At 44.8% G+C, this 72,089-nt stretch overlaps 1 protein-coding gene across 3 annotated transcripts; it reads right to left on the bottom strand.

The window, feature by feature from the left end:
- Window positions 1-28,230: 28,230 nt before the first annotated feature.
- Window positions 28,231-68,371, bottom strand: LOC144785327 (E3 ubiquitin/ISG15 ligase TRIM25-like). Of its 3 annotated transcripts, none has more exons than XM_078664294.1 (2): window positions 62,502-62,605; window positions 28,231-30,223 (listed from the first exon to the last, which is right to left on the bottom strand). In XM_078664294.1, exon 2 carries the CDS (start codon window positions 30,204-30,206, stop codon window positions 28,575-28,577), a length of 1,632 nt encoding a protein of 543 aa, XP_078520420.1. In that variant the 5' UTR covers window positions 30,207-30,223; window positions 62,502-62,605; the 3' UTR covers window positions 28,231-28,574. The 3 variants fall into 3 exon arrangements, 2 of the variants coding, with proteins under 2 accessions (XP_078520420.1, XP_078520419.1); XM_078664293.1 differs by lacking the exon at window positions 62,502-62,605 and adding an exon at window positions 68,248-68,371 and having other exon boundaries at window positions 28,232-30,223; XR_013601828.1 differs by lacking the exons at window positions 28,231-30,223; window positions 62,502-62,605 and adding exons at window positions 52,561-52,796; window positions 68,248-68,338.
- Window positions 68,372-72,089: the final 3,718 nt, after the last annotated feature.

Here is a 72,089-nt window from a genome sequence, read left to right as displayed (position 1 = left end):
GCGGGGGCCGAGAAAAAAGGGGGGTTAATTTCCATAGGGACATTCTGACACGGCTACAGCTAGAACGGCTGACCGGAATTACACCAGATTTGGCAAAATGGTAGGGATTGGTATGCAGTAGGCCTTTTGTATGTTTGGTGTAAATCCCTCCAGTAGTTCTTGAGAAAATTGAATTTGAGCAAATTATACATCTATATGCGCTCAACATTCTATTGGGAATAACTTTGGCGCCGATTGAGGAATCTGCGTGTAATTTTCCAGAATTTTGGCCAGCTCCGCTCCTTCCCTGAAAGTTTCGGGGGGATTCGTCAAGCAGGGGCCGAAAGGGGGGTCCCAAAACGTGTTTTCCCCATGTTAATTTCCATAGGGACCTTTAGACACGGCTACAGCCCGAACGTCTGAATGGAATTACACCAAACTTGGCAAAATGGTAGGGCCTGGTATGCAGATGTGCCTTTGCTATGTTTGGTGACAATCCCTCCAGTAGTTCTTGAGAAAATTGAATTTGAAATTTTTTAAATGGCATTTTCTATGGGACCTTTAGACACGGCTACAGCCCGAACGGCTCAACGGAATTACACCAAACTTGGCAAAATGGTAGGGACAGGTATGCAGTAGTGTCTTTTCTATATTTGGTGAAAACCCCTCCAGTAGTTGTTGAGAAAATTGAATTTGAGCAAATTATATATCTATATGCGCGCACCGTACGTGTAACGCGTACGTGCGCGTACCCTTACGTGCGCGAGCGAGTTTCTGATTGGCTGGCAGTCGACTGTCAACATTCCAAACTTTCCAAACCAGGAAGTGTTGGCCACCATCTTGTTTTTCAGGAGAACTGAGGCACAAGAGAGCCCAAAACAAGAGTGGAAAACACAAAAAGGGGGCAGGGTACAGACTCCCCAACCCTCTAGCCCTTCTCAGGGGGTCCCAGAAGGACCCCCAAGGGCAAACAAAACCCCAAAACATTTCGAAAAAATCACGGCGTATGCGCACCGTACGCGATTTTAAAAAAATGTTTTTGCACTTGGTGGTCCTTCTGGGACCCCCTGAGAAGGGTCAGGGGGTCTCTACCCTGCCCCCTTTTCGCGTTTTCCACTCTTGTTTTGTGCTCTCTTGTGCCTCACTTCTCCTGAGAAACAACATGGCTGCTCAGGTGGTCCCACAAGGATAATAACATATTTAAACGTTATCCGCTAATAGAATTAGCATTTAGAAAACCTTTGAAATGTATTGAAAAAAACTATAGGATTCATGCCTGATATAGTTATGAATTCGCATTTAAAAAACCTTGCAAATTCACTTAAAAAACCATAGGTTTCAGGTCTTATATAGTTAGGAATTAGCATTTAAAAAACCTTGCAAATTCACTTAAAAAAACCATAGGTTTCTGGCCTTATATAGTTAGGAATTAGCATTTTAAAAACCTTGCAAATTCACTTAAAAAACCATAGGTTTCAGGCCTTATATAGTTAGGAATTAGCATTAAAAAAAACCATTGAAATTGCTCCTATATAGTTAGTTGGACTAACTATATTTCGCGCACCCGCAATCCACTGCTGATGATGTCACATATTACATCATTCATGACATGGTCAGTGACATCACTGATGACATCACTGATGACATCTCAAATGACATCACTGATCACATCACTGATGGGGAAACATCCTTTACAACGCAACTTTTACCACGCAGTGCCTTTGCGACGCAACTATTACAAGGCATGTCATTACAACACATAGCGCTGGGGGGAGGATAGGGAATGGATTTAATTTACTATCCAACACCTTCCCTACTATCCACGGGGACTGGAGTTGGAATAGTAAATTAAACTATTCACTATCCAGCACCCCTCAACGCCATGCGTTGTAACAGCATGCGTTGTAAAACCTGCGATGTAAAGGCATGCGTAGTAAAAGCATGCTTTGTAATGTCATACATACCACTGATGATATCATTCATGTTATAATACGATGCACCTCCTCACACTCTATCTATTATAACCTTTGATACACCCAGTGTTAAATACAGACTACCATTCTTGAAACCATTGACACACCAATACCAGTTACTACATACACACTCACTGATTCCTAGGTCTACACACACATCCACTCATAGAATCACTCATACATACAGTCACTCATCAATACAACACTAACGTATGCACTCATACACCTATACAGACACTCCTACACTGCCATTCATCCATGGAGTTACTCACACACCTAGTCAGTCATGCAAAGAATCAATCACACTTCCATTTCCTCAACTATACAGTTATACACACAACACCTTACTTATTCAAACCTATACTAACACATACTTATTCTCTTATACAATCACTGATACAAGTACACAATGATCCATACAGCCACTCGCACAATCACTGGCCCTCATGTATAGTCATTTATATATGCCAACTCTCACATGCACTGTGTTTTACATATGTACTTACTTGGACATGTAAATGTAAATGTAGTTGAGCTTATATAGCGCACAGCTACCCGCAGTGGGTTTCCCGGCGCTTGCTTAAAGAACCCTTCCTGGTATTCCCCTGTGAGATAGCAGGGTATCCACAAGGTGAAAGTCAGGCATCCCGCCGCGAGGGGCCGTTGTGGAGATTAAGCAAGCTATTGCCCAGAGTCGCAGAGTGTGAACCCGTGAGTCGAGGAGGCACCGGGGTGAGAATTATCGAGTCCGTGGAATTTTTAGCCCAAGACCCGCCGAGGTGGGGAATTGAACCCTGGTCCAGGACCGATCTCAGCTTCCGGGTCTGCTGCCTCTAACCCCTGAGCCACACTTCTCCACTCCATGTAGCACTGACCTATCCATTCACTCACCAACACACCCATGCACACAGTCAACCGCCCATACAGCTGTTTCCACATGCACTCTTGAACTCATACACCTAGTGAATCAATTGCTCAGACATCTATGCACAGATTCACACACCTCCCAGCCACCCACACACACACACTCAGTCTCCCATACAAATACTTGGGCAACCAATCAATAACCCATATAGCCACTCATATAGCTACTGATCAACACATGCAGCAGCTTAAACAACAACAGACATACTGATGCACACATTCAGACAGTTTAGTCACTAACCCATGAATTTAGTAAGACACATTTAATCACTCACTCATACAGTCAGTCACGCACCTACTAAATCCTTCATCCAGATACTTATACACCCACTCATTCTTCAATATGTAAAACATATTTAAACTTTACAGAAACACACAGTCACTGGATGATGTCATCAGTGATGTCATCAGTGATGTCATTTGAAATGTCATCAGTGATGTCACTGACCATGTCATGAATGATGTAATATGTGACATCATCAGCAGTGGATTGCGGGTGCGCGAAATATAGTTAGTCCAACTAACTATATAGGAGCAATTTCAATGTTTTTTTAATGCTAATTCCTAACTATATAAGGCCTGAAACCTATGGTTTTTTAAGTGAATATATATATATATATATAAGTTTTCGAATCCCGAACCTCGGTCACAATCGCCAACGTTTTACCAGGTACAGACCACAAATACGCAGGAAATTTGTTTTGAGGTGGTTTATTCCTCTATCGTCTCCAGCATGACGCGTTTCGGCTAAGTCACCGCGGCCTTGTTCACATGACAATTAGAACCAATGGGAGTGCTTAAATACTGTGCATAATCACTTTTGCAGGTTAACGGGCGCATAGACATAGAAGACATATAGTTAGGTGAAGGAACGAACGATGTAACAGCCATGTAACAGTGCAAATAAGCAAAATAAATACATTACTGATAAAATGGAAACAAAAGGTAACAGATAGTCCCCAAAACAAAATTGGATAAAATATAACAGTCATAAATGACAACAATTTTACAGTTCTATCACCCACATATTAAGCGTTTAAACTGATGATCCAAAATTGCTACCCAAAGTCCTCTTATGTTCCTACTGCGCCATATGTGAACTCTGCATAAAAGAATAAAGTGCTAGTGCAAATTTCAATTTATGTGCATTGCAGTGCAAAGTGCAAATTACAGTGAGTCTTGGATAAAAAGATATTAAAATCGACATATCAAATCTCCAAGTTAAAAAATGCATAAACAATAATCGATCTCAAGCATGAACGGATAACATGTTAAAATTCATTGTAGTGATGTTATGTTTATTTATTAATATTTTTTATATATTACTGTAATCTTGCTTTGTGAATAAAGTTTTCTTATTAGGTTCCCTGGCACTGGGATGTTAAGTTAGCCTACTATTCACAACATTAAAGTGCAAGTGCCTGTTTTAAAAGTTACAAAATTACTGGAGTGTTTATTGCTGTATAGCATAAACTCTATCTTAGTGTGGAGGTGTTCGTGACAGCAACTGAGTCTGAAGGGTCAATGGTAAACAAGTTGACTGGTCCACATATAAATGTATTGGCATACCACCACCCACATTGTAAAAATGCTGGTGTAAACGGGGATTAAGCTTGTTAACAATCTTTCAGGTTAACCTATTTAAATTGGTCATTACTAATGTAAATTATTACAGAAAACGGTGTAAATCTTCCCCTGTGTTCATCCCGTTCGAGATCCTAGTGTCCAGTGATAAAATATACTTGCTTTCCAACTGTCTCAGTTGTCTCTCTCTGTTGCCTCCCCTAATGTTCTTGGGTACCACATCAATTATAAAGTATCTCAGATCATTTAGGTTTTTCTTGTGAACCAATTCGAAGTGGCGAGCCACTGGGTAATTCCTATCGGAGTTCACAATTGCCCTCAAGTGCTGGAGGATACGATTAAAAGCTTGTAATTTGGTGCTGCCTATGTATTTGAGCCCACAGGTGCATTGTAATACATAAACCGCAAAATCTGTGTGGCACGTGTATAACCCTTTGATCTGAATCGGGTTAGGGTCAAATGCAGAGTAGTATTCGCTGGTGTTAATACCGAATTTACATGCTCTGCATGATATGCATTTATGGAAACCTGATTTGTTGGACAACCAGTTTTTTGCATTTGTCACCTCAGGGCTAGATTTAACAAGAGTATCCCTCATGGATGGTGCCCTCCTGAAGGTGATAGATGCCTCCTCTGGTAGCAATGGGGCTAGACTAATGTCAGTCTTAAGCAGTGGCCAATGTTTTTTCATGATCCCCCCCTCACTTTTCTTTCCTCAGTGTTGAAGGTAGTGATAAGGCTAATTCTTTCCTCTTCCTTGCTAGGGTCTTGGTTGTTCTGCTGCTGGTTTCTACTGCTGATATCAGCCAGGCATTCTTCTCTACTCAGACTGTTGGCTTTATCTCTAGAGCGTTTCAGTTCCTTCGGGCAGTAGCCGCGGGCAAGAAATCTATTGTAATCCTCACTTTGGCATGCCTCAAGATCTGAGCTACATATCCTCCCCATTCTAAGGAACTCCCCATGGGTATTCTTTTATTTAGGTGGCCTGGGTGTGCAAGATCGTGTTTCCTGCTGTAGATTTCCTGTGCAACCTAGTTTGAATTTTATTATCACTAATGTAGACCTCTACATCAGGGAATTGAATCTGTGTTGTACTTATTTGTGACGTAAATTTCAGATTTATGTCGTTTTCATTTATTGTATTGACAAAATTCATGGCTGACTCTTGGGTCCCTTTCCATACCATACGGATGTCATCAATAAATCGCCAAAAATTGACTATATTGTCAGCAAACAAGGATTTGTGCGTCTCCCTGAGGACATGCTCCTCCCACCACCCAACATGTAAACATGCATAGGTTGGGGAGAAGCATGCCCCCATAGCCACACCTCTTTGCTGCTGGTAAACTTCTCTGTTAAACAAAAAATAATTGTTAATCAGGCATAGTTGTATCATCCTAAGCAGCATGGCGTTGTGCTGTCTATGTACAATACTCTGTTTATCTAAAAAGTATTTGACAGCGTTGTGCCCATCTACATGTTGGATACTAGTGTACAATGTACTGATATCTAGGGCAATAAGTACAAAGCCTGCTTCCCATTCAACATCTTTAAGTTTGGAAAGAAAGTGACCAGTGTCCCTAATGAACGAGGGTAGTTCTTCTACAAAATCATGTAGGAAATGTTCCACATATTTGGAGATTGCTTCCAATAGGCTTCCCTGGGCTGAGATGATCTGTCGTCCAGGTACAGGGATTGTTTGCTTATGAATCTTAGGAATTAGGTAAAAGGTTGGCGTTACCGGATAGTCATTTTTCAGAAAAGAATGTTCTTGTTTACTTAAAAGACCTTCTCTCTTCCTTTGATTGAGTTCTTTATGTACTATGTCTTTTAGACATCTGATGTCATTGAATGTCCCTTTCTTATAACATGTCACATCATTCAAGTGTCGGTTCGCTTCTTCCATATACAGGGTGCGTGGCCAAATAACAGTATTACCTCCCTTGTCAGCTTTATTTATTATAAGGTTAGTCATTCCTGAGTTTTTTCATAAGGTTTGCATACTGTTTTTCCATATATTGCAATCGCTTGGCCTTTCTTGATGTGATGTTTTGTAACCCCTTTAGATCTTCTATTACAAAATCACTAAACGCATCAATTGTGTCTTTAGGCATTAGTGGGCAAAAGGTGGAAGGAGGTTTAAAATGGGTAACACAAGTTTGACTTATATTTATACCAATGGCTTGTAGGTTCTCCTGTGTTGATTTTTCACTGTATTCTTCCTCCAAAGCCAATTCCTGGGCCACCCTTAATGCTCTGATGTCTGATACTTGCAATTTGCTTGTGGGTTGTGACAATTTAGTGATCTTGATGGCTTGGTCTTGGGCATTGGTCAAGTTAAAATGCTTTTTTAACTTTAGTTTCCGAATAAATTTAAAAACGTCAATCCGGGTTTGCACATAGTTAAAGGAGTTATTTGGACAATAGGACAGCCCAAGAGACAGTAGTTGAATTTCTGCCTTAGACAAGGTAACATCGGATAGATTGACCACTGTGTTGTCCTCTAATGCATTGTTACAGAGTTCTATGTTGTTGGAGAATTCCACCCCCAAATCGCTTACCATGGCGATTACGCGAGGTTCACCTACCATTTCTTCCCCCTGCCTCTCTTTGTACAGCCTCTTCCTCCTGTGTTTCCTCCTTGCGTTGCGTCTTTTGTTCTTTCTCCTTCGTTTATTTTCCGCTGTTGCTGGGTCCGCGGTCGCAGTGTCTTGAATCTGTCTTCTATTAGAAAGCCCAGTTCTTCAGGTGGTGAATAGTTTGTTGGAACTCGTGCCAGATTAGATGTTCCTAACATGCCATTGTCTGAATCAACACTACTCGCTGCAGAACTTAATTCTGTTTCTGAAATTTCTGCATCCGGTCTGTCTTTTGATGTTTGTATACTGGTTTTAGGTATCAGAGCTTGTCTTTTCACGGTATCAAATTTGCGCGCAAACGTAAATATTCTGCCTGTTTCATAGTCCTGTTTATCGCGTGCAAATTTGTATTGCTTGTGTGTGCTGATTGTTTCTTGATGTTTCACTAGTCTGGCATCGATGTCACCTCTGTATTTTTTTTAATGAAATCTTTGTTATCATGCTTGTCCAACTCACTATTAAGCTGCTCTATTTCCTTTAGAATCTCATTCCGGTCAATTTCTGCATATTTGATTAATATGCATATCATATTCATGGATGCCTCCAAATTATTTGATGCCCATTCCTTTAGCATGAGGGGGTTGGGGTTCTCAAAAGATGGCGCTATGAGGACCCTCAACCCCCTAGGTACCCGTCCCACTTCTTTATACTTTTCTAGTGAGCGCTTCTCCCACCATTTAGTTGTCTCAGTCCTTAATAATTTCTCTAGTTTTTTCAATTTGCCTTTTAAATCCATGGTAATACTATTGTCATTAACATTGTTCTTGTTATCTTTCAGTGCCGGGAGGTTTACAAACATGGCGTCCGCCAATGCTTCCCGGTTCCTAAGTGTCTCCGCTGGTGTCGACATCGTCTACTGGATAGATAAACCAATCCCTTAACCCAGAACGCTCTCGTAGTGGCGTCTAGATCATCTTTGAGTCAATTTGTGCAATAATCCTTTCACCCGCACAATCGGTTCGCACACGTATGTGTGCTGGCGTGCTCGCACCGGCTTACCCCAAAGACTTCTATGTATATATATATATGAAAAAATAATGTACCTGTTCCGCAAATGAAAGACGGAAACACCAGGTGCGGACCTCCAACCAACCTCGTTACTGCAGCGAGTAAATAGTTAAAAAAAGATATAAATCCTCAAATAGGTAGCAGCAGAGTAAATTTATTCTTTTAGAATAAAGGACAAATGTCCATCCGATATATATATATATATATATATATATATATATATATATATATATATATATATATATATATATATAGTGTTGATGGCATTGCCAACCAGCACCAAAACACAGGGGGTGCTCTTAAAGTGTGCTCATGCCACAGTGCTAAAATCCATTTCTCTCCACCATGGATTCAAAGGGAGCACGGCTCTCCACGACCGCTCACTACACAATTTCATTTATTTTAGCAAAGGTACATGAAAAACTGCACGTCACTGCATTTCAGCAAATGTCACCTTGTTCATATTTACTTTCAATATATACAACAGGTAAACCAAATAGACATCAACAACCAATTAGCGCGGGTTCATACTAATTCAGTGCCATCTTAAAGTGTACAAATTAATTTCAAAACAGACATTGCATGATGATAATGTCTGAAAAAAATACTTGAATCGAGAATATTTCATCACATATTTCATTTTATCACTACTCTTAATTGAATTATACAATTGCGACAAATAACTTTTAATACAAGTCTGTAGTTTGTGTCCAAGAATATAGATCACATTCTGAAACCCTTGGTGGTGAATCTTCTCTCTTATATCAAGGACACAGCAGAAGTTTTAAAAATAATTTTTGATATGAAGTGGGAGGATTATATGCTAATGATAAGCCTTGATGTATCATCATTATACACCAGTTTCACCACAAAATTGGTATGCGGGCAGTCAAACTTTTTCTAGGAGTAAGACGGATTAAGCTTTTTAGTCCCAATGAAATGCTAATGAAAATGATAGATTGGTGTCTCTCAAGAAATATCTTTCTGTTTGATGTTGAATTGTTTCAGCATCAGAGGGGAACAGCGATGTGTACCTGCTTTGCCCCAGTTATGCTAATTTGCATATGAAGCAGGTACTTAATGGAACTGAGTTGGAAGAATGGTCTACTAGCATTCTATTATGGGTTAGGTATATTGATGACCTTTTTACACTACGGAAAGGAGATGAGGTAACAACTGGAGGTTTTGTGGCTAAGATTACTAGCAACAACTTTAATCTGATATTTAGGGACCAAATGAGTCGAACACAGCTAGACTTCCTTGATGTGAGGCTAGTGGTACAAAATTAACGACAACAGTGTATGGAAAACCAACAGCTGAAATTACATGCTAGGAGTTTTCACCCTCCGGCATTAAAAGATAGCATTTCCCTATGGTAAACATGGTGCGAGCCAGAAGAATTTGTATTGCCCAAGAACATTTTGACGGCACCCAGGATGAGATGTTAACCAGATTGAAGGCACAAGGCTTTTCAAATAGCATTTTAATTTCAGCAAAGAATAGAATAGCCAGCTGCGAGAGGGGAGATGTCCTCATTAAGATGCAAACTGAAAAAAGGGTGAAGGACAGGATGTTAGATTTATAACATCTCATCATGATCAACATGACAAACTGAGGAATGCTTTAAATAAGCATTGGCACCTCATCAGGAATGATCCAGTCATAGGCAATGAGGTGAAAGGAGACAACCGATTATATTCAAGAAGGCTCTTATCTATAAGAGAAAAATTAGTCAAGAGTTAAGTAAAGATGAAGAAGGAACAGTGGTTAAAAACGAGCAATGGTTTTAAGATATGTGGAAAGTGCAAGGCCTGTGCAACTGGGAATGACATTAATGAGATTGTGACACCTTTCAAAAGAGTAAGATAAAAGCTGCAGTCAATTGTAAAACAGAATGTGCGGTCTAGGTTTTGTTCTGCCCTTGCCCCTAAGACCTATCTGGGTGGCCCGATATTGCCGGTACATAAGAGTTCTTCAACATCTTAGGGCAAGAAAAAACAGAGATGCTAATTAGTCAGTAGCTTGCCATTTCTAACATTTCCGTGAAGGGCACCACCGTAGTCTCCAATACAGTGTGATTGATAGTATACTAAGGAAAACAAGAAGAGAAGACAGAGAAAAGTAACTTAAAAGGTTGGCGTCCAGATATTTTAGAAATAGACTCCAAGAAGCCCTATGGTTTAAATGTAGATGCAGAAATGCATATCCTCGTTTAAAATTCATTTGACTGAGGTTGTGATGCTTTTGACTGGCAAATACTTTGAAGGGTTTTAAGCTTTGTTTTTTGTTTACATATCTTTTCAGAAATACAACCTGTGAGAAATAAATGAAGAATTTAGGCAGGATGACACATATTGGCTGACTGAAAAATACGTGGATGGCAGAGACCGTGCTAGGATACGTTTGGATTGCACTTTTTAAATACAACATGCCCACTTGGGCCCTACAAAGTGAACGCACAGTTAGTCAGGATTTGGTTGGAAAAAACTTTATCAGTTATTGTGTTGTTTATTGCATCTCTAAAGTGCGATAAAGATTTGTGAAAAATGAATTAAAGGTGGAGAAGGTTTTGATTTATGTATATGGTTTGATATTATTATTAGAAGTTATATCTGCTTTGAAATGTAGTTGTTGCCCACTTGGGCCCTATAGAGCAAACCAGTACCGATATTCATTGGTAAGTTATTACTTGCAACAGAATAATTCAATAGGGTAGTGGTAAAATGAAATATGTGAGGAGATATTCTCGGTCTGAGTATTTGCTCAGACATTATTATCATGCAATGTCTGTTAATTTGTACACATTAAGACGGTGCTGAATTGATACGAACCCGGTCTAGTCCATTGTTGATGTCTATTTGGTCTACCTGTTGTAAAATATATATTCATAGTAAATGTGTCTGTCGTCGTCCTAAACAAGGCAATATTCGCAGAAACACGTTGACGTGCAGTTTCCAATGTACCTCTGTTAAAATAACGAAAATTGCAATGTGAGCTATCGTTGAGTGCTGTGCTCTGTTTGAATCCAAGATGGAGAGAAATGTATATATGTGTTTTTCTGTGTGTGTGTGTGTGTGTGTATGTATATATATATATATATATATATATATAGACGATATTCAGATGTGAAGTTAAGAATAGTACGTTTATAGTTGCCAATGTGCACTTTTCGTCTCGATATTTCAGTGTTCGATATTTTGCTTGTGATATTATGGTGTTATGCTTGCACAACAGTTTTGACATTATATTTTGCCATACAAACATCTCATATCATTTTCGGGCATGCCATCAGTTCCACCCACTCTCCAATTGTGGTCTTCTGGACACGTTTGAATGTGTGGCATGGCTTTTAACACTGACCTCCCCATCATTATTTGTGCTCCTTTCTTTGCTCCCATTTTCATCTAAGTTTGGAGCCCTTAGAATCCTACTAAAGGCTTCTATTAACCATATGATGAATACTGAACTCTAACATGCATGAAATCTTACACTGGTGAGAAAACAGTACTCTGTTGTAGCTTCTATCATCTTACTTTATCCAACTGTTTGACCTTCTCTGTGTTTGAAGAACAATCACTGCTGATTCTTATTTGTAGTGCTGCTTGCACCAAAATCAATAGTGATGGGTGTCTGCATCCTTAGTGGGCACTTCCGAGATTTCTCTGTAAACATATACTACAGTGATTGCCAGAAAATGGACTCTAGCTTCTTGTGAGTTTCTGCATCATGTGTTTGTATGGTCTCAAAACTCTATAATTTACATGTTCCAGATAGGGCAATTCTGGACAAGAGATCTCCAGAAGACTCTTTTAAAACAACAGCAATGGTGTGGTTTTCAGAGCAATAATGTTGATTCATCATGTGGAGCTATTGTACAATGCACCAAAGTAAGAAGAGGAGTAATTAACACTAAACAGAAAAACTTTGATAAATAAAAAATAACCCACAACAACCCTTTGTACAGTGGTGTTCCTTTACCTTAAACACAGCATGTTCTTGATGTTTGACAATCTGTATATGTACCTTACAGTCGGCACTGTATCACATCACCTTAAGCTGCAGCATGGCACCATGAGCTACTATACAAACGCGTTCAAGAAAAACATTCAAATTCAGTATTCCTGCCTCCCAGAACTGATGAAAGAAATACCAACATCTTGCAAAAAAAAATCTCTATCATTGGTCAAGAAGAAGACAGTCATGTTTGTGGTATCCACTATCCAGTTGTGAAAGACTTTCAATGTACTGACTAATGGCCAATAAGGATAGTTTTCACAGGATGGTGTATCGGAAAGGCCATTAGTCAGTCACATACAAGGTGTGCCTCATAATGTCTGACCTGTTACTAATGTATCCCAACCATGACTCCTGGGCTTACAAAAGGCCCCACACTATCACAAGGTGCAACGGAGCATCCCGCAGCAGAGAGCATGGGTATGAGCATTTCTTGGAGCTTTCTTCCCCTCACTGGAGAAACCCCTTCCCTGCAGGCTTCTGAATTCTCTGGCTCTGGGCTGAACCACATGTTTAGACACACTGATTCTCTTCTGCAAACCATGGTAGGTAGATATTAAATTGGTGAGATAAAGAAATACCCATCTTATTGCTGAACTCCCTAAATAATGCGATTCTATCAGTGCTGGAAGGTATGGAGATCCCGGTTCTGGCAGCAATTTCTGTGCTGAATCTTGGATCTGGTCAACATAGGGAAATATGCTGAAATTGTCCAGATTTCGTTTTTCTAACACCTTGACTCATTCAGCAGTTGCCTGCACGTTGTCAGGCGGCGAGGGAGCTTTATGATCTACTGGGCCCAAAATAAAGGCCCGATTTAAAGGGCCATCCACCCTCGTTTTGTTAATTTATCATTCTAGCTTGAAGTCATCTGAAGCCTAACACCTAGACACCACTAAAATAGATGGAAAGAAAGGTGCACAACTTGTTATCACTTCACAAAATACGAGCACCTATTTGAGGAAGGTTTTAACTTTGTTCAACTCCCTATGTAAGAGAAATGCTTGCACTGTAAGAATGCAGGATTTATTGGTCTGTATGGGTAATTTTTCACTATTTATTTAAATGGCACTTACTGGTGTTTAAATGTAATCCTTTTCTGGCGCTACTTTTCACAGTGTTTGAGATCAGAGCGCTTTACATCACATACTGAGGCACAATAGATCATACGAGTGTGTAAACAATTTACAAGAAATGTTACCTAAGAGAATAAGGGTTATGAGGTGGATGAATAACATAGCATCCATACTTGTAAACATTATATAGTTCGAGTAAATGTCTGTGCTAACAAGACTTCTTTAATGCCTAAAGGGACCCTACTTTGCAATCTTAGAATAGCGGATTGTGAAAAAACAATTAGGCTCCAAATCCATGACTTACTGTTTCCATACAGCTCCTTGATGCCGATAAATTGATCACTGTGCTATATCAGAAGGCTTGCAACTTATGAACTGGAAGTAATAATGTGTCAAAAGCAGCAGCCCACTTACCTGTCAAGTTGAAATGCAAAATTGTAATCTGTATGTTAAACGACGTGGAGACACAACGCTCTGTGCTATTTTGAGTGAAATTTGTGACTGGACAAAACACAGTACTCTCCCAGAACTGCTAACAACTAGATATAACTTACCGTTATAGCACTGCCTTCCAAAATGCTGGGGACACAATGATCTCTGCAGCAGATGTCTTAACCCTGTCAGATATTTTAAAATGTAGCCTCTTTGTGACCAGATACCAAAGCTAGAACAGATTTGGATGCTAGAACAGATTTACAGTCATGTGTCCTTGTTACCAATTTCTTTGCAGCAGATTAAAAAACAAATCTATGAGTCGACTTTCAGACTCTGTTCTTCTAGCATTGCCCCTCGTGACTTCACCCCCTTGGCTCTCTGCCACAGTTTGACTCCTAATTTATAGGTTCTTGTAGTGAATTATTTTTACCAATTCTAGCAATTGATTGTATGCAGGAATTTTATTTCACTGAGCCGCCATTTTCTGCATTATCACATATGAAAACACCTTTTGTATGTGCTCTGCACACAATCCACACAATTGTTTTGCAATGTATATATAATAAGGGACTAAGCTACATATTGCATGCACAAGAAAATTGACTTGCCTCTTGATTTGTTGTCAGAGCGAGAGGTCTGAATGTATCTAAGTTCATTTAAAAAACCTATCACTTTTAATAAACATCTCTCAGTGCAGTGAAATAACCTGATGTACTAAGGTAAATTGTTAAAGAAGCACAATTTCTTAAATGTTGAAAAGCATTTATCATATTTCTTCGTGGTGTTTGTTGCATGATTTACATTTACAATGAACATTTTCAAGGCTGGCTCTTACAGTGAAGTGAGACCATAAACGTGTCTTTGTTCTACTTCATAATTTTTTGGCTCATGCACCTCTTATTGTTGGCAGAGACATGTTGTCTCAGAAGGCAGCCCACCCGCCCCCAGCATCTTCGTCACCTCTGGGCTAATGGCACAACTTGCTCCAATTACAGGGCAGGACTTATCAAGCCCCCTTCCCAGCTGATTTCCTTTATTTTCATTGAGGTGCCATCTGACAATTGACTTGATGCCTTTCACTCGCGCGTAATAGTTTCTGGAGCTGCCTGCGTGCGCCATAGAAGACTCAAGGTGCTTGGTCTCCCTGCCAAATTCATATGCAGGTGGACCGTAGTTTGACAATGGCGGAGACTTTTCTGTCCCCACCGCGGCCAAACTTCGCCGACGTAGTAAAGGGCCATCAGAGAATAGGTTATATGTCCACCCACCCAATTTAAATGGGTAAACATCTAGTCGTTTTTTACTGGCCATCACTACCAGGCAAACCCTGGCAGTAAGTGGCAATAAAAAGCAAAAAATGCCCCCGCGCCATAGGAGTATCACCCACGGCGAGGGGTGTTTTGCTTTATTTATTTTCAAAAATGAAAACCCACTTTGGGTTTTGTTTTTGGAAACAAATAAACCTTTGAAACTTTACCTTACATCTCTGTCCTGGTGGATGGAACTCGATGACAAAGTTCCAATACATTCACAAGAACTAGGGGTGGGCATAACTGGCCTAATTCACTCTATCATAATTACTGCAAAATTACTTTTAATTATGAGTCATTGTTTGAGAAGAGAAGTCCAGCATTTAGCAATATTTTCTTAGAACAAAATACACCCTCACATTCAAAATCGGCCAGAAAATGCATTTTGCACTAAGAAAATAACACAAAATGCTACAGAACGTGAATACCAGTAGCCAGCAGATGCTCTCTCTTAGTTTGTTGTTCCTGTGCTCCTGCGGTAGGATTGTTGGCCCAAATTACTCTTAATTACTCGACCTGGCATAATCGCATAATTTTGGTAATTTCACATAACAAGAGTAATGCGTAATTACTGAAATTACTCTGGCATAATATAAATGACACCTAGACCTAACAAGAACCACCTTAAGAGCAGTTCCTGTGAATGGTAAAAATGTCCGCCGGGCTGACGCACATTTCTAAATTTGGCAGACGAGTATTCCATTATTAATGTACTCTGTTGCCCCGAAGGAGTACAATCCGTCTGCAAAGTTATGTCAGCCTGTTAGTCCAAGGCTATTAATAAAAATTTCCAAGTTAATAACCGTTTAGGGTTATTAAAAATGTATCATTACAGAAAGCAAAAGTAGTTAGTTAATAAATAAATAACGTGAATTAGCAAGCAAACTAATGTAAGGTCCATCTCCCGATACAAGCTGAAAAAGTCACTGCTCCGTAGCTAAAATTAAAATGAATGTGTAATTAACAAAAAGTTGGTTGCCCACAAAAAACAAATATTTTATAATGTTTCAGGAACAGAAGGAACACACATTTTATGACATGACATTATGTTGGAGGGTTGGATTTGAAATGTTTCATTCATGACAACCAATAAATCTGTTAGTTTGAAAGGCACCCCAGAAACTCCTACTTCATAAGGCATTTTATTGGTCAAAGCTGTACATAATTAATCAAGGAAATGAAACCATGTGTACGTTGAATTTCTGAGAAAGAAAGACACATGCAAAGATCGTACACCTAAAATAAACATGCACTTTTCTCCAGCATTTCATGAATGATTGTCAATCCAGACTGATGCAGCCTAGTCACGGTAACTGAAGCATGCCCGAATTAATCATATTCTAGCCAATTAAAACTCGCCTGCATGTGTTTGATGATGTATTTCTGACATGATTCATATGAAAGACTGTGTGTGCAATTATTATTTATATGTGTGATTTAGTGTGTGTATTTGGTCTCATGTCTCTGCATTTCCTATATGTGTGATTATGGTGTAAGAAAACTTCTGTTTTTTCTTCCCTTTATGTTAGGATCAGCAAGTACTCCTCTCCCCCCCCCCCCCCCCCCCCCCGTTTTAAAGGCTGGAGGCTTGCTGCTGCGCAATCCATGTACTTCCATATTCCTCTGTTTTCATTCAGGTGAATTACGGTATCGGTTTCTGTAGTGGACTGTTCCTACCTGGATGCTCTCTTTGGATCTTTCCCATCCTTACTGCAGGTGCTACTTTGGGGACTTCTTAGGTCTCGCCTAAGACAGTGCATGTGCTTTTTTTGCAGGACATATTTCTCCCTAACAATGGGCTTAGAGACCGACCATTGATTACCATTAGTTGGATTCACTGTCACTTTCATTTGCTTGCTTACTATTGGTCAGCTGCTGTAGACTTTTTTCCTCTTTGTGTGTTTGTCCCACCCCTGGATCATGGACGCATTACTTGTGTCCTTCAACTGCTTATTTATTTTAGGTGTTGCCCCTGAAACCCGCCCTCTCTCTATTGTCCATGCTGACCCACCACCCACCTTCCTTCGGTTATCTGTGTTGCCCCCCACCTGCCATAACAAAAAAATAAGTGCTGTGATGCGTTCAGCACTGCTGCATCATAGCATTCCTCCCACACCATCCGTTGTCTGTGTTGGCCCCCCAGATACCCCTCTACCTTTGTGTTTCCTTCCGCCCCCTCTTCCCTCCATTTAAAGGAAAAAAAAAGAGCAAACATGGCTCGTGCCGGCCGTGTCATGGTGCATTTTTTTTTTACTTTAAGCCTGCTGCACAGCAGTTGCGCTTCTGTACAATATGGCTAAAAACATTGACAAAGTCAATACTTAGCATGTGTGAGACCTACTGCTTTTGGCAATGATTGTATTTTTCTTCAAATCTTAGAAGTCCTGGCTCTGCTACCACATGCTATTTTTTTTATTTGTCTTATTGGAAATTGCAGTCCTAAGTGCAGCAGCCACATTTCTTACGTACGTTTTAATTTTGTTGATTTTATTTCTCAGCTTTGTTTTAGCTGGTATTGATTTCACCTTATCCGTTTCTGGTCGAGAAGCCCACTGTATACAGAAGGAGCAGCTGGACTCTTAATACCTTTTATTTGGCCTCTCGTTTTACTCTGGTCGTTGGAGCTGAGGTTTCCTAGAAACCATTGGGTAAGGTCAACTCTACAAATGAAGGCGCATTGAAGGTCATTGTGTGTACAGCTGCTTAATGGATACATGTAATTGGGTGCACCACTGGCGTGCCAAAGGCAAATCCACTTGTACCTGTCCCCGCTTTGACTGAGCCCATCAATAAAACCCCTAGTTGTTTACTACTCTGATTTTTTTATACATGTAAATCACTCCTGCATCTATGAGATGCTCCCAAGCACACTCACTATGCCCTCCATGTCAGCACCTCCTAAAGCAATTCAACTTGACAAAAACTGCCTGGCATTTCAGTTACGTTTGCATGCACTATACTTGTAGAGGCAATTGCTTCAGTTTTTTTAATCTAACTAAAGGACCCGCATTCTGTACCTTTTACCATACTGAAGGGCCACCCGGTGGATTATTTCTGACTTCATCATTGAAGATTCCTATGATTGAGAACATAAGATCTTCTTATATTCCTAAACACTTAAAGTGATTAATAAAACTGCAATCCGTGAAATACAGCGAGAAGGTTGGTGAAGGTGTTATACAAGTAGGAGTATACACACCAAACCAGTTCCTGAAAACAGCCTGACCACTAAGCTATCTCTACTGTAGTGTGGGTCCACGGCTAGGCAATACTGCTTTGTGAATGTATGAACGGATCTCCAAAAAGCCACTATTAGAGATCAGAAACTGAAATATTTATTAATAAGGCAGGTAAGGTGCTTTACCTCTCGTAGAGATAGCTCGCGTTCTGAAAACATAGTTATGAATGATACAATCCATCTGAAAATGGTCTGTGTAAAATCAGGCAATTCAGTCCTAATGGCACAGTAGTCTACAAAGAGAGTTTTAGATTTTCTAATTCCTTTTGTCAAATTAAAACACAAGGACACCCCTCAAATTTACAGCCTGTAATGATCTTTTCACGCTATAATTAGGATTTTTAAACAACACAGGCAAATAAATAGTCTGGGTGACAAGAAAACATCTTTTGGAGGAAAAGTGATGAGCCTTATATCGATACAAAAGGGGATGATGGACGGAGCGTTTGAACAAATCAAACACTCACCTCCAGTCAACTGATCTGGGTTTAATCCATCACCATTCTTTAGTTCACTCAGCCACCCCAGTTCAGACATGGCTATATGCAAATCAGTCTGACCCTGTGCCTTATGGGAACAGTCCAGCCCAAACTGCCAAGCCATGTCTTCCCTGGACCGGAAACAAGCATCCTGGGACCGGTTTCGGATTCATAATCCTCATCAGCCAGGCTATCTTGAATCCAGTGGCCAAGTGAACAAGGGACTCACGTCTGAGCATGCCCTGCCACACTTAGGGCGAACAAAGCGATACAAAAGGGGATGATGGACGGAGCGTTTGAACAAATCAAACACTCACCCCAGTCAACTGATCTGGGTTTAATCCATCACCCTTCTTTAGTTCACTCAGCCACCCCAGTTCAGACATGGCTATATGCAAATCAGTCTGACCCTGTGCCTTATGGGAACAGTCCAGCCCGAACTGCCAAGCCATGTCTTCCCTGGACCGGAAACAAGCATCCTGGGACTGGTTTCGGATTCATAATCCTCATCAGCCAGGCTATCTTGAATCCAGTGGCCAAGTGAACAAGGGACTCACGTCTGAGCATACCCTGCCACACTTAGGGCGAACAAAGCGATACAAAAGGGGATGATGGACGGAGCGTTTGAACAAATCAAACACTCACCCCCAGTCAACTGATCTGGGTTTAATCCATCACCATTCTTTAGTTCACTCAGCCACCCCAGTTCAGACATGGCTATATGAGCCCTATATCTCCTCTATTGAACTAGAAAATGTGTAGCATTCTTCAAATACTATGCTAGGATTTTGTTGATTGTAAAAGCTGAAGGAATAGTTACTGGGAGGGCAATTTTCCAGGACAAATATTGTGGGAAAGCTATGTAACTAGTTTCAAACGGATGGGCTTAACAATATTGCAAGAACCACATTAAGTTCCCAAAGGAGAGGAAGGTCTTCTGATTTGGAGAAATACTTTGTCTTCTAAAAAATCCTTTACCACATTACACACTCAGTGACAAGGGAAATCTGAGAAGGATTTTTTGGAGGCTGTAATGTTTTCAAGGTGTATCTTGGTGTAAGAGAGACGTAGACCTGATTTTGGAAGATGAAGCAGATATCAGTTCAGTTCATAATCTTTATGTCGATCACCAAGATCGTAAAAGAATATTCGCATAAATACATAAAACATTTTGTACATCACCAGTTTTATCCACAAAACTAAGCATATGTACATATATAGATTAATGATGATCGACTGATCCAAGATCCATATAATTTAATAAGAGTTAAAAAAAAATAATTAAACCATGTCTTTACTCTATTGAAAATTCTGAAGTTTGAAACATCTGATAAACAAAATCATATTTTTGTCCAACAGATTAACAAATATTACGTTGCGATTTGTCCAATGTGGCACACGGTGAGCTGCATAGTATATTTCTTACAAGTCATGGGTTATCAATAGAAAGTAAGCGCATTGCTGTCCAAGTTATCTATGTGTATCCATTGCTGCCACACGTAATCATAAAAGAAGACTGGAGTGGTGTTAAATGTTACTGACCAGGCAATAAAAACCCAACTGGCTGGACGCCATCCTGTTCACTTTGTTCGCTGCAGATATTGCAACACTGTCTCTACTTGGCATGAAGTTGGAATAGATTCTTCAGAACACAATGTATGCAGACCATTTGAATCAATAGGTTTATGTGGTAGATGGACATGTTACTACACTCAGAATATCCATCCAATCTTTAAAAAGATTCAAACAGCCGTTTTAAATATGTTGAGGAGCCTTACTGCCAAGTTCAAAGATGTTTGACTAGTTTGGTGAATCTAACATTGGAGTCTTGACAGTGAGTTCGGCCTGCAGGCAACATCTCTGTCGTGAAGAAGATCTCTGTGCCAGCACTGTATCGGATGTTTTTGTGCAATCATGATCATTGCAATTTAATCGTGCTTGATGAAATCAGAGGAGGTAGCAGATAAGTGTAGATCCATTTTACTAAACTATTGATAAAAAGAACAACGCTCATTGCCCCTGATTTGCTGTGTCTAGATTCAAAGTTTAAGTTTTTTCTTTTTTCTGACTTAGTGAACAGATCTGTTTTTGAGAAACCCCAATTGCAGAAGACGTTGTGAAAAGCGTCCTCGCCTGTGACTCACTCATTGTTTATAACTCACTCATGCTTTTCTCTGAACGTTTTGCATAAAAGATCTCCTTGAACACTGTCAGCATCTGGAAGGTGAACTTCTTTTATTTCCTGTAATGAGCCATCTCGATGTTGATTAAGCCTCCAGGGAGAATTATTGCTATTGTGCACCCTTCAGTGTTTACTAAATATAGTGTAATGGTACTACCTGTTTGGAACAGAACAGAATTTGTTGGTAGAGGTGGTAGAAAGGCCTCGGGGGCAAGAAGTACTGCCATGATTTTCAGTAAGGTTAATGCAGTATTCCCTTTGACTCTTGCCCCCTTCGTATCAGAGAAGCATCCTTGAGAATTGTCTGCATAGTGAGATCCTTGTGAAGCAAATGTCTGTCCCTTTACCATTCTAAAGACACTAGCATGAGAGAGATCGAAGAATGGCATGCAAATATTTTTTTTTCCCTATTGCCCTTCAACTCCATCTACTCATCCTCTCTGCATTCTTCAAGAAGTCTCGTGCTGAGTCTTGATTTTTTTGCTATGGAAATGCACAATGTTAGGGAGTCCTGAAGAGATGAGCTTTGACTTGCTGTGTCTGGCAAGGGATTTTTCTCCGCAGATCACACTTTCATTAAACTGCAGAAAATTCTTCCCCTGAATGAAACCCTTATCCAATTTGTGTGTATCTAGAGTTGTACCTAAGTAACTTACCACCAGATTCATCATGGTCCCGATTTGCGAGTCCTTAATAGCGATTATTTAGGAATCGCTATTAAGGACTCTCAAATCGGTATTCATGTAGAAATTGCAAAATAAATTGCGATTCCTACAGCCTCCTTATTTGCGATTAGCAAATTGCTAATCGCAAATAAGGAATAACTCCCCATTCATTCCTATGGGCCTAAAGGCCCATAGGAATGAATGGGGAGTCAATCCTTATTTGCGATTAGCAATTTGCTAATCGCAAATTAGAATGCGATTTCAAGGGTGCCAGGGGTGTCCAAAGGACACCCTGTAGCACCCCTGAAATGGAAATGTAGCCTGATGTTGCGCACACGCATGTCCAAAGGACATGTGTGTGTGTAACATAACACTTAGAAAAATGCACTAAAGTGCATTTTTCTAAGTTTTTGCTATTTACCACGAAGTCAGACTTCGCGGTAAATAGCGTCCGGAAATTGCGAATTCGCAAATTTTAAAAGTTTCATGAATTGCATTTAAGGAATCTCAAATAGAGATTCCTTTAATGCTATTCCTCGCTAAAATGCGAATTCTGTAATAGCGAATTTTGCATTTGGGATGATGATTCCCAAATGCAAAAATTGCGCTCGCAAAGGGCCAGATTCTCAGAATCTGGCCCTTTGTGAGCGCAATTTCCCTTGATGAATCTGGCTGTTTGATCCTCTACTGGTGGTTGGGTGCACTTTGGAGAGTTGATTTAGAGCCATAGAAGTTGTTGAAGAGATGCTTTTTTTGAAAATTGATTCAAGCTTTCTGGAAAGTCCTGGGTTTGACCATTCAGTCATCTAGTTAAGGGTAGAAAAACATTTATTTTATAGGCGAGCCACCACCACTAACATACATTCAGACGATGTTGAGGGACTGACTGGAGGCGAAATGGGAGCACATTGTACTGGTAATGATTTGTTTCTGTAAATAATGTTCTGAATCTCTTCAATACTTTTTGCTACATGGAGGTCAAAATAGCATCTTCAAACTCAAAGAAACACATCCAGTTGAAGTTCAACATAAAGTTGGTGTAGACCGCATCCTTGTGTCCTTTGGCCTTACCCTTTTGATTGCAATCTTCACATCTAGAGTGTCTTCATTCCTTTGCTTTTATTTTTCAGTGGTGCTGGTTCTGCTGCCTGCTGCTGCAGAAATATGTAGGTTTCTGCTAGGGAAAGATCTTGTTGTTATTGGGCAACATTTTGAGGGAAACTGCAGGCATCTGCATGTTGTTCCATTTTCAAAATATTCAGTACCCATCTGCCTTTGCTTATGTTTTTCCACTCTTCATGATGATTTTTCATACCTCTTCCCACCTGAATGGCATAGAGAGGAGAACTTTCTGTGCAGCATCTGTGATTTACACAACCCTGTAAGTAAAGATACGGTTGAATGGCTACTGCGGAAACAAAACACAGTGCTTTGTCTAATCTACCATTCAGAATGAATGACTACACCTATCGTCAATGGCTACATAAACATGAAAGTCAAACACACAGTCAAGATGGAATACTGATACTGCATGGTCACCTTTGAACAATTACTCTACCAAAACATTGTACTGGAATGAGGAATGAATATTCCAATATGTTTATGTGAGCGTGTGCGATGCATCCACTATTACTAATGACATGAAGAATGTAAATGAGTTGACTGATCACTACCTTACCTCAATTGGAAATATCGTCAATGACACCATGCCACTAAAAATGAAAAGAGTCGCAGAAAAACCAAAAAATCCCTGGTCTAATGGTTCACTGAATGAGGATAGGCGCAAATTGAGAATGGCCGAAAGAAACTGGAGACGACACCCTTCCTCTCCTGAGCTGAAAGCCCTCAGGACCACCAGAAGTCACTATAAAAAAAAGATAATCAATTCAAAGAAAGAATATATAAGAGCGGAACTTGACAATGCCAAAAACAGACCACGAAAACTTTTCGAGATCCTAAAACATCAATCAGACAAACTGGCCAAATCAGCACAAGAACACTCAAAGACCCCCCTAAGCGGCGAGGAATTCTCCACATTTTTCACGGAAAAGACCAAATCGCTAGAGGTAGAGCTCGCAAAGGCCGCGGCTATCCTGCCGTCCCAACATATGCCGACGAATGCGGCCCCTATGTCAACTGAGAAGATTAGAGCAAAAAATAAAGCGAATTGGGACACATTTGAATTATATGACCAGATCGAGATCGCCAAAACGCTCTCGGAAATTAGACCGAACAACCATTATCACGACCCTTTACCGGCAAAGTGTGTAAGAGAGATCAGCCACATCCTGGTCCCAATCTGGACCAAAATAATAAACGCGTCACTTGTGCAAGGGATCCTACCAGACTGCTTAAAAACAGGGCAAGTAGTGCCAATAATCATAAAACCAACCGCAGACACAACAGACCCGAATAACTATCGTCCAGTAACCAACATCCCTTTATTGGCCAAACTTATTGAGAAATGCGTGCAGAGCCAATTGAATCAACACATCACCAAGTTCTCCTTACTAGACGAATGCCAATCAGGTTTCAGAGCAGGGCACAGCACGGAAACAGCGATCCTGCACATTGTCGATGATGCCCTACAAGCCCTAGACCAAAAGCAAGCTTGCCTACTGATTCTTTTAAACCTATCAGCTGCATTTGATACGGTAAACCATGAAGCATTATTGTCCAGATTACAGGACAGGATGGGATTGTCCGGAAATGTACTAAAATGGTTCAATTCTTTCCTACGCAACAGAACCCAACGATTCCTGGTTAACCAAGCAATCTCACCCTCATGTCCTAATACAATTGGGGTCCCGCAAGGATCAACGCTATCCCCAGATCTATTCAACCTATATGTCGAACCTCTTACAGACATTCTACGGAAATCACAGATCTCCTACCACATGTATGCAGACGACACACAAATATACTTGAAGATCGCCAATCTTGAGGACATTGACCTAATGAATGAGACGCTAAAGCTGGTTCTGGAATGGTTAACCTCCAATCATCTGAAATTAAATGCCCATAAAACGGAATTCTTGCTAATTTCACCACCAAGGAGCAACGCTGAAATAAAGGAATGGACCAAACTGCTGACGGCACTAAACTGCACCCCAACGCTAGTCAATTCAGCGAAATCACTTGGAATTACCTTAGATGAAAATCTTGACATGAAAGCACATATTAATTCAATGGCGAAAAGTGCCCGCTTCCACATGAGTTACTTAAGAAAATTAAAACCAGGAAGCAGATTTAAAACTGGCTATTCAATCTTTAGTTATCTCAAGGATCGAATACGGTTGCTCCACATTAGCCGGCCTACCAAAAACTTCTACAGCCCCATTAAAAGCCTGTCTCAATGCAGCGGCAAGACTTATCACGGGGTCTAGGAAATTTGATCATATATCTCCGCACTTGAAAGTACTAAATTGGCTACCGTATGAGGCTAGAATTCAAATGAGGATAGCATGCATTACCCACAAAGCGGTACACTATAACACACCAAGATATCTAGCCAAGAAAATCAAGCTATCGGGTGGAATCAGACCAACCAGAAGTGCCAAGGAGCTATTGTTGCGGCCAGCCATCTTCCGAAAGAAAAAGTCTTACGACCGATCATTCTCTGGAGCTGCCCCTAGAGTCTGGAACTCTCTCCCTCCAAGCATCAGGAAGATTCAAAATATTGTTCAATTCAAACGGGAATTGAAAAGTCATATGTTGAGGAAATACCTTGACTAGGGAAGCTAACGTAACTCTAAGACGAATATTCTTATTCCGAAGTAGGGCGGCCATCTTCAGGAACAATATCTTCGAGAAGTGAATGACTTCACCCAATAATCGGAACTGAACTTTATCCTCACTGCCATCTCCTTACCAGATGAACCGATAACTGTTCTATAGCAGAAAACTATATAACCTCTACCTCTTCTTATTTATCGATATAGATAGGGTTATAAGCTAGCCTTAATTGCACATGCTTGTGGAATATATATATTTATGCACTCTCTCATAGCCTTAGGTCTTCTATCTCATATCTGTGTTGTTCTATAATTATTATTGTACTGCCAATTTGTAACCGATCTCGATGTTAAGTGCTCTGATACCCATGGGTCTTGTTCGCGCTATACAAAACACTAGAATAAATAAATAAATAAATACTAATCAAAATCACGTACCTATTCTGCTCAAGGAGAACAATGTAACTATTGTCTCTTCTGGCTCGCCCGCGGTAGACACTTAGTATAGACAGTACTGTGACTGGCATTTACGACGCACAGTAATACATGTCATCGATGAATGAGCTATCCCACAACGCTGCGCTGGCAACCAAGACCATGCTCCGTAATGAGACTTACAATCTTGAGGGTTCACTGGATATCCAAAACTGTAATTGTGTTGATAAAGTCTTCAAACTTTGTAGTGCTTGTTAAAATGAGCCCAAGTCCCTCTTGCATGTATCAACATGTTTTTAGTGAGGTCACTTCACTAATGGTTTTCTAAAGGTATGTTACGCAAAATGAAGGGCCTTCTGCCATTTGTGGAGATCAGATGCAAAGAGGACCATTGCTATACCAATCTCCCCATGAGTATGCAGTCGTGGGGGCATGTCAAGTCCCAGCATAATCATTGGCTCATCCTTTGTAACTAAAGCTACTGGAGTCAATAGCCTTCCCTCCCTGCACCATAGAGGTCACCTAGAGGAGGTGCCCTTACAACACCCTTGGAAGACTAGCTCATCACTAATATGGCTTTGTTATCCAAATAAGCTGGAAGGTGCCCCGAGCTTATCCTGCACTTTAAGAAAGTATCCCCCAGATTCATCAAGAACACATTTTGCTATTCCTTAATAGCGAAAAATACCGAATCGCTATTAAGGAATAGCAAAATGCTATTCATCAAGAAATCACTTACAAAATAGCGATTTCTAATAATTCCTTAATTGCGACTCATAAATTGCGAGTCGCAATTAAGGAATACCTCCCCATTCATTCCTATGGGCCTAGAGGCCCATTGGAATGAATGGGAAGACAATCTCAATTTGCTAATCGCAATTAGCGATTCGCAAATTGAGATTGCGATTTCAAGGGTGCAGGGGTGTCCAGAGGACACCCTGTTGCACCCCTGAAATTGATGTGTGCACATATGTTGCGCACACACATGCCCTTAGGGCATGTGTGTGCGCAACATGAAACTTTGAAAAATGCACTTTAGCCCCTTGCCTGCTCATGACGAGCTCAGCTCGTCATGAGTTGTGCCGCTCGCACGCTGATGACGAGCTGAGGTCGTCATGTAACGCGGCTTTTAGAAAAAAGCCGCACAGCGCAAAAATAACCGTCACACCATGCGGTTAGTGCATTTTTGAAAGTTTTTGCTATTTACCACGTAGTTAGACTTCGCGGTAAATAGCGGCCCCAGATTGCAAATATGCATTTTTAAAATGGTTCATGAATTGCATTTAAGGAATCTCAAATTGAGATTCCTTAAATGCAATTAATCGCAATTTAGCGATTTCTAGAATTGCGATTTTTGCATTTGGGATGATGAATCCCAAATGCAAAAATAGCGCTCGCAAAGGGCCAGATTCTCAGAATCTGGCCCTTTGCAAGCCGATTTTAGTTTGATGAATCTGGCTGTAAGTTCATTCTCATTTTCATTCGTTGTTACAGCCAGAAAATCCTTTTTGACCGAAAATGTAAGCCATGCTATCCTCTGGCTGTACTCCTAATTCGCACCCCTCCTGGGGTGATTAGTACTAGTCTTGCTACAGCCTTTGCCCTGACTGTAAAAGTAACTAGTTGACGCCATGAAAGGATGTTCCTTGCTTGTTTTAAAAAGCCCATCTTTTGGAAACCATGTTCTACATGCTATAATATTTATATATAGAGCGATTGGTTGGCTCAACCGAGTCAAATCAGAAAAGACGATGGAGAGAGATGACGCAACCCTTCGGTCACAGTTTTCAACTTATGGTTTATTTCTAGTTGTAAGCACAGCCTGAAATAGGTTATCCTGGTTATTGATAAAATGCTTTTCATGAGTGATAAATATTTGTCAGTTTGAGTGTACAATGACTTCAGATTCACAAGTCAGCAATTCTTTTCTGACTTAATGTCTGAGTAAACCTGGGGGCATATTTTCAAGCCCCTAGTGCCCCCGGAGTGGCGCTTTTTTTTTACGCTCTGGTAGGCTGTGTGCTAGCCCATATTTACAAGGCCATGCAAAGCTACTTTGTGTGGCTTAACACAGCCTTGTAAATAGGGCCCTATTCTGCATTAAAGGGGCATGTCATGGGTGATGCTGTGGGTGTTCCCATGCAACACCCATGGCTTTTTGACACTGCCCTAGATTTACAGGGATTGGTTAATCGGAGGCAGCGCCAAAAAATAACGCTTTTCAAGGGGAGGTGTTAAAATGACGCAGCAAAGAGAAATACTTCAGAATGCAGCACACATTGAAGGAGCAGAACGCCATTAATGATTGTTTTTGTGCAGGAAGGTATCCTTTGGTGCCAGGGTGCCTGCATTGGTGCACAGCTGCTGTTCTAGTGCCAGTGCAGGGGAGAGCACAGAGGTGCACCATATTCCTGTAAATATGGCGCATCCCTGCATTTTTTTGAATGACGCGGCTTGGCGCAGCAAAATAGCTTGCGGCGCCACACTGCACGATTTTATTGTAAATATACCCCTTTGTTTGTTAGCCACCAGCAACAGCTTGGTCAGAAATTACTTCAAAGACTTTAGGTAGAGTTGTGGTTATATTTTTAAATACCACATGATTCTGTTTTTCAAATGTATCTTTATTCAGCAATATTACGTTTCGCAATGCTACTTCCACAAAGTACGTTCAGGGCCAGTGTGGCAAACTTGGTTGAGACAAAGCACACCTTTTGACATCATAACTGAACTCGTATTGTAAAGCCTCTAATATATGAAACCCACGTCCGAAAGAAGAGTCCATGGTGCCTAGCTGGATGACTGAAGTGGCGGCAAATCATTTGGGTGTACACTAACCAAAATGGATAGGTGGAGAAAGTCGAAGATTATAAGAATTGCAAAGACCATCTGGGACATGTCAACATTGAAGGCTCCGGATTCGGACCCAGCCGCCATCATCCACACAGAAAGCTGGTTGGAGGGGCTCAGTGAAGGCAGCAGTGAAGGTGTAGAGGTGGCTGGCCGATTCTGACACATGATAAAAGGACAGGACCCCTGATTCATAGTCCAGGTAGATGCCAAACCTGTTTGGGAATATTTCACATTCTAAGTCTTCAGCCTTGGAGTTGTGGTATGCTGTGAGTCCTTCCATATTCCAGTCCAGGCACCAAGACTTGTCATTATAGCCAAGGCCGGAATGGTGTCCAACTCTCTCAATGCTGGGATAAGCCACCCCAATGGCCCAGATCCCTGTGGAGCTGGTCTCCACTTCCCAGTAGTGTTGCCCAGATGAGAAGGCAACAGAGCCTAACACCTGAAAGCATTCTTTAAAAACATCAGACTGCAGGCTCAACGCTGGTGTTTGGGAGTGTGAAACTGTTTTCAGATCTTGAGAGACCACCATGGCCGTCTTTAGCCCAATGGTGCCCACATCCAAAATTATATCTGATGCTCCCCTTAAATAAATCCCCCTCTTCGTTTTCAACTTGGGGATCATTTCAATAAAGCTGTTCAGTACTGACTGCAAGGTCACCAAGATCGTACGTTCACCTTGGTTTTTGGTCGCCGTGTCCTTTTCCTCCTCACTGGCTGCGCTTGTGGCACCCTCCTCACTTTCCTCCTCACTTTCATCAGGATCATTCTCATCTACATACAGGAGTTTGCATTCTTCCAGCAATGTGAGTGGGTCAGTGTGGCTACACAGTTCCTTCAGGTGATGCATCTTCTCTGCAATGACTGATCTTTTGTTCTCCTGCTCCTGGATGTGATGTGAGATTTGGAGGAATGTGTTTGTTTCAAGGGCTGTCATCTTTGATTGAAACTCTTTCTCCTTGGCATCCAGCAACACCCGGATGTCTGAAAATAGAGCGCTGGTGTTTGTTTTGACGCGTGTCATCATTTCGCTGAAGTACCCCTTGTATTCTAGCAGCCCGTCTACTTTGTGCCCTGTCGTCTCACTTTGCACGGTCAGTTTCTGTAGTGCATGCTCCAGCTCCTCTTTCCATTTCTCTGAGGCTTCGGACAGTAGCTGAACCCGGTGGTCCTGGTGTTTCTTGACCACACAGCAGGTTACGCAGAGGTAGGAGTCATCATCAGCACAGTAGCACTTAAAGAGCTCCTTGTGGGTAGCACACTTCCTGCTCTCCAGGGGTGTGGTGGGCTCTGTCAGGAAGTGACTGGCCCGTTCGTTGTGCTTCTGAAGGTGGCTCTCACAAAGAAACATTTCACACTGCAAGCAGAGCTTCTCAGCTTGGGTAGGGGGGCCGAGGCAGTAGGTACAGAAAACTAAGCTTTTTTCCATCTTTGCCTGGTTGGAAAGGTAACACTTGACCACATTGTTCAACGTCCAGTTACTTTTCAGCTTTGGTCTCTTGAGGTACATCTCTCGACAGTATGGGCAAGCAAAGACCCCAGCCTCAGTCTGCCCGTCCCACATTTTCCGAATGCATCCTCTACAGAAGTTGTGCCCACATCGCAAGCTCACTGGGTCTTGGTACAGGCCCAGGCAGATGGAGCACTTTAACTCCTCCCCAAGGTCTGACGTTGCCATCCTAGATCTCGCGATCTCTGAAAAACAACAAGAAAAGTGAAGGTCTATTAGCCTGTCAAGCTTAATTTACCAGGCACTGCAATGCACAGTCACCTAATTTACGGGATTATACTCTAGATCCTTGAGAAGGTTATAGAAATTTGAAGTGGTTGGGATTTCTCCCTCCTTGCTATCAGAAACTCTCCCTTCGTTCTCTCTCACACTCACACTTGTTAAAATGTTACATTCTTTAAACTGTGTTTTTCTAATTGTTTTGTAAGTCCCCTTCGCATGTAGAAAACAGCAAATCAAAATCAAAGTAAATATTGTGAGCAAGTCAATTGTGAATTTATTTCCTTGTAACTATAGTTGGCTAGCCAGGAATCTCCCCCCACATTCATAACCTTAAAATCCTTCCACGCCATCAGAATTGACCTAGAATACACCACAACCTTTTTTTATTTGGAATAACTGCAGCAGATTTCCTAAATTACACTTTTCCCAGAAAGATATAAAGTGATAAACAAAGAAAAGAAAAAAACTTTGAAGAGTGATCTTCCCTTCTAAACTTGTTTCTACAATGACTAGGGTCTACTTTGGAGTAGAAAGATGACACTATAGCAGACATTTTAAACCGGTTATTTTTTTCTTTTTCAGAAATGAAGCTCCCTCAGAAATCTTAAATAAGGGGAGGATGGATGGGTTGGTTATGATTCTACAGAGGACCCATCAATCGAGAACTGCGCCAGCCAGGGACCCTCCCCAGAATCCTAACTTTAATATTGAATCCATAGCGGTGCCAGACTTAGGACGGGGGTACTGGAGGGTTATGTTAGACAAAAAGACTCCAAGATGGAAGCACCTTTCCTAGCATCCAAATCCAAGCAACTGTGAGCGCAAATGGTATGTCGAGACCCTAAGTTACAGCCCTGTGAATCTGAAGAACAGGTTTTTGGGATTCTTGTTTTTCTATTTTATTGAATTGTTTGCCACGCTACCATAACATGGAGTAATGGTCAGCTTTTAGCATTTTCACCAAAAGTGCTCCTGCAATATTGGAGAGTAGCGCTTGCAAAGAAAAATTCTGGCCAACCTAGGGGGGGGCGCCACCTCCCCCACCCCGAAGTTTAATTGCTTGCCAGAAAAGGTCCTAATTATGTCCTTTGTCCTTTCAATGTAGTACTACAAATTACCTCTCATTTATAAAGTATGGTGAATAAGTTCTGCAGGTGTTTCAATAAATGCTGGTTTAGGAATTAGTCTGATTTATGTGAAAATATGACACCGCCATCTTTAGAAAAGAGTGACTTCTAAGAACCAATTTGTGACAATGAAAGGTAGTGAAAGCCTCCTCCACCAAAAGTCTCTGGCAGAGGTGGTGGCAACCAAAAGTATCCCCTTACACTTCTGCACAGGTTCAAAGAGTGACTAGTACTAGTTTGGACAAAATTACATTTCATTTCCCATACAGAGACAGGTTTAAAAAACCAGAGCCAAAAACTTTTTTCAACCCCTCTATAAAAATCAGAAAGTAAAAGAATGCTAAAGAAAGATTTTTGTCTTGGAAATTTTCTATGTATTGTAATTGCTTTTTTTAATTTTAATTTAATTTAATTTAATTTTTTCTTCCAACCAGCAGTTATATAGCACATAAGACATAACATTTAACAGACATAATGTTGCATATGACACTTTGCGGTTATTATACAGACTATACACATAACATTAATCATTTTTTTTCACCCTTTCAACCTCAGCGGGCAATGATGTACTTCCATGTGTTCATGTACTGTAATTGCTTAGAGGTTAACCCTGATAAGTTCGACTTCGCCAAATGCAAAAGGTAAAGGCGCCACTGCGTCTCCAGTGGAGCGGTGATACTGATGCTAAATATACTACATGCAAAACCTTCTCTATTTCTTCTTCCCTCAATATGCCTGTGTTGATGGGCAATGAGCTTCCTGGGGATGTTCACACATTCCTCAAGCAAATTCAAACATCCTTACTGCAGGATATGAGAAGCCTCCTGACTGCGAGAGCTCGGGAAGGTGTGGCAAACCCTTACTTCGCACCCGGCAACAAATCCTGCCCGCAAGGTAATACGATTACTGATGTAATTATCATGCGTAGAGGTCCAGGTAACACGATTGCCTCTCCTAGTTCAGTGCATTGAAGATCACTGGGGATCCTGAACCACCTTCTTCAGAGATATTGGTATTAATAGAATCAGAAGAAAAGTATACAGTTCTATGTTAGATGCTTTGAATTTACATGTTGGTCTTTTTTCATCAGGTTGAATATATAGATGGAGGCCCTGATGGTACAAATGTAAGTGGGATGGAATCCAGGACTTTGGTAGTTTGTGTTTAAAATAATGTTTGTTGTGAATTCAATGTTGCTGGGAGATGTTAAATAATATCTTTAAAGCTTTTGAGTTGATCGGTTTCTTATAGATGTTACCCATGAGCCTCACATCAATCCAAACTAAAACGTCCCTTCTCAAAAAGCTAACAAACTGAATATCCTCATTTATTCTCAACATGAATCGAACCAAAACAGACTTAATCTGCGTCCCGACTCATTTTAGCTTGGAGGATCGAGTTTACCTTTTTTCTCACTATGGGGTCCAAGGGCCATATGTATGTACAACCTGATTTGCGACTCTCAAATAGCGATTTTTAGGAAATCGCTATTTGAGAATTGCAAATAGGAATGTATGTAAAAAATCACAATTTTTTAGCAAATTCTTAATATTCCTTAATTGCGATTACCAAATTGCGAATCGCAATTAAGGAATACTTTCCCATTCATTTCTATGGGCCAGTAACTTGTCACTTTCTCCGCTGCTTCTAATGAAACCATCAACCACCCACTCCAAGCCAAAACAAATGATTGAGGGCCTCTTCTCAACGGTAAGCAATTTAGGGTTATTGGATGGGAGTGTGATCCGATGAATGCACTATTCTGAGCTCTTACAGCCCACTTTATGGTCACTCTTAGGATTTGGATGTGTCATGCGTGTGACATCTAGGACATTCTTGTAACTCCAGCAATTCCCAGCTAGAGGACTAGAGGCATCAACACAATGTAGTGATGTTGGAGCGAAACTATTCGCACCCATCAGACATTGCCAAACGTACTGTTGACAGCGCTCTATGTAAGTCAGTACGCAGGTCACTCTGATCCCAGCGTCTATGATTTTTCAACAGGTATCTAAATGCATTCAATATTCTATGTATTCTGACCCTTTTGAGTTAAGTCATCTGCTGTTTGTGGAGGGACTGCTGTTGTCCCATCAGTGTCCATGTCTGATGAGGATTCCTCCTCTTATGTCACACACTCAATGCTTACGGGTAAAAACAACCTGTATATGCCCCTCAAGACAGCTGTTGTCACTTTGGCTTCTTCGCTTCATGCAAGAAACCCCAGAGGGCCGCAGTCAGGTGACGTATCATTACCTGACCTCTCGACAATTCCTCTAGCAGCTTCAATATCCTCAGCCTAGTCGCAAGGCTTATTCAGGCACCGTAAACAAGTGTCAACACTAGTTGGCAACAAACTTAGTTATGCAGAGAATATCAATGTGTATTTAAGGCCAAGAGGTTTCAGATTCTTTTTCACATGCATGAAGGAAGCTCTCTACTGTTGTACCGCAAGTGTGTAATCTGGGAAAATCAATATGCTTGCATTCTCTATGGTGTATTGGTCAACTTTCCTGACGGCTTGCAGTATTGTGTCCCTGTCTCAACAGTTAAGTATATTAGTCAATATGGCTCTCGGGCAGAATGAGAAAGAGGTCTCATGGTAGGCCCTCTGTGTGCATGTTTTACTGTGAAGTGGGGAACAATCCCTGGGAAGGCAAAATTATGTGTACTCTGGTGTATTTCATCCTTCGATGCTTTTAGATAGTTCTACAGTGCACAAGTTATTGCACCTTGCACAGCCTTTTGCTTCCTCTGCTCTTCCTTCAAATAACACGATTCATTCTCTAGCTCTTGCATCTGACTTTTGAGATCTGCCATTTGGAGTTGTAGCTCTTGTATATCCGTCTTGTTGCTGTCTATTCTTAAGGAGAGCGTGTGTTGATTTTCTCTAAGCAGGTTAAGTTCAATGCTTCAGTGTCTACCTTATTTTCTGTTGTGACCAGCGTGGCAACTAATGCTGCTAGGATCATGGCCAACTTGTTACGACTTGGGACTTCTACTTCGTATACATATGTGCACTTGATCTAGCTTGATACATCCCCACAAGGTCCAAGTCTTCAAAATTCCATCTCTGTCAGTTGCAGGACCTTCTTTTATTGTTAATGTGCCCATTGAGGTAGCCAGTGGTTTGAGGGATTTCCATATAAAAGTGCCCAGTGATACAAAGAGGTGCGCTCTTTTTTAAAAAAAACTTTTTTATTGTGGTGTATCATCAAAATGTCACATGCAAATGCACAATTGCGTCCATACAGGCAATAATTAAAGGCATGAAGCAGGTGGAGTAATATTACACAGCCCTTCGGTCCACAACCCGGAGATCGGACGGCGTCCGAGTAGAGCGGAGCCATAAAAACACAGCAATATCAGCCTTGCATACAAACAAAATAGTCACACCACTATTTTCATTTAACAGAACATTGCTCAAAGAAAACAAATCCAGCAGAGAAAGTCAAGATAGCCCACACTCCACCCCAGGGGTCCAGTTCATATCAGTGATGTAACATCGTCCTAGGCCCTAATGATGTAAAGCAGAATGATAGGAACATCTCGCATTGCGCCAGGGGAATAGGGGGAGAAAGGAGTAGAAACCAGTCTAAACCACCTCAGCCCACACCTTCTTTCCTAGGTCCCCTACGGGGCATCGCCAGTTCCGCCGTTGGAGAATCACATAGGTCGCCACGGAAAGCATTCCAGTGTCCCCACTTCTGGTCCCACACCCTGGGGCAGCCCCTCAGTTTATATACGGTTTTCTCGGCTATCATGCATTGGTCCATTGCGGCCACCCATCTCACCACCAGTGGCCTGTCCAGGGAGCCCCATCCCATCGCTATGGATCGTTTGATCAGCAGGAACCCCAGTGCCGCCCACCGCAGTTCAGAGGCAGTGAAGTCGTTCGGCCCCCAAACATTGAGGACACACTCCTTGGGTGATGTGGAGAGTGGTTTGCCCAAGGAGCTGCTCATTTTACGCAACGCAGCCGACCAGAACTGCTGTATCACGGGGCAGTCCCACAGGATATGGTAGAAGGTCCCAGGGAGACCGCAGCCCCACAGGCACAATGTGTCGGGTCGTCGACCGATTTTGGCCAGGGTGAGGGCGGACATGTATGCTCTGTGTAGCACTTTGAGCTGGATTAATCGAAACCCATGGCATATGGCCGACTCCCTCGGGGACATTAGCGCCGAGCGCCACTCATCGTCCCCCAAAGGACCCAGGTCAGCTTCCCACTTGGCCCGCAGCGGCAAGAAGGAGTCAGGAATGTTATTGCAGAGCTTACGGTAGGTCAGGGATATGGCCTTTTCAGGGAGAGGTTCCGACAGCAGCCTATCCTCCAAAGGGGAGGATGCAGGTATGGAGGTGAAGTCCGGAAAGGCGGCCTGTAGGGCGTGTGTGATCTGTAGGTACCGAAAGTACTCGGTGGGTGCTAGGTCATATTGAGCTTGTAGGTCACTAAAGGTCAGCAATTTACCTTTGCATACCAGATCTCCAACCTCAGAAATCCCTATCGCATCCCACCGTTCAAAGCCACGGGAGAAACAAAGGGAGCCCAGACGTTGCGCGGACCACAGAGGCGAGGTTTTAGTAAGTTTGTCAGCCCAGCCCAACTTTGCATTGGCTCTGTGCCAGACGGCCACCTTATGTGCCATAGGCCCAGCATACCTAGCCTTCGTGGGTTTGCTATACAAGGCCCCCAGGTAGCCCTCTCGCCCCGTCTGGTCTCTGTCCAATAAAAAGGCTGGGTTCTGGGGTGAGCCATGTACCCATTGGTTAACCACCACGAGCTGGGAGGCCCAATAGTAAAGACGGAGATTAGGGAGGGCTATTCCCCCGTCATACCATCCCTGAAACAGCTTATTGAGAGCAATACGAGCCGCACCACCATCCCAGAGCAGCAGTCGGAGCTCACTCTCCACTGTCCTGAAGTATGAATCTGGAATGGAGAAGGGGCAGTTCTGTAGGACATAGAGGAAGCGTGGGAGCGCTAGGATTTTAAACAGTGCCACCCGTCCCAGGAGAGAAAGCGGGAGGGAGCGCCAATGAGCAACGTCGCTACGAAGCCTGCGAAGTGGGCCCAGCAAATACCGATCATAGAATAGTTGGAAGTCAGGGGTGATGAAGATACCGAGATAAGTAAAGCCTTCAGAGGCTAACGTGATAGAGAACCCCCTGGGCAGGCGAGGCGGCGGACCATGCAACATGTACAGCACCGATTTGGTCCAATTTATTGCATAGCTCTAGTATTTCCCAAAGTTGGTAAGAACGTGGAATAGGCTGTTGATGGAGGATTGAGGGGACGACACGTATATTAGGATGTCGTCGGCGTAGAGAGAGATCTTGTCGACAGTCTCTTCGCTCCATCGTAAGCCTCTGATTGAGGCATCCGTACGAACCCAATGAGCCAAAGGCTCCAGGGTGAGGGCAAACAGCAAGGGGGAAAGGGGACAGCCCTGTTTGGTGCCTCGATGGAGAGGAAATCTCCGGGATAGGAAGTTATTAACCCGGACTTGGCCAAAGAGGTCAGTATATAAGAGACGCACCCATCCGATAAATTTGGGTACGAAGCCAAAGCGATGGAGGACCTCAAACAGGTAGGGCCACTCAATCGAGTCGAATGCCATCGCTGCGTCAAGGGATGAAATAGCAGCGTCCTGGGACATGGTGGGCTGACGGCTCAACACACTTTGCACCCTGCGGAGATTCAGCGCCGTGTTACGACCCGGGAGGAAACCGGACTGGTCGTCATGAATGAGGGAGGGGAGGACCAGAAGGAGTCGAGTCGTCAGTAGTTTAGCCAGGACTTTGGCCCCAGCGCTAATCAAGGAAATCGGTCGGTAGGAGCTACATGCAGTAGGGGGCTTGCCAGGTTTGAGAATGACCGCTATAGAGGCCAGGCTCCCCGTAAACATATTCAAAAGGTGGGGGACAATGTCAGTGACCATTCCCTTCAGAAACTCGACCGGGACTCCGTCAGGACCCATAGCTTTGCCGGAGTTCACTGCAAAAAGCGCCGTGGTGAGATCGTCAGCTGAGAGGTCGGCGTCTAGGGCAAGCCAGTCAGAGTCTGAGATGGTTGGGAGGCGCATCTCCTCCAACAGCTGTCTAGATTCGGAAGACGAGTAGCCACTACCAGCGGTGTATACAGTTTCAAGGTGGTCAGCGAACACCTCCGCAATGTCCTGGGGGTCTACTACCACAGATCCATCAGGCCTAGTGATGGATGACACCCATCTGGACCCTTGGTCGCGACGCTCCAGCCATGCAAGCATCCTGCCTGCACTGTCTCCTAATTCGTAGACCCGATGACGCGTGTGGAGCAGGCACGCCTGCGCCTTTTCTTGGGTCAATGCTTTGTAGACCAGTTGTTGGGCTTGGAGACGTTCAGCCGCGGAATCCGATGGTGCCGCGTTGTAGGACGCCTCAAGGCCGATGAGAGTGGTCTCCGCCTGCGTAATGTGCTCGGGGTGTTTACGCAGATGATTTGTCCTAAGGGCTAGTGCTTCACCTTTTACGACTGCCACGTAGGCCTCCCAAAGTGTAACAGCCGAGTCCACCGAGCCCACATTTTCCGCAAAGTAGAGTTCGGTACGTTCCCGCAACGCCTCTCTAATATCAGGAACCTGCATGAGCCAGGGATTAATAACAATGGGTCCCCTCACCAACTGGCGGTTGTAAGTTAGGTCCACCATGAGTGGCGAATGGTCGGAAATACCGCAAGGGAGACCTCTCGGGCGGACAAAGCAGCCTATGTCTGCGATGGGGCAGAAGAAATAGTCAATTCTTGATGTACTGTGGTGTGCGTTAGAGTAGTGTGTGAAGTATGGGGTATCTGGGAAGTGAGTGCGCCAAATGTCTTTCAAACCTAAAGCCTGAGCGAAGTCAGCCAAGTCAGAGCTCTGACGATGTGAGCCCCTCTTGGGCCTACGGTCCAGGTCGTCGCACATCGTGGCGTTGAAGTCCCCGCCAATTATGAGTGTGTCCGGGGGGTGGCCCAACAGTTGAGTGCCCAGTTCTTTGAGGGAGCCTCGTACCAAGGTTGGCGGGAGGTATGCAGAGATGACATTCAAGGGGCGCCCCTCCCAGGAGGCCTCAACAATAGCAAACCGGCCCAGAGGGTCGGCCCAGCAGCGTGAGTAGGTGAGTGGGAGAGATTTCCTAAACAAGATCCCAGTACCTCGTGTGAGAAGTTGGCCTGATATATAGTGCTCACTATTCTAGTGATCACTTTGTATCATACCAAACAACCCTTATTGATGATTGGTTGTAAGTCAACCTTTCAGACCAGCTATCCTAGTAGCATGGACACGAGCAGTCTTCAGGCTAAACTCTAGAGGGCGTGTTAAGCCAGCTGTTTTACCATCACATATACCCCTTGAACCCCAAGTGAAAGGACACCACACAAGTTGTTATAAAAATATAGGATATTTATTAATAACAGTTCTACCCTGAACTCTTTATGAGTCAGGGAGCTAAGCACAATACAAAACTCTTACGAAAATACTTCAAGTTGCACAATTTACACAAATGCCCGAGGGGCACGAAAAACCATATACACAAAAAGTGGAATGCGAAATACTAGCAGGTAAGTAACAAGATCCAGAGGCTTCAGGATCGCTAGGACTACACTACTGAAACCTAAGGTTAGGAGCAGGAGGCCTAGGGAGATCGGGTGCAGAGTGTGCACTCTCACGCGGGATGCGGGAAGAAGTCTATGGATGCTAGCGTTTCTAAAGTTACTGTTTCCGGACGAATCCGACTAGATAGACTGAAAACGACAAAGGATCTGGACACTTGGATAGTGAACCTGTGCTGGAGTACCGAGATACTCAAGTTACCTAGCCCAGGGGCCGCGGCTGCATAGGGTTCAAGTGACTTCGGGAATCCTCGTTGAAGTCTATGGAGCCTGAAAGAAGAAGTTGCTGGCAGGCGACCAGTGAAGATGTTCGGTGTGATTCAAGGCTGGATCAGTGAAGGAGACGACCTGAAAGCAGAGGGGACTCAGTTCTTAATCACTAGCCAGTGATTATGTGGGCACCAGGATGGCACCGGATGAAGTCACCTCAACCAGGTGAGTGGGCGACGCTGGACTCTGCAGTCACACGGGCTAGGAGGCGATGTCGGCGACCAGGCTGGAGGTGCGAGCTGTCCCACGAGGCTGTCGGCGATGCTGGACTCAGGATTTGAGCAACAAACCTTGACAAAGGCAAGCCCACGCGGTGGAGTCAAGATGGCGTCTGGAGTGGACCAGGAGGGTCCAGGGCACTTCTTGTTGGACAAGAAGCAAGGGCCAGTCTAGGGGACCTAGACCAGCGGTGAAATCGTCGTGGTACGTCGTCAAGAGGGTCACTAGCCAACGGGCAAGTGACCGGACAACGTGGCAAGCAGCAAAGAAGCAGAAGGGCCCCACGCAGATCTTGTGGATGCTGGGGGGCTGGACTTCGGTGCTGGAGCTGCTTAGGGTTAGGGCTTCTCAAACCCCAATGCACTTACTCGAGGGTCTCTCGGGGGTCGTGCTGGTGAAGCGTCGTGCAGGTCTTGAAGATAGCCGGTCCCACGGGTCTCGTCACACCCACGAATCTCAGCTGGGCTGGATGATGTAGGTAGAGGTCAGAGATGGCAGGGAATCCGGGTCTCGTCGAGCTGGGCAGTCTTGATCCGGAGGATGGACTTAAAGCAAACCGCAAGAGCTTTGATGGTGCCTGCTGGTGCAGGGTGGCTACTCCTTAGCCACAAGGGAGAGTCTTCAGAAGAGTCAAGAGTTCCTTTCGTGGAAAGTAGTTTCAAGATTATCTAAACTGGGAAGGGGGCCTGCTCCTACCTTTATTCAAAGAAAAGGGGCTGGCACGTGACTAAGTCCTGCCCTATGGGTGGGACTAGGAGGGGGGTGGTTACACCCCTCTCCTTTGTCCGTTCTCTCCCCAGCTCAGGGGCTGGTGTGCCCCAGGAACTGGTTTGAGCCGGCATATGCACAGTGAGCACCGGGGTGCCACTTGCAGTCACCTTCCTTTCAGCCCTGCCTACCTGGGATACACAAAATCCTGTCTGGGATGGTGCTAGCACCGCCCCTGACAGGAAACCCTTTGTCCAGGCCTCCGTTGCTGGAAGGACTCCCAGCAGCAGGAGGGCAGACTTGTGTCTCGGTGGCAGCATCCATTTTGTGGAGCTGAGGCTATGTCTGACTTTTAACCGGGGTTCACAGTTACATACATGTCGTGTCCCTCTAGAAGGGTGGAATGCTAACCCCGTCGCCAGAATTGGCGAAGGGTTAGTATTCCAATTCGTATGACACCTTACTCGACATGTTTTGATAATGCTATACCAAAGTTAGCATTTAACCGCGAGGATTATAATGCACTTAAGAGTATATGGTATAGCGTTACCATGGAACAGCTATTTGGACTTGGTTCCGCAAGCTGCAAACGGGCTCAGCTCATGCCAGAGCACCATCTCACATAATTCCAAGCACTCTGCCTTCAGGATTGATAAGGCCTGCCATAGGAGTGACTGATAGGAATATATGTGTCCATTTTAGGGTTAGATATAGGTATACTATATCTAAAGCAAAGGGTGATTACAGCACCTTGCCCCAGCTGTCTTGCAGCCAGTTGTGTCAGTTTTGGATGGCCAGCCAGGGGTGGCATAATACATGCTTCAGCCCCTGGTAGGCCCTGGGTACACCTATGCCCTGGATACCTAAGGTATACTATACAGGGACTGATAAGGTGACTCAGTATCCAATTAGATATGTACCTAGGGTACATGGAGTCCATTTTAACAGAGAGAGCAGGAAGCATGGGGTCCTGGATAGCAAGATCCCAGGCCAACTAAGTCAGAAACCAGCAAAACACTAGGCAAAAAGTTGGGGGCAACCATAGTCAGGTATCCACCTTCCTACATAACCCCCCCCCCCCCAAACGAAAGGAGATAAGGCTATCCTTGACCAGGTAAGCCTATATTGCCTGAGTGGCCATATGGGGAGGTGTATGCACTGGCATGGTTACCCCCTATCTCATGGTCCACTAAGCAATCCCTCACCCTAAGGGTATCTGAGGGTCTCCACCATAGGGAATCTCTACCTGTGGTGTGTTTTGGTAAAGAAAAAGGCTGGTGCTGATATGGAGTACTGAAGTGAGGCTCCACTAATTTTGGGCTCAGCTTCCTCCAATCACTATCCACCATACATGCCTTTCTTTCCAGGACTGAGTTGCTGTATGCTCTCAGGGTCAACCTCTGGCTACCTAAAGCTGGAGGCTGGGTCCCTCTGGTTGGCTTACTGGAGGGACAGGTCAGGTTTGGGGCCCTTAGGTCCCAGGTTTGGCTGTGCCCAACAGTGTCCATCTGTGGGAGGTCCCTAACTAATTTTAAGGGGATCCCTCAGGAGTTTGTTTTATTTTCACTTGGCTAGGACTACTAGCTTCAGTGCCCTTAATCTGCTGATTGGGGAGTTCTTTTGGACAGGGGGCCCTTTGGGGTCCACCACTGGCCTCCCTGACCTCTACAGCCCTGGGCTGACTGAGGCAGGGTAGAGAGGGGCAGGTTACCTGCTCCAGACTGGGTACCACCTTGGAAGGGTCCACTGACATCAGGGGTTCTGCCAGGCTAGGCCTGACTACCTATGGGGCAGTTTCTTCATAGGGGGTCAGATCAGTTCCCTGAGGAGGCTGATCCTTTCCTAAAGTCTGGTGGGAGGGAGATTTCTCTTCCTCCTCAATGCTCTCTGTCTGAGTGGAGTGATCCATAGTTTCAGGCTTCACCACACTATTATCTGTCTGAGTTTGAGCTGTGGCCATCACAACTCTCCCAACCTTTTCAGGAGGGGACTCAGTTTGGGTATGGGCTGTTACCATCACAGCCTTGCCAACCTGTTCAGGGAGGACATCTTGGACTGGGGCTGTGGCTATCACTGCCCCACTAACCTTACCATGGAGGTTTACCATTTTGAAATGGGTTTCTTGCTCTACCTCAGCCCAGGCTGAGATCTCTAAATCATTCCCCAGTAGGCAATCTACAGGCAAGTTTGATGACACTGCCACTCTCTTGGGGCCAGTGACACCTCCCCAGCTGAGATTTACCACTGCCATGGGATGATCTCTCTGCACTCCATCAATATTGGTCACCTGGTATGTGGCTCCAGGTAAAAGTTGCCTTGAGGGGACTAGGCTCTCAGTCACCATGGTGATGCTAGCCCCTGTATCTATATAGGCCTCAACTTTTATACCATTGATGAGGGGCTCCTGTCTGTACTTGCTCAAAGTGTTGGGACAAGCAGTGAAGTTGGCAAACCCCATGCCATTTTCACAGACAAGAGTATCTAAGTCAGGGAACCTGGTTAGGCCAGAGTCCCCAGGGACTCCCAAAGTAAATGCACCCAAATTCTTGGGGGCACTCCCTGGGGGATTACTACTAGTAGTAACAGGTGGCTTGGAAATGTTACTTGGGGGTATGTTCTCCTTATTGGGGTTCTTTGGGCAACTGCTGTCAGTTTTCCAATGACCCACCTGCTTGAAGGCTTGGCAATAAGGTTTCTTCTGGGTATTGGAAGGATTCTGGGACCCACCCCCCTCAGAGGATTTTTGGGGCCCTGATGTGGTTTGATCTGTAGATTTATTCCCACCCTTCTCTTGAGGCTTGGTTGATTCCTTCTTCTGGTCACCACCTTGGTTCTTAGGCCTAATCCTGGTTCTGACCCATTTGGCTGCCCTCTTAACCAATTCTTGTGGAGAGGTCAGATCAGAGTCTACCAGGTGCTGGTGTAATAACTGGTTCTGACAATTATTTAAGACTTGCTCTCTCATAATAAGATTATACAATCCTGTGAAGTCAGTAACTTTACTACCCAGTAGCCAGCCTTCCAAAGCCTTAGTGGCACAATCAACAAAGTCAGCCCAATCCTGAGACTGAGTTTTCTGGGTGTCTCTGAACAGCAACCTGTACTGCTCAGTTGTTAAGCCAAACCCATCAATCAGTGTATTCTTCAGGACTTGGTAATTGTTAGCATCCTCAGCTCTAGTAGTGAGGAGCTTATCTCTACCTTTACCTTCAAAGGAGAGCCACAATATAGCTGCCCACTGATTTGGGGGGATGCACTGGACAGTGCAGGCCCTCTCCAAAGCAGTCATCCATTTGTGGATGTCATCCCCTTGTTTAAAGGGGGGCACTATTTTACTCAGGTGTCTAGTGTCAAAACTCCTGTCTTTATCCTTAGGGATATTGCTGCCACCGGTGGGGACTACCCCACTTAACTGTTGCTCTCTAGCAAAGGCAAGCTTCTCCTTGGCAAGGGCAAGTTCTTCCCTCTGAATCCTCAGATTAGCCTGTTTCATCCTTGCTTCATGTTCTCTTCTCTGAGGGGAAGTCCGTCTCCTCTGGGGAGAGATCATTCTCCTCTGAGCAGAGGCATGAGAGTGCACAGAGATGTTGGAGTCCCTAGAATGAGATCTATCTCTTCTAACTCCAAAGTTAGGCCTGATTAGGGTCAGTACTGGGGGTCCCCCAGATCCTTCCCTATGTAGGTCTAAGTTGGCCCTAGTAAGCCTGACTAGCTCAGGACCATTGTCTGCCTCATCCCCAGAGACTTCCTCTTCCTCTTCCTCCTCCTCTTCTACATCTTCTGTTTCAGGGAGGTTGGAGTCTGGGTCACCACGAGTACCTTCTATGGGGGGCATGCTCCCATCTGTCTGAGAAGCTTTCCTAGCATCATAAGTCTCTAAGAGACCTAACAGAAAAGGAGTGGTAGGGTTAAAACCCTGTTTTAGTTTCCTGGAGGTACACAATTGTCTCATCTCCTGGAAGCTAAGGCCTGCATATCTGGAAGTGACCTGTGGAGGGTCAACAGCCACAAGGGGAGTCTCTGAAGACTCTCCATGGGTAGACATGCTTCTAGTGTGGTGTAAGTGAGGCACCTACCTACACTATGGGTTTACCTACTGATCCCTTGCTAAGAGTTGTAGTCAGGGTGTGCTAAGCCCTGTTACACTACAACAGCTGGTTCAGTAGAACTCAGAGTATTCTAAGTTAAGTTATATGTACCTGGGTACTTATGTGATCTTTCAATTGATATTCTTAGGATACGTGCGAGGTAAAACAACAGCAAGCTCAAATCCCAACCGCTGCACACCAATGTGAGAAGTTGGCCTGATATATAGTGCTCACTATTCTAGTGATCACTTTGTATCATACCAAACAACCCTTATTGATGATTGGTTGTAAGTCAACCTTTCAGACCAGCTATCCTAGTAGCATGGACACGAGCAGTCTTCAGGCTAAACTCTAGAGGGCGTGTTAAGCCAGCTGTTTTACCATCACATATACCCCTTGAACACCAAGTGAAAGGACACCACACAAGTTGTTATAAAAATATAGGATATTTATTAATAACAGTTCTATCCTGAACTCTTTATGAGTCAGGGAGCTAAGCACAATACAAAACTCTTACGAAAACACTTCAAGTTGCACAATTTACACAAATGCCCGAGGGGCACGAAAAACCATATACACAAAAAGTGGAATGCGAAATACTAGCAGGTAAGTAACAAGATCCAGAGGCTTCAGGATCGCTAGGACTACACTACTGAACCCTAAGGTTAGGAGCAGGAGGCCTAGGGAGATCGGGTGCAGAGTGTGCACTCTCACGCGGGATGCGGGAAGAAGTCTATGGATGCTAGCGTTTCTAAAGTTACTGTTTCCGGACGAATCCTACTAGATAGACTGAAAACGACAAAGGATCTGGACACTTGGATAGTGAACCTGTGCTGGAGTACCGAGATACTAAAGTGACCTAGCCCAGGGGCCGCGGCTGCATAGGGTTCAAGTGACGTCGGGAATCCTCGTTGAAGTCTATGGAGCCTGAAAGAAGAAGTTGCTGGCAGGCGACCAGTGAAGATGTTCGGTGTGATCAAAGGCTGGATCAGTGAAGGAGACGACCTGAAAACAGAGGGGACTCAGTTCTTAATCACTAGCTAGTGATTATGTGGGCACCAGGATGGCACCGGATGAAGTCACCTCGACCAGGTGAATGGGCGACGCTGGACTCTGCAGTCACACGGGCTAGGAGGCGTTGTCGGCTACCAGGCTGGAGGTGCGAGCTGTCCCACGAGGCTGTCGGCTGTCGGCGATGCTGGACTCAGGATTTGAGCAACAAACCTTGGCAAAGGCAAGCCCACGCGGTGGAGTCAAGATGGCGTCTGGAGTGGACCAGGAGGGTCCAGGGCACTTCTTGTTGGACAAGAAGCAAGGGCCAGTCTAGGGGACCTAGACCAGCGGTGAAATCGTCGTGGTACGTCGTCAAGAGGGTCACTAGCCAACGGGCAAGTGACCGGACATCGTGGCAAGCAGCAAAGAAGCAGAAGGGCCCCACGCAGATCTTGTGGATGCTGGGGGGCTGGACTTCAATGCTGGAGCTGCTTAGGGTTAGGGCTTCTCAAACCCCAATGCACTTACTCGAGGGTCTCTCGGGGGTCGTGCTGGTGAAGCGTCGTGCAGGTCTTGAAGATGGCCGGTCCCACGGGTCTCGTCACACCCACGAATCTCAGCTGGGCTGGATGATGTAGGTAGAGGTCAGAGATGGCAGGGAATCCGGGTCTCGTCGAGCTGGGCAGTCTTGATCCGGAGGATGGACTTACAGCAAACCGCAAGAGCTTCGATGGTGCCTGCTGGTGCAGGGTGGCTACTCCTTAGCCACAAGGGAGAGTCTTCAGAAGAGTCAAGAGTTCCTTTCGTGGAAAGTAGTTTCAAGATTCAAGATTATCTAAACTGGGAAGGGGGCCTGCTCCTACCTTTATTCAAAGAAAAGGGGCTGGCACGCGACTAAGTCCTGCCCTATGGGTGGGACTAGGAGGGGGGTGGTTACACCCCTCTCCTTTGTCCGGTCTCTCCCCAGCTCAGGGGCTGGTGTGCCCCAGGAACTGGTTTGAGCCGGCATATGCACAGTGAGCACCGGGGTGCCACTTGCAGTCACCTTCCTTTCAGCCCTGCCTACCTGGGATACACAAAATCCTGTCTGGGATGGTGCTAGCACCGCCCCTGACAGGAAACCCTTTGTCCAGGCCTCCGTTGCTGGAAGGACTTCCAGCAGCAGGAGGGCAGACTTGTGTCTCGGTGGCAGCATCCATTTTGTGGAGCTGAGGCTATGTCTGACTTTTAAACGGGGGTTCACAGTTACATACATGTCGTGTCCCTCTAGAAGGGTGGAATGCTAACCCCGTCGCCAGAATTGGCGAGGGGTTAGTATTCCAATTCGTATGACACCTTACTCGACATGTTTTGATAATGCTATACCAAAGTTGGCATTTAACCTCGAGGATTATAATGCACTTAAGAGTATATGGTATAGCGTTACCATGGAACAGCTATTTGGACTTGGTTCTGCAAGCTGCAAACGGGCTCAGCTCATGCCAGAGCACCATCTCACATAATTCCAAGCACTCTGCCTTCATGATTGATAAGGCCTGCCATAGGAGTGACTGATAGGAATATATGTGTCCATTTTAGGGTTAGCTATAGGTATACTATATCTAAAGCAAAGGGTGATTACACCACCTTGCCCCAGCTGTCTTGCAGTCAGTTTTGGATGGCCAGCCAGGGGTGGCATAATACATGCTTCAGCCCCTGGTAGGCCCTGGGTACACCTATGCCCTGGATACCTAAGGTATACTATACAGGGACTGATAAGGTGACTCAGTATCCAATTAGATATGTACCTAGGGTACATGGAGTCCATTTTAACAGAGAGAGCAGGAAGCCTGGGGTCCTGGATAGCAAGATCCCAGGCCAACTAAGTCAGAAACCAGCAAAACACTAGGCAACAAGTTGGGGGCAACCATAGTCAGGTATCCACCTTCCTACACCTCGGGACCCAGGAGTAAACCCAGCATGGACCAAGAGCTTGTAGCCCCCACGCTGCAGCGCCCGACAGGTGTTGCCAACCAAGTGGGTCTCCTGCAAGAGGACTATGTCAGGGGAGTGGCGCCGGAGGAACTGTAGGACCACACCTCTTTTTATTTTGTGACCTAGACCATTGACGTTCCATGTGAGGATAGTAAGGGACCTAGAGAGTAGTGGAGTCATGACTGCGAGATTGGGGGAATGCGTATACTGGGCGCCCCAGGAAAAACCACCAGCGGCGGCGAGGCCATGGGACTGCTCGAGTCACGGGGCACCTCCGGACACGCAGTTTCCAGAGACCAAGGAGCAGCCAGGACAACAGGCCAGGCACCACGGGACCCTGGACGGACAGGAAGGCTAAACTAAAGACAGCTCCGCTGGAAATAAAAGGATAGGTGAGCAATAAGAAACTAACTGTAAAGACCCTGCTAAGGACAAAAATGAGCAAAATAACAGCAACAAAACATTGACAACCCCTCCCACCCCCCACCCTGCTTCCCTGCCCGCGGATTCAAAACTATCCACACCCCAACTAGGCAGAGTGCCTGTCGCCCACCCACTCATAAACGGGGTACTGAGGGTCCGACAGTACCTCTTGCCCGACCAAAAAGCATTATAAATTTACTACACATTGTAAGGTTGTACCATGAGACTTAAACAGTATTCACACAATAGGAAAATTACTTGTCAGGCAGCTGGCGCAGCTCAATCTCGGCCAAAGGAAACAGGTCCCAGAAATAGAGGTCAGCTCAAGGAAGAAAGTGGGCCGCCCCCGGCAGACCCGTCGGTCAGGCGGCAGCCGCATGGAGGAGAGCTCAGTGTTCCATGGCGGGGCCAGTCTACAAGGGGATGTCAATCCACTCCGTCAAGAGGGCCAGTGAAGAGGTCCTGACTCTCAGACAGACAGTCTTCTCGCAGGGTCGCATCCGGTGTAGATCGGTGCCTTGGAGAGCCTCCCACTCTACTCCAACCTTCCAGCCAGTCCCACACCTCCTCCGGCGAGAAGAAGAACAAAGTTTTTCCATCCTTTTCGATCCGCAGCTTCGCCGGGAAGAGCATGGAGTATTTAACGCCCTTGTCGCGCAGGGCCCTCTTGACCTCCAGAAAGCTGCGACGCCTCGCCTGCACCTTGACTGTGAAGTCCGGGAATATGGAGATGCGGGTGTTCTCCAGGAGAAAGGTGGATCCGATCTGGCACCTTGTAAGAAAGCATCGCGGTCTCTAAAGTTAAAGACCCTCGCAATGATGGGACGTGGGGGGGCCCCCGGCTTAGGTTGGCCTCCAGGGACCCTGTGCGCTCTTTCAATAGAAAAGTAATTCGAAAGCTGTTTCGGTTTATGGTGCGTTGTGACCAGGGACTCCACAAAAAGGTCAGCCGAGGGCTCCTCCATTCGTTCCGGGACCCCCAAAATTCGGATGTTATTCCGTCTCGCCCTCCCTTAATAGTCGTCCAGCTGGTCACTCATCAACTTCTGCTGTTTCTGAAGCTGGGCAACTTGTTGCTGAAGAGTCGAGGTGTCGTCTATCAAAGCTGCCGTCTTGACCTCCACGTCTTTCACCTTCGTGTCCATTTTATGCAGGTCAGCACGCAGGAGAGTCACCTCAATGTTCACGGAGTCGATTCGAGCCTCCAAGGATGGCAGCCATCACGTCCTCAAGGGTAGTCACCTTTGCTCCCTGCGTGGGGGACGCAAGCTTCGGATCGCCCGGGGGAGCAGGCTCTCTGTTGTCCCCTTTGGCGCCCCAGGAATTGTTATTAATCTGTCTCTGAGTTGGGGGCCGTGACCCCTTGCCGGACGCCATCTCGACTCACTAGTAGGGGCCAAACACAAGTCGGGCAGGGCGGCACCAAGGTGAAGAATGAAGGCCGGCACGTCCCCACGGCGTAGGAGCGGAGCAGGACCCACGGAACCGCCCAACACAGCACACCTCGCGTGGTCCAAGGGGCGCAGGAATCCAGGTGCTGCGAGCAATGAGACGGGACCAAGGAGCAGGCGGGGAAATAGGAAGGAATGCAGTTCCCACCCGCGTTTTGGCGCAGCTGCGTGTACCTGGTCTCCACGGTTCAGGAGTGTGAGCTCAAGGGAGGAGGGACTCACTCCGGTGCAGGTCGGAAGAGCCGAGTTCGTGGGCAGCGGGGGGGGCGACACGGCCAGTAGCTCCCTCACCACGTCAAACCAGGGTCGAGTGGCGGATCAGGAGCGGCGTGTCCGGCAGTCGGGTGGCAAGAGTATCCCCCGGGCAGCAGATCTCCAATACGGCCACCTATGGGTGCTCAGATCCTGGTGTAGCCCACTCAGGAGGCCAAGAGTCAGGCCGGGTAAAGCAAGGACCCACCAGGGCCCCGGGGCACGCTCCCCGTGATCTCTAGGGAGGCGCCGCCCGCAGGGCAAGGCAGTGGGGAGCCACAGGCCCGCAGGTGAAAAGCGCCTGAAGGGTAAGGGAGCCAGAGCCGGGGCCTCGCCCGGGATGCTCCTCTGCAAACTATGAGGCCTCTCCGCTCCCCCTCGCGCGGGCCAAAGGGCAAATTCGCGGCGCAGTCCAAACACCGACCCCCCCGCAGGTGGAATGAGGGCGGCGATATAGCGAGGCAGGCTCCGACTCCAATGCGGGTCCGGCTAGGCGTCTGTGTGTGAACGGAGCTCCGCAGTCAGCAGGCCCAGAATCCGGGATTCACGTAGGGAACTCCCCGGCACGGATGGGGCCCTCACAGCGTCGCCCCTCGCAGGTCGCCGGCAACTCCGGAAGTCGTTGTTTGGGGACCCACAGCGCTCCGGTCGGACAGGGAGCAGGTCCGGGTGGCGGCTCAGGGGACCAATACGTCCCGGGTTCGAGACGAGAGCAGCCGCGCCCAGCCAAGGCCGTTTCAGAAGGCCGGCCGGGAGTCCGACATGGCCGCCATCTTGCGGGCCCCGGGGGAGACTTCCATTCCGGGCATCACCGTCTCCAGGAAGCCTCGAACGGGACCAGCACCACACCGCCTGGGGCGCAATCGGTTCCTGTCGGGGTTCCCCTCAGCAGCAGAGGAAACCCCGATGTGCAAACGGATAGTTTGGGCGGATGGTCGGGCAAGGATCGGGAGTCGCACTAGCAAGCGACCATTCCCGTCGGCTGTCGGCCACGCCCCCTTTGCGCTCTTACTGCATGGGGTAGGTAGGGCCAGTTTTGCTAGGACCACCTCTATATATAACAATTGTTCATGCAAGAACAGTTGTCTCGAATGTGGCGAGTATAGGTGTCAGACCTGTGTTAAGTTGGTGCTGTGAAAGAGAGTGGGAGGGGGGACCCATTTTGCGCAGTTGGTACACTTCGGTAGGCGCTGCCGCAGTGTTTCTTCTGACAGGACTCAGAGTTGTGCCATTGGTTCTCTTTCTGCTGGCCCTTATTATTCCACTTTAGACTTGACCGGTTGGCAGAACTGTCCTTATAAAGTTAGTGCCTCATCGACAATCCTTCATCACCCATAACCTATTATTTTAATTTATCACCAAGGAAGGGTTTGGCCCGAAATCAGTAAGGCTAGGGCCATAAATACCAAACACCAAAGACAATGCTAGTACTGATTATCATTCATTCACTCATTCACAAACATGATCACACAAATCAGTTCTATGATCAAATGAATTTATTTCAAGAATCAATTCTGAATAAAAAATATTTTCTTTGTGTATAAGAGATTTTTGATTGAATTTTGTAAGTTCATTGGTATTTTGGTATGCAAAGGGGATCACAAAATTGCAAATTTCAACAATGTGTACCCACCATACAAATTGCATGACGTATACACAATACATATACAAAACACAACACAAAGAATTTTGAGCTCAAGTTCTGCACAGTTTAAACTACAATATTATCATAAATATCCCTGGTACCTACCTACCTAAGGGATTTTGTACCTACTTTAACAGGGGCAATAGCCAAATAGTGACCCTACTGAGCTAATGGGAATTCTTAGAAAGCAAACTTCTTGAAAACAATCAGTTACAAGCAACAGTGTTAGTGCATATGTAGAACACTTATTTGACCAAAAAGAAAGGCTGTTGACGTGTTTCGAACCCTGAACAGTCTCTTTAAGGGTTCTCCTCAGGACACAGAACGCTGAAAGAGCTTCATCTGATGTCTTCTCTCATTGACTCACATAAGAAAAGGCACTTTTAAAAAATGCCGCAATTTGTTCCCTCTACTAATTCAACAACAAGCACCTCAGCTTGGACAAGATTGTCGATTCTTTGCGTCCTTATTTTCGTGTAGTTTTTGGAAAGCTCTCATTCAGTCCAATGTTTGGTTCTCAGAGTTCCTTTGTGAATGAGTGAATGAATGATAATCAGTACTGGCATTGTCTTTGGTGGGACGGGTATGCCCAGATGTGGATTCCATGCATTCTGTGCTACTGGAATCAAGCTATACCTCGTGTATGAGCGACACCGGTGCTGTGTCGCTTGTGTTCCAGTTCTGGGAACACCTGCCTGGCAGTTCAGGCTTGACTGTTCCCACTAGAGCAAGGTCAAGACTGATTTGCATATGGCTGGGTCCAAATTGAGGTGGGATGGTGTGGGGGTTCCACTGGTGTATCGAAAAGGTTGACAGACACGGGGGCTCGTGGTAAGGATGCTTTTATTTTTGTACACAAACGCCGTTTCTGTACAGGCACTCTGTAGAATGGGAGCGGGGTTTCAGATTTCTCCGACGTGGTGGCTCCCGCTCCGGACCGCCGTTCCCACTGCCTCCTGGGTGTCGTAGGCCGTCTCTCCGCCGTCTCGATGAGTCTCGGTACCGGCAAATGAAATGAAAACAAGTGTCAGGCAATCTGTCCTCAACCTCGGACTTGGTACAGGGGAAAAGGGGTGAGGAAGCACACGTGCACACAACTACCCCTGGCCAGTGGTGGGGTATCGGTGAGGGTGGGGCTTTAAGTGCTTAGGATGAGGTAGGGTATGTGTGCTCAGGACGACTTGTTCCGCCTAGTGCCCGCCCACCCGCTGAATCTTGACCGTACCTGGTCAAGCCACACTTCGCGGGAAGCGTGGCTGGGCGGTGAGTTGTCCCGTTGGCCTCCCGGCTTGTTGGTGTTGCCGCCGTCTCTGTCTCCCGCCTTCGCTGGCCTCGGTGTCTCCGCCCTCGGATCAGCTGCACTCCGCTCCTCCTCAGGATACTTTTCCGCTGCTCTCCCCTCCTCTCGCCTGTCCTCTTCCTCCGTCCTCCTCCAGTCTTCCTCCGTCCTCCGCTGTTCTTCCTCCGTCCTCCGCTGTTCTTCCTCCGTCCTCCGCTGTTCTTCCTCCGTCCTCCGCTGTTCTTCCTCCTCTCTCGTACTCCACTCCTCTTCGCTTCCGCTCCAATCTCGCCACCAGTCTCCTTCGCCTCCTCCGGGTGTCTCGCACACCTGTGTGCTTTCTGGGACGGGTTTTACCGTGTTGCAGGGGGTGTGTCCCAGGACAGGTGCCGCCCAGTTAAAGGTGCAGGGTCGCAGCGCGGACTCCTCCGGCCGGCCGCTGATGACGTCAGGGGTTTTCCGTGCCTCCGTATGCTGGGAAGAAAAAGGGGACACATTACTAGGTAGGCCAGGGGGGCCCGCATCCGGGTCCCCATCGTCACAGATGGTGTGCAAGATAACGATGGAGTCGGATGCAGCCTGAGTAATTACCAGTGGCTAGGATTCATTCAAGCATTCCATCCCTGACTTTTTATATATTTCATGTTCTCATATATTTCAAATGAAATCTCTATGTGTTCAACTGAATGTTTGTTTTGTTATTTTAAAACAATAAAAATATATATAAAAAGAAAGTACGGTTTGGCAATCAGGTGTCTTTAACCTACAAATATCAAAATGTTGTTTATACTTCGCTATAAGAAGCTTGAAAAACACATTTTATGAGTTCACATATGTACTGATGATGGTCCCATAAAGTACTGCAGAATCGATGGAAATGTTGACCTTTTTCACTGTACTATCTTATATCGTTGTAAGTTTTTAATCTGTCCTTATGTTCAATATAGTATAAACCTACAAAGTTTTAGTACAGTTTGTATAAACGCTTGTTTATATTCTGTAACTTGATTTGTAATCTCTATTTTTGTGTCTGTGGCTCCTTCCTCGTCATTGTATTTTTGCTGTGCATGAACAATGATATGACTATTTGACTTCCTCTGAAATAATAAAAAAAATAGGTATCCAGTTCTTGTTGTGACACACCCTAATTTGATTCACTCTATTTTGCTGTATGCATTATCAAGTGAAGCCATGTAAATACAAAGTGCTCCCACTGGAGCTATTTGTTTTGTATTGAGTGAATACCCAGGCTTCTTTAGCATTAAAGACCGAAGGCACTCTTTCGCTCTCAAATGAAGAATCTTGCCCTCAAAATTCGTTTTTTTACCATATTAATTTTTGTGTTAATTGAGTTCACTTAGCAACAGCACTGCTATAATACAAGATTCATTCCGAGAGGTTTTAATAAATGAGTCCCAAGGACCGACTTTCCTTCAATTGTATGAGTTACCCAGGTTCCTGTTGGGCATAAGGACAAGTTCTGTTACATTCCTACTGATCAGACAAAAACTGTCCACAGGCGTGTCAACTCGGGAGTATCTGCATCTGTCTTTTTAAAGATGTTTAGGCTCTGGTAGTCCACGCAAAAGAGCAGTTCTGTGACTCTTGGCATGAACAGGTATCACAGGACTTACCAATTGACACGATCTAATCTCTTCCTACATGCATTCGTCATCCAACTCCATGTGTGTCCTGCCCTTCACATCCTATCTATACCGCAAAGCTATTTCATGGACAAAAAAGGGTGTCAACTCTGCGGTGAGTGAATAAAGGTAGGCAAACTGGTCTAATACTACCTTACACTCAACCTGCTGAGCAGGTGTCAGATGAGAGGTAATTTTGACCCTTGCCACTGAGCCAACTTTCTTTTCTACTTGTAGTAAGAAATCCTGGCCTCACTGCTGCTGTTCTTGATCTCTTCGGTGACTGTTAGTATAACAACTTGGTACTCCCTCCGAAGGTATAGTTTCAGCTAATTTACACAGAAGAGGCACTCAAGTCAACCATGTAGTTGGCATCTGAAACCTTCTTGACAAGAGTGTGTAGGCCACACAGTTGGTCTTTTAGAACACATGGGCAAATAAGTTTAAAGATGTAAAGTTCCAGACTGAATTTTTACGGAGGCCCAGTGTGAGAAGTTGGCCTGGCATATGATGTCCACTATTCAAGTGGGCACCTTGCACCAGTCCAAATGACCCTTTTTGATGGTAGGTTTAGACAACCTTTATAGAAAGCTATCCTAGTGGTAGCTGTGGAGAGCAGCCTTCAGGCTAAGTCTTGAAGGAATGTAAAGAAGCGTGTTTTACCAGTCTATAATCTCTTGAATGATCAAATGAAAGAGCACCACACCAGGTATATATATAAAATATATGTATTTATTCTAAAGCATACCCCTCTGGTCTCCTTATGAGGCTAGAGGCAAAAGTACAATACAAGAACTTAAATATCACACAGTAATCTAGCACAGTATACGTTTTGCCCTAGGGGCCTCACAAACCATATACTAAGAAAGTGGAATAAGTACCGTTGTAAGAACAAAGACAAGGCCTAGGGCCTGTAGAACCGCTGAGGCAACCAGGAACCACCCAAGGTAGGGACGCAGGAGACCCACGGGGGACGCGTGCAGTGTCTAAACACAGCCGTGAATCACCATTGACTTCTATGGAGAAAGTTTAAGTTACAGTTTTAAAGTTTAAGGACACTTAGGAGTGGAATGCAAGTGAACCCCTTCAGTACTGGACACTTCGAGAGTCAAGACCCATGGGAGCACCGAAGTACTCGTGTTACCTCACCCAGGGAAGCCGGGTGCATAGATGTCTTTTCGTGTTGGGTTTTGTCGTCGATTCCTATGGAGAGCTGCAAAGAAATGCTGCAGGCGACCAGGAGAAATGTGTCCGGATGGACCAAGGGTGGATCGGAGATCAGAAGAACCTGAAAGCAGAGGGGACAGGGTCTGGGCCACTAGCCAGTGGCCAGGATGGCGACAAGGAGATGCCAGACGATGTCGGGTGCTTTCAAGTGATGCAGGTGAAGCTTGACTCTTCAGCCACGAGATCCAGGAGGCGACAACAATGACCAGGAGCTGGATTCGAGCTGTCCCACGAAGGATGTCGAGTGCTGCAGCGCGGTATCCGGATTGGACCCAACAAGCCTTGGCAACAGCAACCCATGCAAGATGACAAGATTGGCTTTGGTGCAGACCAGCAAGGTCTGAGGGACTCACCCTTTGGAGGGGGGGTCAGGGCACGTCTGGAGCAACCAGGAACGCCCAAGAAACAAAGGATTGTCCTTCATGGGGACCCACCAGTTGACAAACTAGGGATCGCAAAGGAGCCTCGAGCTGAAATGCAGGAAGCGGGCCCACGGGACACTCGTGGAGTGTAGGACTCTAAGCTTCAGTGCAAAAGGTGCTTGGGCAAGGGCCACAAATAGCCTAATGCACAACTTCGGGAAACTTTGGGAAGTAGGTGCAGTTGCAAAATTGCAGGATGTCCAGGATTTCCGGTCCCATGGCTCTCGTGATATCTACATATCTCAGCTCTGCTGGGGACTTGTGTCAGCCTCGAAGATGTCTGGAAGTCTGTGTCCTGTGTCGCAGATTCTTCGGGATCAGTCGGGAGCCTTGAAAATGCAGACCGACAAGATGCTTCTTTGGTGCCTATTTGAACAGGGGAGCCACTCCTTGACCCCAAGGGAGATTTCTTCTGTCTTCCAGTCGATATGGAATGTCGAAGGTCCAAGATTTCTGTATCAGAGTTTTGTCCAGGGTAATCTAAAGTCCTAGGGACTGGGTTCCTATACTTATACTTAGTTTAGGTGTTGGACTAACTCTAGGGTCCCACCTATGGGAGGACCTGGGGAGGGGGTGGTTACACCCCTTTCCCTTTGTCCAGTTTCGCTCCAAAGCTGGGGCTGAGTGCCCCAGCAACCGGTTTGAACTGGGAAATGCATGGGACACCTTTTGTGCCCAAGGCAGTGTCTGAAAAGCATTCACTGAATGCAACCCACCCTGCCCCAATACACTAAAGCCTGTCAGGGGAGGTGCTGGCACCTCCCTGGACAGGAAACCTATTGTCCAGGCCTCCCCTGCCGGAGTTTCATCCAGCAGCAGGAGGTCAGACTTGTGTCTGTGGCAGCAGCATCCATTTTCTGATGCTGAGGCTCTTTTAATCATTTACTGGATGTACCAGTGTGTAGTTGTCTTCTCCCTCTAGAAGGGTGGAATTCTACTCCCGCTGCCAGAACTGGCGGGGGGCGGATGTAGGATTCCAAAGTGTTTGACACCAAACATGACATGTTTTGATGCAGCCAAACCAAAGTTAGCATTTACCGCAAGGTTATAATGCACTTAAGAGTAAAAGGCTGTATCATAGAACAGCTATAAGGAAGGGTTTCCGAAAGCTGCAGAGGGGCTGAGCTCATGCTAGGGTACCCTCTCACACAAAACCAAGCACTCTGCCTTCAGGATTGTCAAGGCCTGCCATAGGAGTGACATAGGTTTATATGTGTCTATATATATAGATATATATAGGTATACTATATCTAAGTAAGGGGTGCTTACACCATCTTACCCAGGCTGCAAGTGTAGACCTGTGGTGCCATTTTGGAAGGCTTCCCAGGGGTGGCAAAATGCATGCTTCAGCCCCTAGTAGGCTTCTGGAGTACCTATGCCCGTGGTACCTAAGGTACTATATACTAGGGGCTCACAAGGGTGACCCAGTAACCAATCTGGTGTGTACCTAATGTACATGTAGTCAATTTAGAGAGAGAACAGCTAGGCTGTGGTCCTGATTAGCAGGGCCACAGCCAGACTAAAGTCGATAAACAAGTGAAACACAGCAAAAAGTGGGGGTAACCATAGGAAGCAGATCCTACTCTCCTACACCCAGTACATAATCCAACATAAAATGTTCTATGGTTGCCCTCTCAGCCCCTCCTTAGGAAAACGTAAATAGTAAAAGTGCAGACATGGTACTACAAGAGAATATTTTACTTCCTCTTGAAGCAGTTTTCTATCATCGTACACCTCAGGTTCTTGTGGAAGCACTTCACCAGCCCATTGGTCTGGGGGTGGTACACTGTGGAGATTTGGTAGGTCACACTAATGGCTAATTCTTAACAAGAATTAGCCATTGGAGAAGAGGCTGGAAAAGTTGGCAGCACAAAGTACATTTACCACACTACCTCTTTTGGCTAGAAGATGCCCAATGGGACTGACTGGACTGCCCTCAGCCATTCACAAAAATCTCCTAGACTTTGTAGCACCAGCCCAAGAGGAGGGGAAACAGATCTTATCCCTGACATAGGGAAGAGACCTCATCTAAATAGGCGATTAGTTTAGGAAGAGCCAGAACCTATTCTGTTGAAAGAAGGAGTTCGTCATTTTGGATTTAGGCCTTTTGGGAATTTTTACCTGAAAGCTAAGATGAATTGGTGCAAAAGAAGGTGGGCCCAGGGTGACACACTTGAGTGAGAACAGTCTCCATACAGTAGCTTGTGCATAGTATAAGACTAACACTTCGCCACCTCTCCTCAAAATATTTCTGATTCTGAGAAGACTCCAGTTGAAGAAGCAAAGCACTGCTGGATCCTGACAGCACTCAGAAACTGGAACTACTCTCCAAGGGTCAGGTGACTGACCTCCTGTTTGGCTGGTGCAAGGACCAAATTGAAAAAGTACTCCTGACTCCAAGAGGAGCCACCTGACCACAGGGGCCCTGAATAGTTCGGGCTGGACTGTTCCCATGAGGCACAGGGTCAAGACTGATTTGCATATAGCTGGGTCTGAACTGAGGAGGCGAAGTGAGCTAAAGAATGATGATGGATTCAACCCAGATCTGTGACTAGGGGTGAGTGTCTGAAAAGTTTCAGTGCTCCGTCTATCATCTCCTTGTGTTTGCTTTGTTCGCCTTAAGTTGGCAGGGTATGCCCAGACGTGGGTCCCTTGCTCACTTTGCCACTGGATTCAAGCTAGCCTGGCTGTTGAAGGGTGTTTCCCAGAAACCGGTCCCAGGATGCTTGTTTCTGGTTGAGGGAAGACCTAGCTTGGAAGTTCGGGCTGGACTGTTCCCATGAGGCACAGGGTCAAGACTGATTTGCATATAGCTGGGTCTGAACTGAGGTGGCAAAGTGAGCTAAAGAATGATGATTGATTCAACCCAGATCAGTGACTGGGGGTGAGTGTCTGAAAAGTTTCAGCGCTCCGTCCATCATCTCCTTGTGTTTGCTTTGTTCTCCCTAAATTTGCAGGGTATGCCCAGACGTGGGTCCCTTGCTCAGTTTGCTACTGGATTCAAGCTAGCCTGAATGATGAAGGGTATTACCCAGAAACCGGTCCCAGGATGCTTGCTTCTGGTTGAGGGAAGACCTGGCTTGGCAGTTCGGGCTGGACTGTTTCCATGAGGCACAGGGTCAAGACTGATTTGCATATAGCTGGGTCTGAACTGAGGTGGTGAAATGAGCTAAACAATGATAATAGATTCAACCCAGATCTGTGAGTGTGGGTGAATGTCGGAAAAGTTACAGCGCTCCGTCCATCATCTCCTTGTGTTTGCAGTGCAATGGTTGAGGACAGTAATGCACGGTATCTCAGAGATACAGCACATTCCTGCCCTTTTCTTTTGACACAGGGCAGAACAGCAAAGTGACATGCAGCACTGCCCTGTGTCCAATTGTTGTAAATGAGGCCCAAAGTTTTTACCTTCTAACTTAGTCACTTTTTTACTTCTCTAAATTCAGTAGAAGGTCGGGTTGGAAACAGTAGGTGGAAAAGCCTCACACCAACTTCCTACTGAACCAGTTCCGGGTGTGGCAAAAAAGGTCTGAGCTGGCCTAATCTTGTTTTCTTGCCCAACTTGGTAACCCCCTCCCTGGGCAAGCTTCAGAATCCTGTACTGGTCTTCGGCAAGTGGAAAATATGTATTTTCTCCAACTGCTGGTAAACTGCTTTATAATCCCTCCTGCAGCCCTCGGGCCTACATGGAAGCCTTCTAGGCACCAGGTTTTTCTCTATTTAGGGCCCCTGTGGTCAGGTGGGTCCTCTTGGAGTCAGGAGTCCTTTTTCCTAGCTAAGAGAGTCTTAAAGGAACAAACTACACTCAATGCCTGGGGCATCAAACTACGGCCTTTCGTAAAACCAAGGTATCCAGACCCTTTATTGGCCAATTCAAAGAGGTGTGAAGAACAATATCCTAGTTCTTCACAACAAAGCACACAATTATTCTCAGTACTGTGAGGGGCTCGCAGCAATAGCCTTGAGCACAAAGAAACCGGAGAACTCAATGAACAAAGGAAACACTCGACCAGAAGCAGATCTATACAAGAGTGGTGCTGGTTATCCAGGACAATAAACACCAAACCTGAAAGACCGTGACATCCCAAGCTTGACACACCCGCAACTAAAAACTCCCTAAAAGTCTGTTCCTGGAATATCAATGGGCTGGGAGAGAAGACCTCCAATCTGGAACGGCAATCTTATCTACAGAATGTTGATATTATTTTGCTCCAAGAAACATGGAGTGAAGTACCAACTGCACTGTATGGTTTCAATTTGCTCTACATACCAGCAATAAAAAGCAACAAATTTGGCCACAAAAAGGGAGGCCTTGTGGCTTACAGCTCTATCAAGAGCATCTACGCAGCAGAACTAATGCCATACAATCTAGCTCCACCCAACGCAATGCAAGCACTCCGAATTACCTTACAGGGGACGACAAAAAAAGAGTATATAATACTCATAAACCTCTATCTGCAAACAAACGACACAACCAGAGGTAATCAACAATTGAAGGAAGCACTGGTGAAAATAAATACGGAGGAGAAAGCAAATAGCTGGATCATCACAGGGGTCTGTAACCTAAACATGCTCAATAATAGAGCTGAGGGCAACTATTCAGAAGAGGATCCGTTTGCATGGGAGGAAATACTTCAAGATAACAACTCAAATGGAAGATCCACAAAAACTTCGCAAAAGTTTCTAGCGTTTTTTGAGCAACTGGGCTTTCGTGCATTAAACGGCATATTTTCAAGTGATTGCCCACATACAGCAACATTTCACAACACAGTAGCTAGGTCCACAATCGACTACGCATTTTGCTTGAGCTGCATGTTCTTAAAAGTAAAGGACTTTTGCATAGGAATTTCAGATTACAGCGATCATCTGCCGCAGGAAATCACGATAGAAGAGCCCTCAATATATTGCTCCCAGCAAATACACACTGCCCAGAATTTACCAATAACGAGAAAAGAGTGAAATGTGGAACAAACGACCCAGAAGGCCTCTTTTCCCTTGCAAAACAACTCCTTGAAGAAGCGCAAGTAGCTGATCCCATTAGAAGGAAGCTGGGAGGCGTTCATAAAAACTCTACAGAACAGCTACAGAGACATAAAAGGACACTCTCAAAACAGGAGAACAGCTCACACTCAAAATCAACGTTTATGCCACAATTCATGGAATAATGCCGAATTAAAAAAGCTAAAAGTGCAGATAAATCATACACAACGGAGGCTGAATAAAGACCACACGGCATTACATGATTAGAGGCAGCTAAAAGCCACCCACAAAAAACTAACTTGGCAAATTAAAAAAGAAGCTGAAGAGTCTCTTTGGGTCAGACTACTGCACGACATCAAAAACAACAACAGCGCGCAATTCTGGCAGAAGATCAATGCTCTATCTAACCCGCACATGTTACAGAAGAAGCATGGACAACCTACCTCAAATCACATTTTAATAAAGAGCAGACTATTCAACCCTGCTCAACTAACATCTCGCCTACCCGGGAAACTCAAACACCCCATCTAAACCTCAACGCAATACTGGGAAGGATTTTACAATCACGAATATACAAATATGTAAAAGAATCCTTAAAGGCAGGCGTGAGGGAGCTCCTGGCCCAAACAGGATCCAGCCCATACTATTTAAACAAGATCCATGAATTCTGGGCTTCAGTTCTAAAACAGATCTTCGAAACAATTTTGCAAACATCAACAGTATCATCATCATGGAGGTGCTCGATTATTTCACCCATTTACAAAAAAGGCAAGAGGAGTGATCCGAAGAGCTATCGGCTTGTAGCTCGTCTGGACAATGAAGCCAAATATTATGCAGGTGTACTTCTCCAAGAATTAACGACATGGGCCACAGAAATCGTAGCAATACCTTGCAACCAAACCGGTTTTTGAAAAAACATGGGCACTGCTACCAATATTTCAGCCCTTTCACTAACAATAGATGCTGCACTTGTATTAAAACAGTCCTTGTACCTGTGCTTCATCGATTATAGCTCGGCCTTTGACCATAAAAACAGAAATATATTGTCGCAAAAATTAAAAAGACAAATAATTGCATCATTGCTACTAAAACAACTAATTGTTTTGCATAGTAACTCCTGGGTGCAAGTAAAGCTGGGGGCAGGAGACCATTTAACGAAAAAAGATAAACACAACCTCAGGATTAAAACAAGGCTGTGTGCTTGCCCGACACTCTTCAATCTTTTTATGGCCGAGCTTTCAGTCCAACTCAACGAAAGCAATTCACACGCCCCCAAGCTAGGAGGCCATCAGTTATCCAACCTTCTATATGCAGACGACCTGGTGCTTATCAGCCGGACACCCATAGGTCTACAACGCTTGCTCGATATCACAATTCAATACTCAGAGACCAATAGTCTAAGCATCATTCAAGAAAAAACAAGTCATGTGTGTAAACTTCCGGAAGACAAAAACTAAACACAACTGGTTCCTGGCAAAATCCAAACTGGTAATCGTACAAGACTATAAATACCTGGGGATCATCCTCGATAATAAAGGCAACTACAAAACGCAATGTGAGGTAATAAAAAAGAGGGGATTAATGACTGCAGTAGCATTAAGAAATCTGAAAAATATGACCGCTGGACCAAGTTTTCTCCCCCTGACCAGGGTGGCACAGGCTAAACTAATTCCATCAATCGCCTATGGAAGGAAAGCCATGAGAGGGAGAGATGCTGAAACACTAAACGACACGATTGCAAGAGCCTTGAGAATGATGTACGGGTAGTCAGGATATACATCTCTGGCACAAATTAGGCTCGAATTTGGGATGCAAAGACAAGAGCTGGTCCGCAGGTCCGCAAAGGAGCTTTAATTAAAACCTGGTACAAAATCAAAAAAGGGCAGCCTGAACCGTTAAACTCTTACTTGTGGAAGGAACTAGAAGCCTCAGAGACTTGCCCAGCTAGACATTTCTTAGACACTGCTTTGGACCAGCTGGGGTTACGGCAACTTTGGGGATCATCAGGGTAAGCTGTCAAGAATTAATCTATCATACAAGACAAAGCTGCTTTGTCAGAACGCACACACGGCTGGCTCACTGTACAGTCCTACAGTAAAGCGACCCCCCCAAGCTTACCTCCAATCTAATTTCTCTAAAACCACAAAAGAAAAGTTCATGAGATTCCGGTTAGGCATATTATCATCTGCATATCACTTGCCCCCGTGGTTATGCCCTCCGAAGCCGAAACCGGCAATTTGTTGTCTCTGTGGGAAAGGAGAGGAGGACATAGTGCACATCATAACTATATGCAGGGAATTAATGCAGGAGCGCTGGTCACTACTTAGACCATTCTTCAACAAGAAACAAATACGGTCCTGTAGGCAAGCGGTGCTAGCAAGTTTCTCTAGTGAAGATATTCAACTAAGCTGTTGCCTGGTAAAATTCTTAACTGCTGCTGAACTCAGACTAAAAAAGATACAACCAGGTTACCTGAGAAAGGGCACTGGAGCTGGGTTGGATCTGGCCTGCTGAACCGCTTAGCAAAAGTCTCAGACAGCACCTTTATTACACTAAGTACTAAGCACTCTTGCACATCCAAGCCTTGAAGAAAAACATCACCAGGTCATTCTCGTCCACTTTGTACTGATCCAAAAAAGTTGTTGCTGCACTACGCACTTTAACCTGCACTCAATCGTCTCCCTCACTTTGCTGCTAAGACTCTAAGACCAGGGAGGTTATCCTACTTTCTGAACTGCTGCTAAATCTCCGCTCTAAAAAAAAAATGAAGAATCTGGACTGTGGCTCACCAAGGCTGGGGGACTTGATCTCTTTGCAATTTTTTTTTACTGTGCTCTTAATTGTGGCTACTAGCCTTTTTAAATTGAAGTTTTACCGTTTTATTAGAGATGGTTGTTTTGGTAAAGGTTTTAACTAACTGTACAATAAATATATTACTTACTTACTATGTCAGGGATAAGATCTGTTCCCCCCCTCTTGGGCTGGTGCTACAAAGTCTAAGAGATTTTTGTGAATGGCTGGGAAGAGTCCAGTCAGTCCCCTTGGGCATCTTCTGTCCAAAAGAGGTAGTGTGGGTAATGTACTTTGTGCTACCAACTTTTCCAGCCTCTTCCCCAATGTCTAATTCCTGTTAAGTGACCAGTTGTGGAAAACACCCCGCACTTCCTGGGCCCTGTGGCCAAACCATTACCCTCTGGATAACTTCAGCCAGGAATGTGTATTGAGCCTCTGGAGGTGAGATGAATGGCAAAAGTGGTTCTAACCCATTTTGTGCAGAGGCAGAACAAAGTAACTTTTCAAGTTACTTTTCCTCTAAATGTATCGAAAATATCCTTCACCATGAAATTTGGTTTTTAAAATGGAGTGGGAAATAACTTTGAATCATTTTGCTAGAATTTTCAAGAAAATATATAAATTAAGGATTTTAATAGTATCTATTCCTTTTCAAGGAGAATCTAGATTAAGCTATCCTATGAAAACATTTTTTGAATACTAAGTAACTGTGAGGGCTCACTACTTTCAATATGTAGCGGGCAACTTTTCATACATTAAAATTCAGCCTATGAACTAACAAGGTACGCTTTAGGAGTGACATATTAATATATTAAAATAGTTGTTTTACACATGGCAAAGACGCTTCTCCTTTCCATATGTTGTTGCAATGCTCCTAAACTGCAAGCCAACCACAGCATATTGGTGTTCTAGGTACCCATACAGGTTTGTCATGTATATGGGTTGTATAAATGCACACTGCAATTCACACATGACATTTTACTCCCAAGTAATTGGTATATTTTCTGAACTGGCCCTTTTTGCAGGTTTATCCCCTTTTGCCTCCTATTTTTCTGAACTGTTTTTGTTGACTTTAAGGCTCTGAGAACTTTACCACTGCTGATAAGTGCTAAAGTGCATATGCTCTCTGTGTAAATTGTAATTCTGATTTGTTATCTATGATCTGCATATTTGATTTAGTGGTAAGTCCCTAGTAAAGAACACTTTTTTGTGCCCAAAGCCTGTAAACCAAATGCTACTAGTGGGCCTGCAGTACTGGTTGTGCCACCCACGTGAGTAGCCCTGTAAACTTGTCTCATGCCTGCCATTGCAGTGTCTGTGAGTGCAGTTTTAAACTGCCATGTCAACCGAGCAATTGCACCCACTTGCCATGCCCAAACCTTCCTTTTTACTAAATGTAAGGCACCCCTAAGGTAGGCCCAATGTACCCCCATGGGCAGGGTGCAGTGTGTATGAAAGGTAGAACATGTGCTGCTGTGTTTTACATGTCCTGATAGTGAAATCCTGCCAATTTAGTGTCATTGTAACCAGGCAGACGACCGGAGCAGTTCAAATTGACAGATTAATTCCAAAGAGTAATACTATCCCCGTGGCACGATTGATTCCGCAGCCGGTTCAATTAAATTGAAGAATCTGCTCCATCACTACTACACTAAGTGGGGGTCATGTACTTCTGCCATCTACCACGATTGAGCAACCTATGATTAAGACAGTTTGTCAGACCACCAGTTCATCTCTCATACGGGGCACCTGACCGGGTCTCTGTGTGAGTATTCCCTTTTCCTTTCTCACTTTAACGGTGTCTCACTTATTTCACTGTCTCACAAGGCTGAACAATCGCCATCAGATTGTCCCCATATTCCTTGGTCCTGAAGAGACCCTGCACTGTAAAAAAGTTGAAACGGCGTCTACCGTATTTGAAAGCGAACCAGTTTAACAGCTCTGACTATCGTACACAGAAGCTGGAATCATAACTAAGTTAACCTTTGGTCACCTTTTTAAAAGATTGTGGAAACCAACAGCCACGCCCGTGGAGGGAGTTATGGTGGGGCGGGGGAGGGACAGGGTGGGGGGTGCTAAAACCCGGAGTATGGATAATTGAAGGTAAGTAAACAATTTAATAAATACAACGAATTTCGTAGCGCACCCTGCATCGCATTTTGCGATGCAGGATGCGCTTCGAAATTTGTTTTATTAATGTTAGGCTAGATAGAGCCAGTGCGTTCTCTTTGATGTATTTACCTTTCTCAGACAGTGATGTTTTATATGCTGTTTTATAACGTTTTGGTTTAGGAAGTGCTTGCTGTTTGGATGCCTAAGCCATAAAGGCACGGTGCTATTTATCAGTAGCCCTTGCACATTCATTTATTTCACTTTGCTGTCCTAATAACGTTTGATTTACAACTGTTCTTGTTAACAAAGTGGACATGTATGCACATAGTCTTAAATATACAATGAAAATACTGGCCCTTTATCAAAATTATCCTTTATGCTAGATGTCGCTGTTTATGCCTTGTGTAATAAGAGTTTACACCACTTATAACTAAGGCTTCCTGTTTTCCATTTTTACTGATTTTTACAGATAAATACAGACAGAAACCCATTTATTTTCCTGTCTGTGTTTATTTTTAAAAGTGGATACAAAAGGAAATTCAGTTGTTTTTTGAGTGATTCTAAATGCAGTCACTCGTGGTTGCCAAGCAAATAGCTATGCGGATTGACAGGCAAGGGCGTTAAAACATTTTTTTTTTTTTAGTAAAGAGGCTTAAAAAGAATTTGATGTGCACACGGTTGATATAAACATTTGTATGTTTTCATATAAGTGCATTGATTTATTATTTGTGGGTTTTCATATCATTGAAACCTCTCAGGCATTTAAGAATGAGGGCACATTTATCAGTTAAATAAATATGGAAATATACAAGTTTCAGCTTCTTTTTTTCACACAACCCCAATTAAATACGGATAAATACAGATACAATTCGTAAAATATAAATATGTATAAACACAGATGGAAAAGTTTTTTTTTTAAATACCATAAAACCGGAAGTTCTACTTATAACACAAGCTTCATCTTGCTACTCAATTTCAGAACACTCTTTGTTGGGGGTAGACCTTAACTCTGCTAATGCAGTCTGTTCAGGAAAGGTATCCTCCTGAGCGGTGGGCACCATAAACAAAATCACCAACTATTAGCCAACACTATCCCTAACAAAAAGCAAGCCCTATTGGCTTTTCCAATGCTTGTGTTGCAATGGAGATTCCCTCACTTTTGGTTGGATGATATGTCCATAGTTCAGGGAAGACGCCTCAGTTAGGGAAATATTAACTTCGCCTACAGGGAAGAGCTCATCGGGTTGAGAGAAGTGTTCTACATTTGGGGAAGACATCGACATTTTGGGCATGATGGAAAAGTACTCCTATTTTGGGAAGACTTCCTAATCTAGAAGACAATACCTTCATTTTGGGCAGGCGCCTTTGGTGTAAGAAGACGCACTCGTTTTGAAGGAAGTCTTTGTTCATTTGGAATCCTTTTCAGTTTGGGAAAAGACTCTTCCAATTTAGTGGAAATCCCATTGGTAAAAGAAGGAGTCACCCTCAATTTGAAGGACTTATGTGTTTGGGGTACTTTGTTCTGTATGGGCACAGAGACTTTCTCCCTTCAGCAAAAGACTCCCCCAAGTTGAGAAGATTGTTGCATTTTGTTGGCATTGATGCCCGTGAGTTGGTGAAGATGCCCCAGGTTTTAGGGAAATTCACTTAGTTTTAGGTGCCCTCTTGGTTTTCGGGTACAACATTCACAACTTTACATGATAGTCTCTTTCCTTTGGGCAGTAAACTTGGTCATCTTGCAAGATAATGCCTTGGTTGGATGTAGGACTCTCTCTATGGGGGAAATTCTCTGTCTGGCATGAGAAGCTCTGCACTTGGGAGGAAGACCTGCAGTCTGGGACAGATGTCTTCACTTTGGTGAAAATTCTTTCACTTTGGGGGTGACTTGTGTTAAGCAGGTACTTTCCGAATTTGTGAGGCCTTCCAAATTAAGAGGCACACTCATTTGGGAGTAATGACTCAGTTTGGCAGAGTTGGAATGCAACACCACCAGTTATGGGGAAGCACCTACATTTTGGGGGAGGCCCCACCTTGGTAACACCTTCAGTTTGGGGAAGGCACACTCAGTTTTTGAAGACTCCCTCAATTACACCTATGCTGCCTCACTAAGGATCAGATGCCCTCAGTTTGAGGGAGACTCTGTTACTAAAAAAGCGTAATCATTTCAGGAGAGTCACCAATGGCCCTTGGAGTGATGCCCTCAATTTAGAGCCAAATTTAGGGGGGGGGCTGAGAAAAAATTTCGGGGGGGGGGGGCTGAACCTTTATTCAGTGGGCAGAGTGGAGCTGCAGGGGCTCTTAGAAGGGGTGAAACAACTGCAAGGCCTAATTAACATTCAAATGGTCTTTTAAAGACCTGTGAAACGTTCGGGTGCGGCTCTGTGTGTGCCCGGGATCTGTCTCATCCCGGGCTGCCACACACGACAGGGGGGGGGGGCTGAAGCCCGGTGAGTCCTATGGGTGTTGCGCGCCTGCCACCCTGTGACACACGAGATCGGCTCCCATCACACGGACTCACCCAGCAGGGAGCCGATATCACACCACGGCAGGGAAAACGAGCTGAAAACCACTGTAAATAAGTGGTTTCCCAGCTCGCCATTAAGGGGTGTGAAAAACACACCAGGGCATCGCCACCATCCTCATAGTTACTCGGCACAGAGTGCCCGCCCCTCCCCACACGGTGAGATTGAGACATCTTTGTCAGCTGTCGAAAGTGCGTGATGGTGGCGGGGCGCGATGCGATGTTACCTTCACTCCAGCTTCGGGCCTCAGGCCTCGCCTCTCAGGTTTCCACGATGTCCGAGTCCCTCGCAACCGCAAACTGACCATTCGCCTCGCCTCTGCCCCGGGGTCAACTGCCGCGGGGGACAGCGTTCCAAGCCCGGTTTGAAGGAGCACACGCTGAGGATCTAGCGGCCCAGCGGGTCGACGGGGAGGGGCGGCATTACAGAGGTATCATACGACCTAATCATGCCAGGGTCATATCACTCCAGTCTTGGGCTGTCATTTAAAAACCTAGTGTATTGTGGCCCTTGTAGTTATGAACCCCCAAGTTTAAACCAGTTGTGGTAAACTATCAGACTACAATGGCGTATAAAAGGGTCGTGCAGGTCTCGTGTACGGTGTTAACAGATGACCTTGGTGGGGGAGTGGGTAAAAATCTAAGCAACACCGTCTCAAGCATCTTCCATGGAAAAAAAGACCACGAGAGCCCCATTCCCAGCACCAATTCCCACAGGCCACGCATATGTACATAGCTGCCTTATGTTTACGTCTTTTTTTCAAACGCCCCCCTTGCAACAGTCTTGCTGTTAGGTAGCCCTCAAACTTGAAAATGTTATTCTTTCTGACCTCTCCTACTGGTGCGACCGGCCTTCGAAGGATGAATGGTTATACTGACCTAAATGCATCACGTGACCTTCTGATTATCTGCAGATTTCCATAGTATGTACATGAACACACTGAGCTGTCTTAATGAATATATCTCCACGTGCAAGATAACCGACTGAGCTACCTTAATTGGTACATCTCAACTAGTAAGATAGCTCAGTGGGTAAGACAACCCGTGCGGAAACGTGCACCGTCAGCAAGTATCGCATTCTGGTGAAGTAGTTCAGGTGGTAAACTTGCCAGTGGCAATGCACTTGTGACTAGGTCCCAGGGTTTCAATCCTACACTGCGTCATAGGGGGCTCGGTCGTTTGTAGAGCTCCAGGTACGACCTGTGGTCAGAAGTCTCAAAGCTGCTACAATAAGTAACCCCGTTAGTTGTGTACACGATGCAAAGACCAGCACGTCATGTGCCGCACACAAGTTCGACCTTGTGTGCCTTTTCATTTGGAAGATAATTAACGACTGTTTTATGCACCTTTACGCAATTGTTGGTGCTGTAGTGCTTCGCATACATTGTGAATTCAGGAGTGTCATGTTAGTCACCGTGCTTGCCCTGATGACAGACAGGCTGTCTCCTTCTGTGAGGGAGCTCTTTTACCACTTCTTACAGCCTGTGAGAACATGCCAACATGCCTTCCTTTCATTCTCTAGTTAGTTCAGCTCTTCGCTAACTTGTGACTTGGAGTATACTGCTGTGCTCCGGCCCTCTGATCGCTCCCCCCCCAAGCCAGAGCACTTAACTCAAAATAGAGGTGACACATGATGTTACGTTATTGTTATCACGTGAGAGATTACAGAGGTGACCCAAGGCCTTCTGTCATTATGTACACTTGAAGTAGGGAGACCAGAATTTTAAAGCCAAAAACTGGGACATTTCACAAAAATAAATGGAGGACTACAATTTTATTTCAAGCGATGAGAGCGCTCCTCAGCAGAGAATTACAGAACAGGCAGTAAGAACATACATAAAATGCAATTTTTAAGCCCAGTAGCTTGCCTGTTAATTAGATTGCTTTCTTGAAACAACTGCTAACTATCCCTGCTTTGTAAAACATAAAAAACACCCAGGGCCGGACTGGGAACCAAAACCGGCCCTGGCAAAGTGCTGCTCGGCCGGCCCCCCTCCCCACTGGGGGTGGGGGGGGGTTGGAGGTGCCGCCGAGTGCTTTGCTAGGGCCGGTTTTCGGGCGATTTTTGTTGCAGGGCCGATTTTGCAGCTATGCTGCGAATACGGCCCTGTAACAAAATCGGCCCCCAGGAGCCCAAAACCGGCCCCCACCCTTGCAGCGCACCGGGGGATTACCCGGTGCCCGTTATGGCCAGTCCTGAAAACACCTCCCAACGTTTTAAGTCGACCCTCTCCAAAAACGAGGACATGAGCTAAATTTCTTGAAATTTGCTGGTACAGCTGGTTAAAGACAGGGACCGTCCTGGCAAAACGGGGACGCCTGGTCACCCTAACTTGAAGGTCAATAGTTGTGCCTTGTAGACAGTGATAGGCTGACAGAGGACTTGAGGGCAACCTCCTTCATTCATTGAATTCCTTTGACGTTGAGCCTTCAGCCATTGGCGAGCGATTTTGGATCAGCTCTGAGGAGTATTTTTAGGTTTGACCTGTTCTGCACTATATTCAGTACTTTAGAGAGCTTTGTTTCAGCCTTTTTTAGACATTGACTTGTTGGGTCTATAGCTATTGGCTTGCCACATTGTCTATCAATCAATCAATCAATCAATCAATCAAATAACTTTATTCACATTTGGTATGTGTATAAGTACAGATTACAATTTTCATAGTGCAATTTGATCGAAGAGGAATTTAAAATCAATTGATAATTAATTTTATGTTTTAACCTTTTAAAAAAGCAATATTTGTAAGTAGCCTAGTTACTAAAACTAACAACTATTCATTATAAGAAGAATTTATTACAACCGGCAGTTAAGATGACACCACCCCCATAAAAATTCCAATTAACATATTTAAAACCTAACAGCAATTCATTTTCAAGAATTGGGGGAATGGCTGCAATTAGTAAAAATGGTCAAATAAAACAACTCCACTATCTGTAGTTTCCAGGGAATTGATAACTGCAAAAGCTGAAGAGTGAGAATATAGTCTCAATTTTGTTATCAAGGGGAGGATATACTTGTTCCTTTCCATTTTATAAAAAAAATAACAGAAGAATACAATATGGGACATAGTTTGAGTAGACATTCCATCACAAGGACATGGCCCCAGAATTTTAAAGCCAAAAACTGGGACATTTCACAAAAATAAATGGAGGACTACAATTTTATTTCAAGCGATGAGAGCGCTCCTCAGCAGAGAATTACAGAACAGGCAGTAAGAACATACATAAAATGCAATTTTTAAGCCCAGTAGCTTGCCTGTTAATTAGATTGCTTTCTTGAAACAACTGCTAACTATCCCTGCTTTGTAAAACATAAAAAACACCCAGGGCCGGACTGGGAACCAAAACCGGCCCTGGCAAAGTGCTGCTCGGCCGGCCCCCCTCCCCACTGGGGGTGGGGGGGGGGTTGGAGGTGCCGCCGAGTGCTTTGCTAGGGCCGGTTTTCGGGCGATTTTGTTGCAGGGCCGATTTTGCAGCTATGCTGCGAATACGGCCCTGTAACAAAATCGGCCCCCAGGAGCCCAAAACCGGCCCCCACCCTTGCAGCGCACCGGGGGATTGCCCGGTGCCCGTTATGGCCAGTCCTGAAAACACCTCCCAACGTTTTAAGTCGACCCTCTCCAAAAACGAGGACATGAGCTAAATTTCTTGAAATTTGCTGGTACAGCTGGTTAAAGACAGGGACCGTCCTGGCAAAACGGGGACGCCTGGTCACCCTAACTTGAAGGTCAATAGTTGTGCCTTGTAGACAGTGATAGGCTGACAGAGGACTTGAGGGCAACCTCCTTCATTCATTGAATTCCTTTGACGTTGAGCCTTCAGCCATTGGCGAGCGATTTTGGATCAGCTCTGAGGAGTATTTTTAGGTTTGACCTGTTCTGCACTATATTCAGTAATTTAGAGAGCTTTGTTTCAGCCTTTTTTAGACATTGACTTGTTGGGTCTATAGCTATTGGCTTGCCACATTGTCTATCAATCAATCAATCAATCAATCAATCAAATAACTTTATTCACATTTGGTATGTGTATAAGTACAGATTACAATTTTCATAGTGCAATTTGATCGAAG

The sequence above is a fragment of the Lissotriton helveticus genome, chromosome 10 (genome assembly GCF_964261635.1).
Source record: "Lissotriton helveticus chromosome 10, aLisHel1.1, whole genome shotgun sequence".
NCBI lineage: Eukaryota > Metazoa > Chordata > Amphibia > Caudata > Salamandridae > Lissotriton > Lissotriton helveticus.
The sequence above is the reverse complement of the archived record's forward strand: the minus strand, read 5'-3'. Positions and strand labels throughout refer to the sequence as shown.

Coding starts and splice junctions, on each gene's coding strand:
- LOC144785327 (XM_078664293.1), bottom strand. CDS start 30,206: ATGGCAACGTCAGACCTTGGGGAGGAGTTAAAGTGCTCCATCTGCCTG.